Here is a 69600-nt window from a genome sequence, read left to right as displayed (position 1 = left end):
TAGTTCCCTCTCTTGGGGAGACGTGACTCTCCTTGGTTTGGGTATCAAGATTATATTTTTGTCATAGAAAGAATTTGATAAGATTCTATCTTTACCTGTTTTTCAAATAGTTTATTTAGTGTTGGAATTGATTACTTTTTAATCATTTGGAAAAATTTGATTTAGTCCTGGGGTTTTTTCTTAGAGAGATCATTTATAGCTTGTTTCGTTCCTTTTTCTAAGATGGGGTTATTTAAGGGCTCTGTTAAACAGGACTATTTACATTTGTAAAATTCATTTCATTTAGATTTTCATTTTTATTATTGGCATGTAGTTGGGCAACAAAGCTCCTAGTAATTACTTTTATTTTCTCTTCATAGATTGTAAATTCACTGTTTTCATTTTCTGATGTAATAATTTGGTTTTCTTTTGTAAAAATTAAATTAGCCAAGGATTTATCTATTTAATTGTTTTTCTCAAAGCTTATAGTTTTATTTATTAGTTCATTGGGGTTTTGTTCTTTCAATTTCGTTCATCTTTCTATCGATTCAAGATTTTAATTTTGGTGTTTAATTGGGAAGGGATTAATCTGTTGGTTTTCTAAATATTTTAGTAGCATGTCTAATTCTTTAATCTGTTTCTTTCTCTCTTTGATTGATGTAAGCATTTCAAAATATACATTTCCCTCTAAGTCCTGCATTGACTGCATCCCCAAAATTTAGTTATGTCATTGTCACCATGAAATTGTTAACCATCCATTCTTTAGGATCCATTCTGCAAGATCCATTCTTTTTCTCCAACTCCTCTATTTGTGTATCTTTCTGTTTCAAGCATATTTCTTGTAAATAACATATTGTTGGATTCTGGTTTCTAATCCATTCAACTGTATTCTTCCATTTTATGAGTGAGTTCATCCCATTCCCATTCACAGTTGTGTTCATTAAATGTATATTTTTTTCCATGCTATTCTTTTACACTCATCCTTTTGTTTTTTACTCTGTCCCTTCTTCAGTAATCTTTTGTTTCTGACCTTTGCCTCCCTTAATCTATCCCGTCATTCTTCCCTCCCCCTCACCTTTCTCTTAGACGCTTTTCCTCCTACTTCTCCTTGGGTAAAATGAATCTCTCCATCTAATTGTGTGTATATGTGTATTCTTCCCTCTTTCAACCAGTTCAGATGAGAATAAGGTTCGTGTTGCCTGTTCCCCTCTTCTGTCCCTCCCATTGTATAAACTCTTTCTAGTGCACCCCATTTATGAGATAACTTTCTCCATTCTTTCTCTCCTTCCCCACAACCTTCCAGTGCATTTCTCTTCTCCACCCTTCCATTCTTTTGAGATCCTCACAACATAATACAGTCATTCAGGTCGCTATCTATTTAGACTGCTTCTAGGACCCGTGGTGATCATAAAATTCTGAAGTGGTTACATGTATCATCTTGCCACACAAGGGATCTAAACAATTTGCCCTTTTTTAGTGACTTGTGATTTCTCACTCATGTTCACCTTATTATTCTTCTCCTGAGTTCTGTGTTTGAATGTCAAATTTTCTATTCTGTTCTGGTCTTTTCATCAGGAATGCTTGAAAGTTCTCTATTTCAGGAAGGGTCCTTATTCCCCTGTAGGACGATACACAGTTTTGCTGGGTAGTTTAATCTTATTGTGGGCTCTAATCCTAGATCTTTTCCACTCCAGAATATGATATCCCAAGCCCTGTACTCCTTTAATGTGGAAGCTTCTAAATCTCATGTGTCCTGACAGTACTGGATTATTTCTCTCTGGCTATTTGCAGAATTTTCTCCTTGACCTGGCAGTTCTGGATTTAGAACAGTTGCTGGGAGTTTTCATGTAGGGGTTTCTTTCAGGAAATGATTTGTGGTTTCAAGTTCTACTTTGCCCTCTGATTCTAACACATCTGGGCATTTTCCTTTGTTGAGCTCCTTTTTTGTTCCTGGCTTTTGGATAGACAAATGACTCTCCAATTCTCTCTCCTCAATCCATTTCTAGGTCATTGGAGTTTTGTATGAGATCCTATACATTTTCTCTTGAATTGATTTTATTTTTTGTTGTTGTCTCCTAGAGTTATTAGCTTCTATTTGCTCAGTTCTAATTTTTAAGGAATTCAGTATTTTTGTGCCTCTTTTACTAATTATTCATTCTTTTCTCATATCTTTCTTGTACCGCTTTTTAAAAATTTTTCCTCTTCCACTCTTAAAATCACTTTTTGTTCATTTTTATCTCATTCTTTAACTCTTCTAGGAATTCTTGTTCAACTCTTATCCAATCTACCCTTTTTCTTGGAGGATTTGCTTAAAGATATCTTCAAGTCATTGGCTTCTTCTGTCTTTCTGTCTTGAGCCATAGTAGCCCTTTGTGGTCAGGTTCAGTTTTGTTTACTCATTCTTCCAGCCTATTTCTTGACTATGAACTTGATGTTGGCATTGGGCTCAGCTCACCTCTGGGCTTTCTTAGTTCAGTCCGCAAACTTTCAGTGCTTCCATAGTGGTGATATCTGTTCACTGCTATTCTTGTCTGAGTTGTGCAAGTTCCTGACTCAGGTTTAGGTCTTCTGGCTTGGGGGTGCTGGAGTTTCTGTAGAATGTTATTGGACTCAGTCATTGTTAGCACACTTTGAGGTTCTGCAGGTTCAGAGGGACCGAACTTATTGACTCTTCTTGTGTCTGGGTCTCCTACCCGAGGTATCCCACTGCAGGACTAAAAGTGAACATTGAGCCCCCAGCTGTGCTCTGGGGCTCAGGTCCAGAACCTCTTTGCAGAACCCCTTTCTTGATCAGTGCTCAGCTAGGGCCTCGCTCACTCATAACTGCTCCTCTCAGCCCTATGTCTGTAGCCTAGAAGAGCCATTTGGCCCACTTCATGCTCCCAGGATAGCCTGGGATCTGCTCCTGCTCAGGGATTCAGTTCTAGCCCTTTTACCATCCTTGGGCAATGAAATGCTTCCCACTGTCCTGGCTGCCATTATGTTGGGCTCCTGGCCAGCCCCCACCTCAGTGTCCACAGCTCTCTTATTTCTTAAGCTTCCCTGGGCTGGAGAAATGACGCACAGGGATGTTTTCTTGGCTTTCCTCATGAGAATGTGGTCTGGCACATTATCTAGATGGTTAGAGAGGAGGTGGGCTGGGCTCATCAAAAATGCCCACCCTCCCTCTGTTCTCTTGGTTCTGCCCCTGTGCTGTGTGGTTGGTGGGGAGGGGACCTTCTGCATGCTTAGCCTCCTTTGTACCTCTTGGGGAGGTCTCTGACCTGGCTTTTTGCCCTGAGCTCTCTCAGCTTCTTTGCCATTTCGACCCTGGTGACCCTGGCCCTCCCTCATCACTCTCCTGGCTCACTGCCGCAGTGTCCTGAGTGGCCTCCCTGCCTCCAGTCTGTTCTGCACTCTGCTCTCAAAGGAACTTTCCTTAAGAACAGAGCAGACCAAGTGACTTCCCTCCTCAGTCAATGGCAGGGCCTCCCCTTTGCCCCCCAGAGGAAAACAGCCCCACCCTGTCTTTCCAGCCTTAGCCTCATTGGTCTTCTGTACTCCTTTCACACTCGGTGACCCTACCCAAATGGCTGCCCCCATGCTGAGAATTCATTCTGGTGCTCTTTCTTCCAGTCAGCCTGTCAACCCACATGTATTTATTAAGCACTTCCTCAGTGCCGGGTCCCGGCCTAGGGGACACAGGTACACAAAATGAAACCATTCCCATTGATCAGGAACTTCCATTCTCAGGCGGAGACCAACAATGCTTACGTTTTTGTAAATAGCGTAAGTGTGAAATGAAGAAATCTGCCGACAGCAGTTAAACGACCTGGTGGCTTTTAATGTCCTTGTCTCCTCCATTCAAATGGAAGTTCTTCGTACACAAGAAAGGTTTCCTTCTTGGTCCTTGTGTTCTCAGCACTCAGCCCCACCTCGGGCACACAGTGGTGCTTAACAAATGCCCAGTGCTCCTTGTTCCTCCTCCTAAGAGACTTTTCATCTTTGTGTGTTTTCCTCCTTGTTCCCAAGGCTGAACAGCATGTCCTGTCCAAGGTTCATGCCCTAGAAAGGCGGCTGGAAACTCTGGCTTCTGAATACTCTGCACGTTGGCAGAAGGAGGCCATCAGGCTGGAGTTGCTGGAGCTGCAGGGGGCCAGTGGGAATGGAGGTGGAAAAAGCCTGAGCCACGAGGATATTTCAACTCTCCTGGAGGGCCTGATGAGCCAATGGGAACCCACCCTGAAGAAGGACTTCCGTAGGGACACCACTGCCCACATCCAGGTGAGGAGAACGCTCTGCTAAGAAGACCAGGTCGGCAAGCCCAGCTAGTGGAAGGCATAGAGGTCTTGAGGTGAGGCAGCACTCTGGGCTTGGCAGGACCTGCCAAGTTCTCTGGGTCTTGTTGAACGCCTGTCTCCTTTTTTGTGGTCTCCAGGAAGCACTCACCACCCTCAGGGCAGAACATCGGCAAGATTTGGATAATGTTCTAAAGAAGATTTCTCAGGCATCCCAGGTAATCCAGAAGCTCTGACGCTTCTGGAGGCAGAGACACAGGGGATGGAGGGTGGGGGGGGGGGGGCGGGGGAAAGGGTGCGGGGAGTGGGGGAGAGGGGGCAGAGACGTCTTGGGGGAGGTCACTTGTAGCTGGAAATGTTGGTGCTGCTGTCAGTAGACCTAACACTTGCTTACAGGTTTCTGGCCAGATTCCATACTTGTATGGGAGCATATTCGATTGACTCATTGTCCCTGAGAGCTCCTGTCTGAGGACTCTGGATCCCCTTGTCCGAAGGATAAGCAGAGAGCTTACTGATCTAAAGCAACCTAAGCCTCCTCCTGTAGCTCCTTTCTGGAACCCCTTTCCTGTACTGAGCACATCCATGCATGAAGACTAGGGAGGGATAAGATTGTCAATGAGAAGACTGTAACTCAACAGCTGAGTTTGAAACTCTTTTCAGGGACTGAGAAGTGACCTCACCACTCTAGGGAAAGTGGTTCATGCCTAATCTCAGCTGAGTTGGGGTCTCTGTCAGATGCCTCCTCTTGGTGGGATGATAAGAGAGGAGTCCAGTCTTTGAAAGGTCTAGCCCAAACTCAAGGTCAAGATTTCTGGAGCCCAACAGTTTGCAGAGACTCAGATCCTCCTTAGCAGACAGAGGGTCCACCCAGAGGAGACAATGAGTCCCCAGAGTGTGGTTTGGTGTTTTCATCAGTCTCATTGTGCCATCATCTTCCTTACAGGAGCTGGAAAGCTGGGTGCTCCAGCTAAAATCTGAATGGCAGAGGTAAGGCCCCAAACTAACTGGCAAAGAGAAGAGGAGGGAAGGAAGGCTAGAAAACTAGACCAGAGAAAGCACCACTGAGATTCTCTGGGGGGGTGTCAGTAGAGCCAGAATACTTGGGTTAGCATGTCCATAGGATTAATCCCAGCTGGTAAGGACCTCAGAGAGCAGATGAGGGTCCTGAGGCCTGGGAGGGAAATGACTTGCCCAGGGTCACACAGGGAGTAAATGTCAGGGAAGACTTGCACCCAGATCTCTGGTTCTGTTCTTTCCCTTTGATAGTGGTTCTGCTTGACTCTATCCTGTGTCACTAGCCAGTGGCTGCCCTTCCCTTTTCCTTTTGTCACTGTCTAGTTTGGCCCAAGAAGCCCTCCAGGAAAACATATTAAAGGCTATGGGTCCACTGGAGGCCCAGCTGGCTGGCCTGAGACAGGAACTGGCAGCCCTGAGCCAGAGACAGGCTGCAGCGGCAGAGGAAGTAGACCTTTGGCCACAGAAGATGGCAGCCCTGCGCAGTGATGTGAGTCCTCCAGTCCACCACTTAGACCACATGTGCCCCTCTCTCCAAGGTGGGCTGCCTGAGCATCTGCCCAGGGAGACCCAACCCTCTAAGGTGTCCACTGGGGTCCAATGAGATCTTTTTTGGTAGACCTGAAAGCAGTGGGAAAATGCCAGTCACTTGGTTCACAGCCGTCCCTTCCCTGGCACCAGGAAGACATGCATAGGCTCTGAGCTCTCAGAGTCTTTCTAGACACCCCCTCCCCAGGTCCCCTGTCCCGGCCCTCTTTCTTCCTTACCTCTACTGTTTTGTGGATGGTCTCTGGTGGTTTCTAGGTGGAGTCTCAGTTCCCAGCCTGGATCAGTCAGTACCTTCTTCGAGACAAGGGCGCTAAGGCTGGGCTTCTTCAGCTGGAGGAGGTACAGGCCCAACTTCGGGACCTGGAGCACAGAATCCTCACTCAGGTGGCAGAAGGGCAGGTCAAATCTGCCAGTGAAGCTGCTGCCAGCCTGAGGCTGACCCTTCACAAGGAAGGAGTGACTGGGGTCACAGAGGAGGTGAGGCCTGCCCCATTCCCTGTCTGCCTGTCGGAGGTCATGGGTTTGCCCTGAGAGGAGCCTCCAGGGAAGGAAGGGGAAGCCCTGGCAGAGCAGGTAGCACACGTGGCCCTCTGGTGAAAGGGCTGGGCCAGTTCTGCAGGCAGCTAGGCCCATGAGTCCATCCATGCCTGTCTTTTAGGATGTGCACCAGATTGTGAATGAGGCCCTGAAGAGATACAGTGAAGACCGCATTGGGCTAGTGGATTATGCCCTGGAGTCCTCAGGTAGGTAGCCTGTAGAAAGCCAGAGGGCTGGGGACATGATGGTTGCCCATTAAGGGACAGCAGGAATTAAAAACTCATGATGCCCCTTATGGGACGGGGCAGTTGAAGGGCTGCCCTGGCAGTGACCCCTCATCTTCAGGACTACCTCTGTGTCCTGCCAGCCCTCAGCTGCCCCCACCTCACTTCTCTCCCTCTTGTTCTTTCAGGGGCCAGCATCATCAGTAGCCGCTGCTCAGAGACCTATGATACCAAGACGGCCCTTCTCAGTCTGTTTGGCATCCCCTTGTGGTACTATTTCCAGTCCCCAAGAGCCATCCTCCAGGTATGACAGAACAAAGGGCCCCCAGCTTGGCTCTCTGCCATCTCCCACCTTCTGTGGGGGCTGGGCTCTCAAGGTGGGAGGATTACACAATGGAAATCTATTCCATTGGCTGCCCACCTGACTTGTCACCTGACTTGTCTTCTGCCCACAGCCAGATGTTTACCCTGGCAACTGCTGGGCATTCCGGGGCCCCCAGGGCTTTGCTGTGGTTCGATTATCTGCCCGCATCCACCTCACTGCTGTCACCTTGGAGCATGTACCCAAAGCCCTGTCTCCCATCAGCAACATCCCTAGCGCCCCCAAGGATTTTGTCATCTTGGTGAGTATCTGAGCCTTGCAGCTCTCCATTCCCGTATGCCTGACAGCCATTTCTTAACAGCAGCATTGTGAGGTGAGGAATGGAAGGATGTGCCCATTTTACAGCTGGGATATTGAGGCTGGTCTCTGGACTCCACAACCAGCCCTTTCCCTGCTCCCCCTCTTCTTAGAGAGAAGCCAGAAGAGGACAGCTGACAGCAGTCAAGATTTCAATGCTGTCTCAGGGTCCTTTTATACAACTCCTTTATACATGGGTGCCTCCATGGCCAGGTGTCCCATGGGGGAGCTGAGTGGGGATGATGAGCACCATTCCCTACAGTCACCTCCTTAGGGCAGAGTTGGAATGTCCTCATAAGGAGGATGTGGGTGAAAAAAGTGGAGCCAGAGGAGAAGAAACGTGTAGGGGAACAGGATGCTTCAGGACCTAAATCCTGATAGATGAAGAAACTGAGGCACCTACAATTAAATTGTGTGTCCCAAGCCATTCAGCAGCTTAGGGGAAGAGGCAGAGAAGGAGGCCAGGGGCTTGGAGGGAAAAGGATCTGTCTACTGAGTTAGTGAGAGATGCTGGAAGGTGAGGGGACCAAAGAAGGAAACATCATGGTGGCTTTTCCTTTCTCCCCTTTACTCTCCCCAATGTATCCCCCCCTACACCCCCTTCCTCCTCCTCTTCCACCTCCTCCTCCACAACCTCCCCTTCCTTTGCCTCCCTGGATAGATCTGGATTCATGTCCTAACAGCATGACCTTTCCTCTAACCCCCTCCCATCCATCCATCCATCCATCCATCCCTTCCCTTTGCTTTTCCTTCTCTGTAGGGGCTAAATGAAGATTCACAGTCGGAAGGGGTGGCCCTCGGGCACTTTACCTATGATAATGCTGGGGAGTCCATTCAGACCTTCCACTTTCAGGTATGGAGGGCTGGCCCCACAGTGTCCCAGGGAGGCTGGTGCTCTTGAAGGCTAGTTCACCAGCCATGGGGATGCTGTGGCTTTGCTAGGAGCTGCAGTTTGAGCCAGGACCCCATGGTTCTGATAGCAACCTGAGGGATAACATTCAGCCACTGAAGAAGGCCTGGGGGGGACGGGCTCTGGGGTCAGGATGTCCACCAAGGGATCACAAGCCTTCCTGACCCCAGTCTCCTCTTCCCACAGGGCAATGACACAGCCCCATACCAGGTGGTCGAACTTCGGATCTTAAGCAACTGGGGTCACCCTGAGTACACCTGCATTTACCGCTTCCGGGTCCATGGGAAGCCTGCCAATTAGCCTCTCCCCCCCAGGGCCTTTCCTCTCTTTCCCCCTTCAGACCCTCCCCTCCCCCAGCAAGCACTTCATCCCACTTTCTCGCCCTCTCCCACACTTCATCCCTTATGGCCACTGTGGCTTCTGGGAGAGATACAAGGTGGGAGCCTACCACCATGGAGCAGTTTGGCCCCACCCTGCCCTCTCTGATGGAGAGGAGATCACCAGCTCAGCTATTTGTTTCACTCCCCATCCTCTTGAGGGTCAGGTGGCCCAGCTCCCTACCAGGCCCTGCCTGCCCTCAGGAGGTGTATACACAGCTATGTATGATACGTTGAAGGTGTGAGTCAAGACATCATGAGGGCCTTATTATGCTCAGCAGCACTCAGAACCACAGCTTAGGCCACCTTAGCTTACCTTGCCCAAGAGTCTAGGTCAAAGAACTTGGTTTATTGAGGGCATGACAACTTGGGCAGTTCCAAAGGGCAGACTGGTAGACAGTCTGTCTTGGGCATGCCCCAGCAGGTGGCTAAAGCTCCCGTCCATGGTAGCATGCATAGTTCTCTTTACCATGGGGCATGATGGGGGCAGTCTTTGAAATCTGAAGTATCTGGGACTGGCCACAATTCCCTGGTGTTAAGTTTATTGGGATAGAGTTGGGGTTAGTTTTTTGGAGTTAAGGCTGGGATGGGAGGGGAAGGGCAAATTCTTTGGCCCTGCGGGCCCATTGTATTATGTATATAGATAGATATTTATATTTATACATAGATCTCTTTGTTCTTTGTTATCAGACAGAAAAGCTACGGGCTTCATTTCCGGCTTCCTCCCCCTGGGGCCCAGGGTGATATTCACTCCAGCTCCAGCTTGGGGTGGGGGGCAGGCTGTCAGGCACGGATCCTCACAGTGACATTGCCATCCTTCCTGCCTTTTACTGTAGGAGGGAAGGCAGGCCTTCACACCACAGGGCTGGCCACTGGTCCCTGAAGCAAGCAGGGGCACTCACTCATCTGCAGGCTTTGGGGGTCACCAGCAGACAGTGGCAGGCTGACCCTAGCTGGCCCTCAACCCAGTTTGCTCCCTCTGCTTCTGTTCGCTTACCAGGAAGCTGGCGTCTGAGCAGCCCTGCGTAGGAACCTACAGATGGGGTCTTAGTTCTTCCCCATCACAAAGGCTACTGTTTAATTCTTTACTTTGATTTTTTAATCAACAAATTCTAATTTATGCCTATGCAAATATAAATTTTCCCTGGGATCTGTGGCTTCTCCTTGTCCACCTGTTGCTCTTGAGGCCAACTTGGAGTAGTGGGGAAAAGAAGGTGGTATTCTGGTAGAAACTCCCTGGTTAAAGGGCGGCTTCCTTGCTGCTGAGTGAGGCCTGGGAGGGATTGTCCTGGGCATCGAGAGGGAGCTAAGCCCAGGCCTGGGCTGGGAGAAGCAAAGCTGGGTAAGGGAACCAGAGGAGGCTTTCTCATTTCTGCCTGCTCCTTTAAAGCTCACCCAAGGCCTCTCCTGGTCTTAATCCTCCCTCAGTGTGCCCAAATTGATGTTTTATACTTCCTTGTGTGTGTCTGCATATCCATACATAAACACACACCTATCCAGACAGACATTCCTCTGTGTGCCTGCTCCATCTTTCAGGAGCAGGACAGCTTTCTAAGGAAAAGAGCTTTGTGTCTGCCTTGGTCTCCCCCATAGCTAGCACAAGGCCTGCCACCCAGCAGACACTTTATCTGAGCATTGCTATTCACTTCAACTCAGGTGTAAAGAAAGAATATACTCTACAGCCTTCTCAACAAGGGGTCACCAGCATGCCTTTGACAGCTCCAGCAAGGGTTAAACACGTCACAAACTGCCAGCCGTCCTCTTCCACTTTCAGACAGCTCAAGTTGTTGGGAAATTTGTCCTGAAATCAGGCTGAAATCTATCTTTGGGCATCTTCCACCCACTATTCCTCGTTCTTTCATCCTGGGTCAAGCAGAACACGCTAATCCCCCTTCCACATCACTTTTCAAATAGTAGCATTAGAGAGTGGCTACTGCGTGCCAGCCACTGTGCCGAGCACTTTACAAATATCTCCTTTGATCCACACAACAACCCTGTGAGGTAGGCACCATTTCTAGACCCATTTTGCAGATGAGGAAATGTAGGCACAGAGGTGAAATGACTTGTCCAGGGTCACACAGCTGGTAAGTATCTGAGGGAGAATTTGAACTTGGATCTTCCTGCTTCCAGGTGCAGAGTTCCATCTCCTGTGCCACCTGAAGACAGTTCTCATGGTCCTCTGACAGCTTCTCAAGGGCCTTACACCATGTTCTTGGAGCCCTTCATCCTTCTGTTCACCCTTCTCTGAATGCACCTCACCTTGGTCATTTCTTTCCCACACTGTGATGCTCAGGCCTGAACACTGCCCTCTGGCTGTGGTCTCCTCAGGACAGACTTGGGCTGACCTATTACTGACCCCCCTTCCTAGATCGTAGGCCTCTCCATGCCCCTCAGGAAGGCACTGGTCATTCCAACCATCAAGTTTAACTAGTGATTCACACAGACACTGCTATCCCCTAAAATCCCCAAATCCTTTAACAGGAGCCATGGCTGCATCACCCTCCCCCACTCATTGGTTTTTCTTTTCTAATTCTTGTTGAGGACTCTGCTTTTACCTCCACTGGATATTTTCATTTGGATAGAATCCTAAATTTTAGCTAGCTGAAACCTCCTCCATCCTATCAGTCATGTGACATCTCCACCCCTCCCTCCCAGCTCTAGCATTGGCACATTTGGACAAGCACACCTTGTGCTATTTCACTGAAGTCGTTGATAAAAATGCTGAACAAGCACGGAGAAAAGGGGAGATCCCTGGGGCAATCAGGACAATTCCCCTGAGACCTCCCAGGGAGCTGGCATCAGCTCATTAGCCAGCACTCGACAGGTAGGGCAATGTAACCCGTTAACCCTTTCCAAATCCACCTGTCATCTGAGATTCAGACTGTGCTAAAATCTGACTGCACTTTGCAGAATTGCTCTGATCCAAGCAAAGACTAGCAGCTCATCAGACACCATTTTACAAGGGATCTGGGATCTTGGCAGCGTAGGCAGGAAATGCACATTTTTATCCTGTGCAGTTCTGCCCTCCTGTCACGAAAACAAACTGCTTCGTGGACCAAAGGAGAGATAGTGCTCAGAGTCTGAAAAAGTGCTTGTTCAACTGAGGTTGGAAATGGCTTTCTTGATGGAGCAGTTCCCACCTGCTTGATGAACTCATGCACCTTATATAAAGCAGTGAACAGGAAGGGAGAGTTCAGGATTCTCTGTCCAGAGTCACTTGCCCATAATGTCTCATTGAGGCACAAAGCACAAATGGGGCAAGAACATAAAATCAGGGTTACCTAAGGGACATTTAGAATAGGCTGGAGCTCACCTTGAGATGGGAGAGAAGGGAGAGTGAGGTTAATAAACCTTTGCCTCTATGCTTCTAACTTAAGGGGGGAGTGGTGGGGGGGAAGAGTTTAAAAAGGAAAGTAAGTTAATCTGGGTCCTACAATTACCTAAAGGTAACCTGTCCAATCCAGTAGGCAGAGATGCAGAGATTTTACAGAGCTCTAGGGAGCCCAGCCTCTTAACAGGCATGACCTGGATGAAGATCCCGACCAGGAGACTGAGAAAGGGCAGTCAAACATGAAGGAAGAAAAACAGGTGAGGTTGGACTCATGAAAACCTGGAGAGAAAAGAGTGGGAAGGAGAAGAAGACCCTGGATTCAATCCTGGGTCCGTTACTCTTCTCTCTTCATTCTACTTCACTCAGTGATCTCATCAGCTGCCATGGATTGAATCACCCTCTCCATGCTCATGATTTCTCAAATCTACCTATTCTGCCTAAAACCCTTTGCTGACCTCCAGTCTTTCATCTCTCGTTGCTTTGTTGATGCCACAAATTGGATGTCGTGTAGATATTTTCAGCTCAACATGTCCAAAACAGAACTCTTCATCTTCCCCCTATTCTTTCCCCTCCTACCTTCCCTATTACTGTAGAAGGCACCACCATCTTCCAGGCTCCTAACCTTGGCATCATCTTCAAATCCTAACTTCTGTCCAAGGGATTGCCAAAGATTGTCCAATTTACCTCTGCAACATCTCTTGTGGATTTCAGCTTTGTAGCACCTCTCATCAGTTTCACCTCTCCAACATCCCTTGCAGATTTCACCCTTCAACATCTCTCAGATTTCAGCTTTGCAGCATCTCTGATCAGTTTTACCTCTCCAACATCTCTTGTCCATTTCAGCTTTGCAACATTTGTCATCAATTTCACCTCTCCAACATCTCTTGTCCATTTCAGCTTTGCAGCACCTCTCATCAATTTCACCTCTCCAATATCTCTCACAGATTTCATCTTTACAGCATCTCTCATCGGTTTCACCTCTCCAATATGTCATGCAGATTTCACCCTTCAATGTCTCTTGCAGATTTCACCTTGGCACCATCTCTCCTCAGGCTCACCTCTGCAGCATCTTTCAAAAACAGAACTTTCTTCTCTGATGCTGCCCCTACCCTAGTCCAGGCCTCATCTCCTGTGCACTGTTGTTTTCTTATGACTCACCATTTATTTTATTTGTACAAAGTAGTGAAGAATCATACCATGGCTGGGGGAAAATGATGTTTTAGGATTTAAACAAGTTCTTTCATTTTGAAACATCTCTTTTGAACGCTTGGGACTAGCAATTTTAGCTCCAGCATCTTTGGGTTTGGACTCAGCAGGCTTCCCAGCCTTGGAATCACTGGGCTCTGTGTCCTTAGAATCAGACTTGGCTGCCGTGGGATCAGACTTGGTGACCTTGATGGCAGACTTGGTGACCTTAAGGTCAGTGCGCTTTGGAGCCTTAGAGTCAGGCTTCATGATCCTGAAGCCTGGACGTTTGGTGGCAACCCTAGGGCCTGGATGCTTAGTGGCCATCTTGTGGCCAGCATGCTGGGCACTCGCCTCAGGGATCTTAGCCCTAAGAAGTTTGACCTCGAAGGCCTTGGTGGCTTCATGGCTTCTGCTTGGACCTTGGGAATTGTTTGGTTTTTTTGGTTTACATCTTCTTCAGCTCCTTCTTGTGTTTCTTGGCAAAGCATGTGTTTCTCAGAAACTTGGAGTTGACCCATCTCAGAGACATGTATCACCGTGACTTAGGTTTCCTGATGCCATTTCTGTGCCATTTTTGTGATTGGTTGTGGCTGGTATGGTTCTTAGACTTAGCCATCTTTACACAACAACCTTCACTAACAGGCATTCCACCCACTAGAAGAAGTCAAAGCTAGAGACAGGAAAGGTCATGTCTGCACTACTGCAGTATTTCCCGGTGCATGTGCCTCCCTCAAGTCTCTCCCTCCTCCTTCCAGTTGTCAAACTGATTTTCCTGAGGTGCAGGTCTATGCCACTCAACTCCTCAATAAACCTGTGACTCTCTATTGCCTCCAGGATCAAATACAGAATCCTCTCTGAACGAGAGTTCAAAACCCTCCCTAACCTAGCCCTCTCCTGCCTTTCCACTCGTCTCGCACTTCACTCCCCACTTCTTCAATCCAGTGACACTGGCCTCCTGACTCTTCCTTGCACATGACCGTCCATCTTCCATGCTGGGAATGTTGTCCCTCCTTTTCTCTGCTTCCCTAGCTCCCTTCAAGCACCAGTTAAAATCTTACCTTCTACAAGAAGCCTCCCCCAACTCGCCTTCATTCTGTCTTCTGCTGACTTTTTCCTCTTTTTCAGTACATTCTTTGTACTCATTTTTTGCACGTTGTCTCTCTCATCAGATTGTGAGGCCCTTGAGGGCAGGCACCCTGTTTTTGTCTTTCTTTCTATTCCTACCTTTTAACACACCTGGTGCATGATAAGTATTTAATAAATATTTATTGACTGAATGATCCTATTAAAAGCTGCAGAGTGATGGATGGAGGATGAGGACTGAGAGAGGACTGAGAGAGGATCGGACAGTCAAGAAGTCACCAGTTTGGGTGGAATAATGAGGTTGGAGGCCAGACTACAGAGGGTAAAGAGAGTGAAAGAAAGGAAGTGAATGTGCCTCTTGTAGACAATGTACCCAATCAATAAACATTCCTCAATCCAGCAGAGGACATGAGGGACAGAAACATCCAAATGTGGTCAATGGTAACCTCATTTCTTACAGAAACACCAACACATCTGTTGCATTTTTAGTATTTTTGTTGTCTCCTTGGCAGTTTCGTTTTTGATATATACTCTCGGGGTGGTTCAATCTCACACCTAGATTGCTGGAAATTTAGCTTTTCCTTCCACAATTTTTCTCCGTTTTTATAAAGGCAGAGGGGATCTTTCTTCATGATCTTCCATCGCCCTAATTCAGGTTTTGGGAACGAGGTCATGTTCTAAACCTGTGTTGCCCTTGGTTGCCACATTTCTCTATTTGATAATGGGATCAGGTGGTGCTTGGCTAAATATTTTCTAGGATATTTTGACCTCCTCTAGGTGGCAATTGCTTTATGTTGATTCAATTTCTGCCCTTTCCTTCCTCTGTTTCCTACTTTTCACCACTTTTCACTTACTTGAGTGGGTCAAGTTGAAGCTATTTGGATTGCATGCCATCTTATCTTTCTCTCTAATTTGGGGGTTTTGTCCTCTGCTTTAACAAGATGATTTGACTGCAAAGATTATTCAGAAATGATTCCCACATCGATAACCAATCATTTCTTATCCATTAAGATACATTTTAGGCTGAGATTGTTTGGCATTTGACACACCCAGGGATTTCCTACACTCATGTTTTTTGTTTTTGTTTTTTAAATTAATTTATTTATTTAACTTTTAACATTCATTTTCACAAAATTATGGGTTCCAAATTTTCTCCCCATTTCTCCCCTTCCCCCTAAAACGCCAAGCATTCTAATTGCCCCAATCACCAGTCTGCCCTCTCTTCTTGCCCTTCCCTTGTCCCCATCTTCTCTTTTGTCCTGTAGGGCCAGATAACTTTCTATACCCCATTACCTGTATTTCTTATTTCCTAGTAGCAAGAAAAATACTTGACAGTTGTTCCTAAAACTTTGAATTCCAACTTCTCTTCATCCCTCCCTCCCCAACCATTCCCTTTGGGAAGGCAAGCAATTCACTATAGGCCATATCTGTGTAGTTTTGCAAGTGACTTCCATAATAGTCGTGTTGTGTAAGACTAACTATATTTCCCTCCATCCTATCCTGCCCCGCATTGCTTCTATTCTCTCTTTTGATCCTGTCCCTCCCTAAGTGTTGACTTCAAATTGCTCCCTCCTTCCACTGCCCTCCATTCTGTCATCCCTCCCACCCTGCTGATCCCATTCTCCCCCACTTTCCTGTATTGTAGGATAGGTTTTCATACCAAAACGAGTGTGCATTTTATTCCTTCCTTTAGTCGAATGTGATGAGAGTAAGCTTCATGTTTTTCTCTCTCCTCCCCTCTTTTTCCCTCCACTGAAAAGTCTTTTGCTTGCCTCTTTTATGAGAAATAATTTGCCCCATTCCATTTCTCCCTTTCTCCTCCCAATACATTTCTCTCTTGCTGCTTAATTTCATTTCTTTAAGATATGATCTCATCCTATTTAATTCACTCTGTGCTCTGTGTGTGTGTGCGTGTGTGTGTGTATGTGTAACCCTACCAACTACCCAAATACTGAAAAGTTTCAAGAGTTACAAATATTGTCTTTCCATGTAGGAATGTAAACAGTTCAACTTTAGTAAGTCCCTTTGACTTCTCTTTGCTGTTTACCTTTTCATGCTTCTCTTCATTCTTGTGTTTGAAAGTCAGATTTTCTTTTCAGCTCTGGTCTTTTCATCAAGAATGCTTGAAAGTCCTCTATTTTGTTGAAAGACCATTGTTTCCCCTGAAGTATTATACTCAGTTTTGCTGGGTAGGTGATTCTTGGTTTTGGTCCTACTTCCTTTGACTTTGGGAATATCATATTCCACGCCCTTTGATCCCTTAATGTAGAGGCTGCTAGATCTTGTGTTATCCTGATTGTATTGCCACAATATTTGAATTGTTTCTTTCCAGCTGCTTGCAATATTTTCTCCTTGACCTGGGAACTCTGGAATTTGGCCACAATGTTCCTAGGAGTTTCTCTTTTTGGATGTCTTTCAGGTGGTGATGGGTGGATTCTTTCAATATTTATTTTGCCCTCTCATTCGAGAATATCAGGGCAGTTTTCCTTGATAATTTCATGAAAGATGATGTCCAGGCTCTTGTTTTGATCACGGCTTTCAGGTAGTCCCATAATTTTTAAATTGTCTCTCCTGGATCTATTTTCTAGGTCAGTGTTTTTCCAATGAGGTATTTCATGTTATCTTCCATTTGTTCATTCTTTTGGTTTTGTTTTGTGATTTCTTGGTTTCTCATAAAGTCATTAGCCTCCATCTGTTCCATTCTAATTTTGAAAGAACTATTTTCTTCAGTGAGCTTTTGGACATCCTTTTCCATTTGACTGATTCTGCTTTTTCAAGCATTCTTCTCCTCATTGGCTTTTTGAACCTCTTTTGCCAATTGAGTTAGCCTATTTTTAAAGGTGTTATTTTCTTCAGCATCTTTTTGGGTCTCTTTTAGCAAGGTGTTGACCTGCTTTTCCTGTTTTTCTTGCATCTCTCTCATTTCTCTTCCCAGTTTTCCCTCCACCTCTCTAACTTGATTTTCAAAATCCTTTTTGAGCTCTTCCATGGCCTCAGCCCATTGAATATTGATTTTGGATGTTTGGGATACAGAAGCCTTGACTTCTATGTCTTTCCCTGATGGTAAGCCTCGTTCTTCCTCATCTGAAAGGATGGGAAGAGATATCTGTTCACCAAGAAAGTAACCTTCTCTGGTCTTATTTTTTTTCCATTTTTTGAGCATTTTCCCAACCAGTTACTTGACTCTTGGGTCCTTTGTCAAGAGTAGGGTATACTTTGAGAATCTGTGAGATCTCAGTTGCTCCAAGGTGGCACGATCAAGCATGTGCTGCTCTGGACGCAGAAAGGGATTTTTATGTCCAGAATCTTAGCCATTACCTCTCCACAGCCACCTAGCCTCCAGTTCCATCAAGTCAGCACTGGGGGCTGATTTTCAGATAAGCTGTATGGGCAGGTGTAACGGGACGAGTTAGAGCCAACCCCTATCCATTTCAGGACGCCACACTGAGAGCCTGCCTAGATAACCTAGGGGCTTGTCAGTAGGGGTGGAACTAGATGGATTTCAGGAGGAAGGGTCTCGTCTTTGTTTGCAACGTGGCAGTTCTTTGTCCTGGCTCCGGATGTCCAGTGGAGAAGACACCCATATAAGGAAAGGTGATAGGTGATAGGTTCAATGTGAAAGGTGATAGCTGATAGGTTCAACGTAAGGCTTAGGAATGTTTTACATAAAGACTACATATGCATGTGAATGAGATGAAATACACGGAGTCTTCACCACCTTTGTCTCCCGCCCCATTTCATTACTCACGAGATCAAGGCCTCTTGCTGGACAAGAGCCTTGGGTCGCGGTCAGGGGTTCCCGTAAATGGTCTAGGGGACCCCAACAGGCAGGGCCGCCATTCAGTGTGAGACAAAGACCAGCTAGGCCAGGTCCTCCACCCAGGGCTGAGGTAAGACTCAGCTCTTCAGTGCCCCCAGGGGTTTTTACGCTGTATGGGCTGCTGTGCACCCTCTGTGGCTGCTGCCTGCTGCTGGAGCTATAGGAAGGCCCTGCTCCCTTCCTGGCCAACTGAATAAACCACATCACAGATCTTTGGCGCCTGTGGGTTGAGGGATCTGAGAACCTGCTGCTGCAACTGGAGATTCCACAACTGGAAATTCCACTCCTGAGGTGTCCTCCTTCCAGAGTCTCATCGCGTTGCTCCACGCCACATCAGGCGGGCAAGGCCAGGCTGGGCTCCATGCTCCGCGCAGCGTCCAGCTAAAACGATGTTTCTGTGGGCCTTTCAGGTCACCGTCGGCTGAAAATCTCCTCCACTCTGTTGTTCTCCACTTCTGCTGCTCCATGATTTGTTGAGAGTCCCTCTCTACAGGTATTTTGTGGGCTGTGTGGGGAGACCCTACATAAGTGTGTTTTTCTAGTCCCCCATCTTGGCTCCACCACCCCACTCATGTTTTTTCATTTTAACGAAAATCCACCTCTGGTCTCCCTTATTTATGGGAAAAAAAACCCCTTATAATAAATATATACAATTCAAATTCCTGCAATTAAATTTTTTTCAATTCTTCTAACTCTTCCTGAAAGAAGTATTTCTGCTACATAGATGACTGAACTCTTTCCTTTCCTAATCCTAGGTTACACTTTGCAATGTCTTTTTTGCCATTTTCTCTGCCCACCTTTGCACTGAAATCACCAAATATCAAGGTGTATATTGACTTCATCTGGAGAAATCTACCGTTTTTTTTCATAGAATTTCTTGACCTCATCTTTTGCTCTGATGTTGACTCCAAAGCTCCAAGGAGGTTTTGGGAGCTGCTGTATTTGTGTTTGGCTAATGAGATCTGTAAAGTAAGTAGGCTGAATCACCTGAGTCACTTCTTGTTTGTTAGATCCAATGATATCAATCCTTTTCTTGATTTCTCAAAGAGCCTGTGAGCCATCCTTCCATTTCCTGATTTCTGTGGCTTCATTTATAGCAAAAATGTCAATATTGATACACATGCTATCCTCCAATGGAATGCTGAATAGGAATCAATGGAGAAGGATCTCACATTTAAGGAAGTGCAGTTCAACTGAAGTTCAAACTATACCCAAAGGACTATACAACTGTGTTATATGTACCCTTTGACCCAGCAATACCACTACTAGGTCTGTATTCCAAAGAGATCATAAAGAAGGGAAAGGACCCACATGCACAAAAATGTTTATAGCAGCTTTTTGTGAGAGCAAAGTATTGGAAATTGAAGGGATGCTCATCGATTGGGAAATGGCTGAACAAGCTGGGGTGTATGAATGGAGTGGAATACTACTGTGCTATGAGAGTGATGAGTAGGCTGATTTCAGAAAAACCTGGAAAGGCTCACATGAACTCATGCTGAGTGAAGTGAGCAGAACTACGAGAACATTGTACACAGTAACAGCCACTTTGTGTGATAAGTAACTTTGATAGACTTCGTTCTTCTGAGAAGTACAAGGCTCTAAGACAATTCCAAAAGACTCGTTGGAAGAAATGACATCGACCTCCAGACAAAGAACTGTGAAGTCTGACTGCAGATTTAAGAGCACTATTTTTCTCTGTTTTTCTTTCTCGTTTTTCCCTTTTCTTCTGATTCTTCTTTCACAACATGACTAATGTGGAAACGCGCGTAATATGATTGTCCACATATAGCCTATATCAGAGCGTTTTCTGTCTTGGGGAAAGGGAAGGGGAGACGAAAGGAGAAAATGATTCTGGAACTCAAAACCTTATAAAAGTGAATGCTGAAAAGAAGTATTTTTTTAAATAGAAAAGAAAATGAGGTTCAAAGCTGCAATTTCATAGCCACCTTCTGCTTCCTTTTCTGACACTGTCTGTTATCACTGGAGTCCTGCAAGAGGGATGCCCACAAATTTTGTCTTTTTGTTTTAGGAATTGCCATGGCCAAAAGTCACCACCTGGTGGCGAGCCCATAGCTAAGACTGCTCAGGATCCTCATGCTCCTATCTCAGCAGCCTCCTCTTGTCCGATGCCTTCCCTGCCCCAGTTGTCAGGGTTCTCGCCATCCTCATACTGACTCATTCATGTACACGGAACAGAAGAGACGCTCTCTGAGGACAGAGGCCACTTCACTGCTCTTTCTGTATCTCAGTCCCTACAATGTAGCAAGAACTTCTCAGATTATACAGAGCTGAATGGACTTACCACCTCCACACTGATCTGGGGCTTCCATTCCCCATTATCCATTGTGGTGTCCGATCCTTCCTATCCCAGAGATCATTCTCCTCAAAAGAGAAAATAGAAGTAAAGGAGAAGATTGTATCAGCTCATTTATGCCAATCCCTTCCTTGTACTTTCTCTTACCTGCAACATAGCTTGCTTGCAATGCACTCGCACGCACGCACACACACACACACACACACACACAAACACACACACACACGCAGAAATTTACACTTGAATCTAAAATATTGAAGCGAGTTAGACCTAATTATGGGAAATCGAATGATTCCAACCATTCTCAAGTTATTTCCATTTTTTTAAGAGCTGGAGTGGGAGGATAAGAAGGTAGTCTAATCGGCACCCAAATAAAGGATGTTGAGAAATAAAACAGATATTAAGGTACTTGTGGAATTCACACACGAGGTTTACGTGGACCCACTCCCCGCGCGCGCCCCCGCCCCAGCTCGCCACCGCTTTGCCCCCGCGCCCCATTGTCCGCCCGCCCCACGTTCGCCCCGCGTTCCCCCAATGTTCCTCCCGCGTGTCCACGGTAGCGTCCGACGCGGACGCGATCGCGGCTGGCGGGCGGGGGAGGGTCGGAGCCGTTTCTGCAGGTACCTTCTCTGCATGTACCCGGGCTGGTCAGGGCCGGGAGAGGAGGGGGCGGGGGAGGGGCCACGGCTCGGGCACGGTGCCCTCCTCTGTGCCAGGACACGGCCGCCCCCCCAAACCTGGGCACAGAGGCGGCCCCTCCCCTTGTCTGCCCCCCAAACCTGGGCACAGCTCTCCCGCCAGAGTTGCCCCTGGTGCAGCAGCCTCTGGTTCATCCCCTAACCTCTCCCCCAAATCCCCAGCATCCAGGGATGTCGGTAACTGAGTTGGGTCCCTCGGTGCCAGGCCTGCTTGCCCCCTTGCTTCCTCTCCCCACAAACAACCCCAAAATGGAGTTGCCCAGGCCCGGACTCACTTCCCAGTGCCAAGGCCTGGCATGCCTTTCCACCTCCCTCTGGGCCAAAGTTGTGTTGATTTTCCCAGTGAGTGTGTGCATACACGTGTCTGTGTGACTTGTGTGTATTTGGAGAGGGTGGGAGAGCTGGCAACAGTCCCGTGCCCAGACCTGATGCACCCTGTCCCCTGGCCCCAGATGCCCCCCTTGGCTGGCCAGACTGGGACTCATCACCCACTCTTTGCCTGGTCTTGGCCAGGCTCATCCTCCCAGTGCCAGAGGCCAGCTGCCCTCCAGCTTACCCTCTAACGTGGGTCATCCCCAGCCCGGGGATGATCCTCCCAGGATGAAGGCCCTGCTGCCCCTGGCTCACTGGGTGACCCTGCCAGAGCATCATGGCCCCCTTCCTAGTTCCTCCCTGAAGGAAATCCTCTCAGGCCACTGGCCACTTCCCTCCACTTCCCCTGAACTTTGCAGAGCTGAACCAAACTCAGACTCCCGGCACGTGCAAGTGATCCCTTTTCGTTGGGTTAGCAGCTCCTGAAAAGGACTGTGGAGGGTGTTGTGGGTCATCGCTGGGCAGATGAGAGAAGGCCAGGCTGCTCCACGCTGGAGCTATTGAAAAGTGTCAATGTTTGTGGTTGAAACCTTACCAATCCCCCAGGCCCTTTCTGGGCAGCCTGGAAGAGTCTGTCCATCTCTGGCCCTGCAAATTCTGTTCACAGTCTGGGCAGATCCTGTGTGCTCACCAGCCTGAGCCAACAGGAGTCCATCCTTGTGGGTCAGTGACTGCCAGAGCAAGACAGTAGGTGGCCTTCAGATGAAAGTCACTTGGCTGGGGAGGCATGTGAAGGTTCAAGGCAGGGGGATGGTAGCATCTTGGCCTGACAGTCCCCAGGAGACTGTGGGAGACTAGTGAGATTCTGGGTAAAATCAGCTCTCATTTGCACATAACAGGATGGAGTGGGGTGAGTCAGGATAAAGCAGAGGGATGTAGGGGGCAGGTGCCCCAGGTTCTAACACCACCCTGGCCCTGCTGGTGACCATGTGATGGCAGATGAGGCAGTATCTTTCTAAACTGGGCTTTTATCCTCTCACATGAAAACAAAGGACTCTTCTTGATGAGCGCCACCTTATTGGGGGCCAGTACTGTGACTGCCTCTGAAATCTCCAAGGGCCCTTTCAATACTCATATTCTATGGTTGTAGGTCAGCATAGGAAGTAGTAGCAGAGAGAGAGTTCTGCCTTTACTGGGCCTGCAACCATGCCTTGTGCTGTTCAAAACATGGGGGTTTTTTGAGGGGGGGAGGGCAGAGCAGGGATTAGATTATGATGACAGAGGGTAGGGTTGGCTTTTCCCTTTGACTGTAGAATTCAGAATAGTCAAGAGCTTAGATTCTCTGTCTTTATGATACTGGAATGCTGAAGATAAGGCTACCTGGCAGACCGGGGGCTTTCCTTGGCAATTTAGGGGGTGCCCATACAGCCTTTTCAGGCCTCCCCTGGGATGTGGTTAGGTTTGTATCCACAACAGTCTGACTACTAGCTGTACTGCTTTGTTTGAGGCCTCGGGCAAAGACTCCACCCAAGCATGGGGGAGGGAGGGTGAGAGCTGATGCTGATGCCCGAGTGGGTGGGCATTCAAAGACTCCAGTGGGGCAGACTTGATTACCATGTGGGGGTGGAAGCTAGCAAGGGACATCAGGCCAGCTGTCTGCCTTGGCTGCTGCCGATTTCCCTCTTCCTGTCCTTGCCAAGTGGGCACCCCATCTTCAGAGAAGCTCACGGGTCGACCAAATGGGCTTCCTTAGCCAGGGAGACATGTGGTTTCTTGCTTTTTAGGACAAGTCTAGTAGGAACTCTCCCTGCTAGCCAAACCAGGCCTTGTTGTTCTCCCAACTGGCAGAGACATCCATTGGGGTCTCTGTCCCACGACCCAAGCAAGCATCTTGGAAATGAAAGCAGTAACCCCCAGAATACAGCTTCTGGCAAAGGTCACAGGCCCTCCAAAATCAAGGTTGGGTATATTAGAGATGGTTTTATAGCATGGATAGACTAGGAAACCAAGCTGAGATCCCCTACAACCTGGTCTCATCTGTAATCTGAGTTAGGGGTGGTCTAATTCATGTTCATGACATCCATGTCTCCTAAGGCTGGGACAGCCTCCCTTTTGTATCAGCCCTCTGTCACTGAAACTTTGCTTGTGCAATCCTTGACAATTCAGAAATCCCTGAGGAGGCAGTGAGGTTGGAGCTGAGGGAGCTGGGGGACAGGAAGGCCCAGGGCCTGCTTTGGAGGCTCTTCCTCCAAAGAGGTATGGGGACCCCTGGAGAATTTACCACTTGTCTGTTTACTCATTTGTAAAATGAGTTCAATAATCCAGTTGTCCATTGAGGGCTCTTACTAAAGAAACACATGACCTAAGGGGTGGGGTTAGTATCTGATGGTTAGCTTGGACCCCATCCACCCTCCAGAATGATCACAGAACTGGGTGCTGTTGGGGATGAGGGGAAACAAAGACATGGAAGGGAAAGCAGGCCTTTCCCTCAGAGTTAACAACTATGGCGAGAAGGAAATTGTGTGTGTGTGAAGCGACCTGAGAACAATCCCAAGGCAAGTGTCAAAACCCCAGATTCAGTAAAGACACCAAGGGAGACATTCCAAATGGAGGCTGGAGAGAGAGTGGGGGCAGCGCTTCACCAGGGAAGCCACCTGCAAGAAGATGTCACGGCCAGCTCAGGCACAAAGCTGGCAGGCTTGGCCCTGGTGAGCAGCCACCCTCAGCGTCTGGGAGACACTTCAGAAACTCTTTAGGAAAGCGCCTCTCTGTCCCAGTGCAGCCAGCTTTCCTTTTGGAGGAATCCATCCCTCCCCTTCAACGTCTCCCCCATCAGGCTCTTCTCAGGGGGTCCCAGAAAATCACACCTAGTCAGTCAGTAAGCACAGCTTCTCATTACTTTTTGCTTCTTCCAGGAATTTCTAGCACTTCTAGAGTGAGATTTTGATGATGTCTCGACGCAGTCAGCGCCTGAGCCATCGTTACCATGTTGATGATGATGGAGGCAGCAGCAGCAGCAGCAGTGGAGGAAGTTCCCTGGTGGCTGGTCAGCACACTGCCTTCAAGGACAGTCCCTTAAGGTAAGCCACTCCACAGCAGCCCTAGGTCATCTTCCAGATCACAACCACTCAGGGCAGCCAAGGGCCTGGCCAGCTTCCATGTGCACCTTTCTTTCCTGCCCCCATCTTTGGTGGAAACATCACTCTAGTGCTTTCTTTCCCCACAAATGCGAGAATTTCCTGTCCCCAGCACCGTCTCTTCCCCTTCTACCCCAACCTGGGCTGCTGCTGCCTTCACTCTCTGAGAACAGGAACTAGGGAGGGGTGACTTTGAGCATTGAGAGGGCCAGAAACTGAGGCTTAAAGCTGGGCAGGGAACAACCATCATGTGGCCCAGTACCCACGGTTTCTGGGGTGAGCTGCAGGGCCTAGCAAGAGCATAGGAAGCCATGGGGGTGATGGACCTGTGGGGGAGGAGACAGGTTCAGGTGGCTTTAGCTCCTCTTGTACCTCATCATGGTGGTTCCATTTGGAAAGAGGCCCTGCCTGGCCCATGGGAGCTGGGGATTTGTTCCAGTGTTATAAAGGATTCATCTGTTGAAGGAATAAGAACAGAAGAGGGCTTTAGGGATCATTTCTTTTCATCCTAGAAGCTCCTTGAAAGTCTCTTCCTCCTCCAGGCCTTTCTCCCCCTGTTTTTCTCCTGCTTCATCTCCTTCACCCTCTTTCCTTTGCTCCATGCTTGGCGCCCCCCAGGACTCTGAAGAGGAAATCTGGCAGTGTGAAACGCCTCACACCAGCCCCTCACCTGGGCCCTGCTTCCAATCCTCACACTACCTACTACAGTGAATCAGTGGTCAGCGAGTCCTACGTCAGGGGCCCCCGGGTCACCTCGGTGGACAAAAGCTCCATCCTACAAGATCAGCTGGACAGCGATGTCTACTGGAGTGAACGTGGTGAGCTCTGGCCAGAGCTTGACAAACCCGAGGGCTTGGGCTGGGGAGAAGGAAGGAAGCTCCTCCCTGTCTTCTAAAGATTCCTAAGGAGGCTAGTGTCTGTTGGGAGTTACCTTACTCCTCCAGGTTGGCTCATCTCCCTGGATCCTCCCAGGTGGGAGATCCTTCCATTCTCCTGAAGCCCCTCAGTCCCACAGATGGCACTTTTCCAGATCTGGGTGACAATAACCATGCCTCCTAAGGCAGAAGGCCACCTGGTTTTGTGCAGCCAATGAGCTAAAAATCATCTTTACATGTTTCAGTAAAGTTCCATTACACTTAAAAACATAAAAAGTGTTCTTACCTCATACAGAAATAGGAAGGGGGCCAGATTTTGCCCTTGTGCAGAACTCCATTCCTGCCCTAAACCACATGGGGGGGGGGGGCTTATGAGTTCAGACCCCCAAAGGGGTGGGAAGTCTGAATTCTGAAAAGTTCTGCCAGGTGTTCCACCTCTGGCAGCTGCTGTTGCTGGAAGCCTGAAGCTCCCTGCTTATCAGGCACCTCCATGCTCTGTGCAGGTGGGGACTTGGTGAGGAGGAGGAGAGGCCTGGGAGGTGCTGAGAAGAGTAAGATCAATGGACTGAATGAGGGCAAAGTCACCTATGATATCTATGGATCTTCCTCAGGATACTCCTCGGAGGATGACTCTGCAGGTAGGCAGCACTTCCTGCCTACTGGAACTCCATCCCCTGGACGCTGCCCCGTGTACTTTGAAGGGTGCCCCATCCAGGGGGGATGGGGAGAACATAGATTTCAGATAAAAGGAGAGAGAACTCTGCAGTCTGGCTCCAGGTGGGGGTTTGGAGGTTGGGAGGGCCTAAGCCTCAGCATGGTAATGGGGATGCCTGAGGCCCACTTGTGTCTCCTTCTGGGTGGCTCCTCATGTCTTCACTTTCCTGCAGGGCACACACTTATGGACCAGCCTGGCTCAGCATCCTCCTTAAGGAATGCTGCCTCCCAAGTTGGCGCTTTCTTGTGGGTGGCCATCACTTTCCCAGGTGGGTTCTGGGAGTGGGTGGGCACACTGCCCAGGGCAGTCCCTGCTGTGGGCCCATAAGAGCTTCCTCATTCCTACGCTGGGGCACACCAGGCCTGGGTGCTAACCCTAGGACAGTGTGTGGAGACAGGCTTTTATGGCAGGATCCCCAGGCACAGCTAGAGAGCCTTGGGAGATTCAAGGAGCAGCTGCAGAGTGAGCAGGCTGGGAGCAAGCTAACTCTGGGATAGGAGGGCGAAGCCTTTGAACCCCTCTGCTGGGACTTTTACAGGTTGGCTCTTTGGCCTGTTCTACTGGTGGCTGGGCACTACCTGCTACCGCCTGACCACAGCTGCCTCCCTGCTGGACATCTTTCTCTTAACCAGGTCAGTGAGGCTTCCCTGGGCTCTGCCAGAACCAAAGAACCCATGCTTGAAAAAGCTTCACCACGCTTGAGCTCAGTTCAGCTTTTGAGACTTTTGTGCCATGAATCTTATGACAGAAGGTCAGGTCAGGGTCAGGGGTGTGCTGGAATCAGCTGGAACCAGCTTGAACCTGCTCCTGAGTGTCAGCTACCAGTCAGGGCTCCTCTGGGTATCTAGACTGAAGAAGAAGATGGGACAAGTTGTGTGTGCCTTCACCTCCTTCAGAACTGCTTGTTAACCCTTCCCCAGCACATGCCAATCCCCATGAGCACAGGTGCTGCTCTATTCCTGAGTATCTTGGAGGAGCTGTCCCCTCAGTAGTTCCTGCCTCTCATCTCCACTGACTCTGGTGGCTTCACCTTGGCCAGTTGGAAAGTCCTGAGCTCCCAGGGGTTGTAGTCTCTTCCCAGTCCTTCGGGTAGCCAGGCCATCCTTACAGTTTCTCTGTGGGGGGTCATGTCCAGGTTTCCAGGCAGCCTCCAGGGCTGTGTCCAGGAGCCTCTAGAGCAGGGGTAGGGAACCTGCGCTCTCCAGGCCACATGTAGCCTTCTAGGTCCTGGGGTGCAACCTTTGGACTGAGGCCAAGTTTTACAGAACAAATCCTTTTCTTAAGGAGATTTGTTCTTGGAAGTCTAGATTCAGTCAAAGGGCCACCCTTGAGGACCTCAAGTGCCACATGTGATCTCCAGGCTGCAGGTTCCCTATCTAGCTCTGGATTCTTGGGGCCACAGGCTAGGCCCAGGGAGACTAGCCAACCTTGTCAGGGCTTACTCCTTCCAAGTCCCAATTTGACAAGCACTGAAATGATTTAGCCAAAAGAAGCCTGCCCAATTCACTAGCATATAAGCACATTCCTGAGAGCCCTGGGAGGGAGATGCCTTCCACCAGCCCTGTCACCTTTCATAACAACATTCACACATTTGACCAAGGTCAAATTTTCTCCTTCCACTTGACCTCGAGGGCTGTCCATAAAAGCCCAGAGCTCCCCATCGTAGCTGTCCCAGGGTGGGGGCACACCCTTTGTTGGTTTCCTCAGCAGCTCAGGGAGGGTCGCACAGGAATCTGGTGGGGAAGACCAGGCACTAATGTCTCCTCCTTCATCCCCATGAAATCCAGGAGCTTTTCAACTCTGAAGAAGTTGTTTCTGCTTCTCTTGATGCTGTTGCTTCTGGCTTCGCTGGCTTACGGTGAGCCTTGCTGAGTCCCCAGGGCACCCTGCCAGCCCAGACAGACAAGGGCTTGGGGGCAGGGCTGCTGAACGCAAGTCTGGAAGACAGAGCTTTGAAGGGGAGCCTTTAGCCTTTAGGGGAAAAGGGACCCAGGCCTTGTATGGGAAAGTTCTTGTGCCTGAAATGGGATAGACGGCCTGTGTCTCCTCCTCTTGATCCAATCCCACAAGCCTTTCTTGTGCATCTTCTGTATGCAGGCCTCCCAGACTCATGCTGCATGCCTACTATGACAGTGCTGGCTTTACATGGGTGTTTGATCTGCCCCCTCAGTGGTCACTGTCAAGGCACTTGAGGGTGGGGGAACTGGTAGAAGAGCTGAGTCCACAATGAATGGGTTAGCTGGGCAGGACACAGCCAATGCCAGCTCTGGAGGCCTTTGCCCCTTCTCACTGGGGAGAATGGACAGGGTGGTCCTCCCTGGATGGTCCCAAAAGAGCTGTACTCTGTTCAGGAACCATGACATCACTTACCCCCTACTATGAGATGAAGCCCAGCTTGGGAATGGTGACACCACAAGCTGTCAGTTACCAGGACCTCTATTCAGCTGGCATCTCCTGAAAGCACTCTGATCCTCCAGAAGAGACAGGGCTGTATGTGGACCAGGCTTGGGACCAGGAGGCAGGACTTCTCCATGTCCTCTCCCCAGCTGCTTCTTGTCCCTCATTTTTCTCATAATCCAAAAGTGTGTAATGACTCCTGAAAGGATCATGAGAGATGCCTTTCCTGAAGGGTCTTGCCTTCCAGATCATGGGGCCCATAATGCATGCACCTTCCTTGGGCCAGGGTCTGAGCCCATGTGGATGTGACACTGCCAGACACAGTCCAGGTGTAGGTCCTCATCCTGGACATGTTTCCCTTCTGGTGCCTCAGCCTCTGCCTTCATTAGCCTTTCCTCCCATGTGCTAGGTGCTTGGTATTTTTACCCCTATGGACTACAGACATTCCACCCTGCTATGCTGTCCTGGTGGGCAGCAAAGGGCAGCAACAGGAGAGAGGAGGTGTGGGAAGCAGGAGAATCCACCCCATATTTCCAGGTGAGTGCCTGGGTGAGTGCCAGGAACACTTTGTGCAGGACAGGCAGACAGTCTGCTCACAACCAAGTCTGTTCCAATCAACCCCAGAATCACTCAGTCCACTACCATTTCTTAAGTGTGGCCTACTGTGTGTCAGGCACTGTGCTAAGGGATGGGAATTCAAAGAAAGAATTCAAACCCAAACAAACAAGCCCACAGTCCCTGCCCTGAAGGAGTCCCCGAGTCATGAGGAAACAACTAGGTACAATGGAGATCTACCAGGACAGATGGGAGTGAAGCAGTAGAGGGAGTTGGCTATGCTGTTTCTTCTGTGGCAGCCATACAGACTATTACCATACCATCTTTGAAGACAGTTCTGGCCTGGCAGGATCTTCCAGGTGGTGTCCTCTCCTAGCGCTGTCTTTGAAACAGCTCTGCAGCACTATGAGGCATCAGAGGAGGGGGAAGCAGGATTAGCCAGAGGAATCTGCTTTTGTTTCCATTTTGTAATGAACAAAAGTCTGTTTTATTTCCCTTCTCCCTCTCCCACCCATTCAGAAAAATGAAAAGCAAACCACTTGTAACAAATGTGCAGAGTTAAGCAAACCAGTCCCTTTTTGGCCATGTCTAAAAGATCTATGTCTCCTTCTGCCTCCTGAGGCCATCTCTCCGTCAGAAGTTGGGTCATTTTCCAGAAAAGTACTTGGTCACTGCATCGATCAGAGTTCTAAAGTCTTTCAAAGTTGCTTCTTTGTGGTTCTTCTCACTCTGCTCTGCACCAGTTCATACAAAGTCTTCTCAGGTTTCTCTCAATACCACCTATTTCATTGTTTCTTAGAGCACGGTTGTATTCAATCCTTACACCATAATTTATTCAGCTCTTGCCCAGTTCGGGGGCAAGCCAGTAGTTTCCATTTCTTTGTCTTTGCTGTTTGGGTGCCAAGTGTGTGTCATGCAGAAGATAGGTCATTCATCTCAGTGGTGACAGTCTCTTCTTAATGGTCTGTGCTGTGGGGCAAGAGATGAGAATATAAATCCAGGCTATAATGAAGCCTTCATTTAGTAACCTCGATTTATCCATGGATTTCCATCTCCAAACTCATCAATCTTTGCACCAGGGCCACTCACAAGCAGCATTAGGAGACTCTCTCACCTTGGATATGCAGATCCCTGGGGAGCCAGGGTCAGAAAACCTGGGCTCAAGTTTGAGCTTTGCCACTTGCTAGCTTTGGGACCTGGGGCAGTTCAATGCCAACCTCTCAAGACTCAGCCTCCCGCGTTCCCCCGCTGCCTTCAACTGAAATCATAGTTGCCTCCCCCAAAAGGCCTTCCCTAACACCTTGTCACACAGTGAAGTGATTCTGGAGGGGGGGGGGTCTCCAGAAATTGGTAGCAGAGCCCAGACTATCAGAGTTGATCAAGCTGGGAAGACTTGAAGGCTGTGTGCAGATCCTGGTGTCTGCCCACCAGAAGCTTGGCCACCAGGTGATTGGATTTGGGGAGTCATGATGACTTGGGAAGCAGATAAAAAGACCAAACAACCTTTGCCTTCTGCAGCCACCTTCTGTTTGTGGACAGAGGTCAGGGGACCTCAGAGAAGGACAAAGAGTACTTGGTCTCCCTCAGTCCTCACACAGTCCAACCACAGTCTAAGTGGTTGACATTATTCCAGTGTAATCTGAGGGGTGACATGGAGTGGTGGGATAAAGGACATGGCTCTAGAAACAGCAACAGATGAGGTGCTGGATGTCAGATGCACAATGAGGTCCACGATTTTGGACACAGCCAGTGTCAGAATTTGATTTGTCTGACTTCTCATGTCAGCTGCAAGGAGTTTTTTTTTCAGATGTGGGGGGGAAACAATCAGTGGAATGATCACTCACAGGCAGAAGAATTTGGAGGAGGCAAATCAGCCTCAAGGATTAGATTTCATCACATTTTTAAAGGCAACTAAAAAACCCCATAGTTGCTATTCCAAATGAGCATAAGGCAACAGAGGGCAAAGGAAGTCCAGGAGGAAGCTGAGAAGATCATTTTGTCCTTGTGACCCCAACACTCGGCATAGCCTGTTACACTTAGTGGGAGTGTATCAGTGTTTGTTGGCTGTCATTGTACTAAGTCCACAAAACAACGTGCAAGGGAAGAAGACACAACTATTATTTGTCAGTAAGAAAGTCCGCAGGCACAGGATACATGATCAGCACCAAAAGATGTCACAACGAAACCAAAGGACCATCTTCACGGAATGAGAAATGCTGGTTACACGAATCATTTCAGCATCAAGGACCAGATCAGTGACTGGGCCCCACAAAGGTCAAAATCCAGCAAGTTAGAAGAAAGGGGGACAAAAGGGGAAAAAACATACCGTACAGCTCCAACAGCTCCAGTCCTTCCTCTTCAGATGTGTCAACCACTCAGGCACGGCAAAAGGAACACTGACTCATAGCATCGTTTCCTAAGGATGTTTGACTGCTGCCCCAAAACATCACATTCCAGTGAGAAGGCCAGCAATCCTAGAGGCTGCCTCCGTCAGAGACCAGCGGCTCTTGTCAAGCAAAGAAACCAAAGGCAACACTGGATCTGAAAATAGGCCACTGGCGCAAGAGAAGAAGAGGGTGGTGACTAAAGGATACAAACAGTGGACCCGTGAAACGAAAACATCAGGAAGGGCCCTCAGCCTCCCTCTTCAGCTCAGTCCTGAGAGTGGAGGCCCCCAAATTCTTGAGGCAGCTCCTTCCCCTCTCAGTGACTCACCTTGTTAGGAAGCTGTTCCTGCCTCTGAAATGTGCCACAACTTCTACCTTGCCAGGACAAGCAAAGCAACTCTAACCCTGTCCATGTCCACAAAGTCTGAAAACCATTTTCATGTCTCCTCATCGTGTTGTGTGTTTCCAAAAGTTTTCTTGATATCATTGGTTTTTACTTAACCTACCTTTCCCAGTGTGTCTTCTCAGAAAGAGAAGCAGGGAATTTGGAAAAACCCTGGAAAGCTTGTGTGATCTACTAGTGAAAATCATTTTGAATTAGGTACATCTTTACACACACACACACACACACACACACACACACACACACACAAACGCACACATCCCACTGACTTTGAAGACTTGTCTCTAGCTTTTGCTTTCATGTGACCCACCTTGCTCAGTGTATCCTTCCCATTTTGCCCTCCCACAGAGCCAGCCCTTAAGCAAAAGAATAAACCAAAAAGGGGAAGAAAAGTTCAGCAGAACACAGCAGGCGAGCCCAGCATTAGATGCAGGTTCCCTGCCAGTATTTCCCACCCTAGCCAGGACGGGAAGGGAAGAAGATCCTCATGGGTCATCTCTGTTCTTTCCATTTCCATGGTTGTCTGTGGTGCTTGTTTTCTTGTTCTCCTCATTCATTTATTCCACTTTTCCCCAGTTCATGTAAGTCTTCTAATTAAGCAGAGTTGTGGCTTCGTACAGCATAGTCATATTTCCTTGTATCCATAAGCCACTCCTCTGTCAATGAGTTCTTTGCTACCAAAGAACTTTCTTAGTGGTTCAGTTGGTATGGCACTGAATAAGTTAATTTAGGTAGTTTTATCATTTTTATGCTACTGGCTTGACCTACCCACGAGGAGTGAGTACATCTCCAACTGTTGAGATCTCTACGTATGAAGAATGTTTTGTAATTGTGTTCATATAGTTCCTGTGTGTGTCTTGGCAGGCAAACTCTCAGGTTGTATACAGTATACAATTGTATACAGTTATTTTCAATGGAATTTCTCTTTCTATCTCTTCCTGCTGGATTTTCTTGATTAATATATAGAAATGCTGATGGTTTTGATGGGCTTCCAACTTTCTTTAAGTAATTGTTTGAACTGGTTTTGTTTTAAACTGGTTTTTTAGATGACTCTCTAGGGTTCTCTTGGTAAACCATTGTATCATCTACCAAAAGAGATAGTTTTGGTTCCTCATTGCAGTTTTTTCCCTTCAGTTTCTTTTCTGCCTTATTGCTATATCTAGCAGTTGCTGTAACTGGTACAACACTGAATAGCAATGGTTGGCAATGGACTTTCTTCCTTTACCGTGATCTTACTGGGAAGGCTTATCCCCATTACATATCATGCTTGCTCTTGGTTTTAGTTAGATAATACTTATTTTAAAGAAGACTCCATTTATTCCTGTGCTTTCTAGTGTTTTTCAACAGGGATGAGGCATTTTGTCAAAAGCTTTGTCTGCACCTGTTGAAATCATATAAATTTGTTGTTTATGTTATTGATATAATCAGTTACATTTATAGTTTTCCTAATAATTGACCCAGGCCCAACTTCTTGGTATCAATCCAGCTTGGTCACAGTGTCACAATATATCTTTGTGATATATTCCTGTAATCTCCTTTCTTAGCATTTAATATTTTTCATCAATATTCATTAAGGAAATTGATCTATAGTTCCCTTTCTTGGGGAGACGTGACTCTCCTTGGTTTGGGTATCAAGATTATATTTTTGTCATAGAAAGAATTTGATAAGATTCTATCTTTACCTGTTTTTCAAATCGTTTATTTAGTGTTGGAATTGATTACTTTTTAATCATTTGGAAAAATTTGATTTAGTCCTGGGGTTTTTTCTTAGAGAGATCATTTATAGCTTGTTTCGTTCCTTTTTCTAAGATGGGGTTATTTAAGGGCTCTGTTAAACAGGACTATTTATATTTGTAAAATTCATTTCATTTAGATTTTCATTTTTATTATTGGCATGTAGTTGGGCAACAAAGCTCCTAGTAATTACTTTTATTTTCTCTTCATAGATTGTAAATTCACTGTTTTCATTTTCTGATGTAATAATTTGGTTTTCTTTTGTAAAAATTAAATTAGCCAAGGATTTATCTATTTAATTGTTTTTCTCAAAGCTTATAGTTTTATTTATTAGTTCATTGGGGTTTTGTTCTTTCAATTTCGTTCATCTTTCTATCGATTCAAGATTTTAATTTTGGTGTTTAATTGGGAAGGGATTAATCTGTTGGTTTTCTAAATATTTTAGTTGCATGTCTAATTCTTTAATCTGTTTCTTTGTCTCTTTGATTGATGTAAGCATTTGAAAATATACATTTCCCTCTAAGTCCTGCATTGACTGCATCCCCAAAATTTAGTTATGTCATTGTCACCATGAAATTGTTAACCATTTCTATGATTTGTTCTTTGACTCATCCATTCTTTAGGATCCATTCTGTAAGATCCATTCTTTTTCTCCAACTCCTCTATTTGTGTATCTTTCTGTTTCAAGCATATTTCTTGTAAATAACATATTGTTGGATTCTGGTTTCTAATCCATTCAACTGTATTCTTCCATTTTATGAGTGAGTTCATCCCATTCCCATTCACAGTTGTGTTCATTAAATGTATATTTTTTACCATGCTATTCTTTTACACTCATCCTTTTGTTTTTTACTCTGTCCCTTCTTCGGTAGTCTTTTGTTTCTGACCTTTGCCTCCCTTAATCTATCCCGTCATTCTTCCCTCCCCCTCACCTTTCTCTTAGACGCTTTTCCTCCTACTTCTCCTTGGGTAAAATGAATCTCTCCATCTCATTGTGTGTGTATGTGTATTCTTCCCTCTTTCAACCAGTTCAGATGAGAATAAGGTTCGTGTTGCCTGTTCCCCTCTTCTGTCCCTCCCATTGTATAAACTCTTTCTAGTGCACCCCATTTATGAGATAACTTTCCCCATTCTTTCTCTCCTTCCCCACAACCTTCCAGTGCATTTCTCTTCTCCACCCTTCCATTCTTTTGAGATCCTCACAACATAATACAGTCATTCAGGTCGCTATCTATTTAGACTGCTTCTAGGACCCGTGGTGATCATAAAATTCTGAAGTGGTTACATGTATCATCTTGCCACACAAGGGATCTAAACAATTTGCCCTTTTTTAGTGACTTGTGATTTCTCACTCATGTTCACCTTATTATTCTTCTCCTGAGTTCTGTGTTTGAATGTCAAATTTTCTATTCTGTTCTGGTCTTTTCATCAGGAATGCTTGAAAGTTCTCTATTTCAGGAAGGGTCCTTATTCCCCTGTAGGACGATACACAGTTTTGCTGGGTAGTTTAATCTTATTGTGGGCTCTAATCCTAGATCTTTTCCACTCCAGAATATGATATCCCAAGCCCTGTACTCCTTTAATGTGGAAGCTTCTAAATCTCATGTGTCCTGACAGTACTGGATTATTTCTCTCTGGCTATTTGCAGAATTTTCTCCTTGACCTGGCAGTTCTGGATTTAGAACAGTTGCTGGGAGTTTTCATGTAGGGGTTTCTTTCAGGAAATGATTTGTGGTTTCAAGTTCTACTTTGCCCTCTGATTCTAACACATCTGGGCATTTTCCTTTGTAATATCTTAAAATATTATGTTGAGCTCCTTTTTTGTTCCTGGCTTTTGGATAGACAAATGACTCTCCAATTCTCTCTCCTCAATCCATTTCTAGGTCATTGGAGTTTTGTATGAGATCCTATACATTTTCTCTTGAATTGATTTTATTTTTTGTTGTTGTCTCCTAGAGTTATTAGCTTCTATTTGCTCAGTTCTAATTTTTAAGGAATTCAGTATTTTTGTGCCTCTTTTACTAATTATTCATTCTTTTCTCATATCTTTCTTGTACCGCTTTTTAAAAATTTTTCCTCGTCCACTCTTAAAATCACTTTTTGTTCATTTTTATCTCATTCTTTAACTCTTCTAGGAATTCTTGTTCAACTCTTATCCAATCTACCCTTTTTCTTGGAGGATTTGCTTAAAGATATCTTCAAGTCATTGGCTTCTTCTGTCTTTCTGTCTTGAGCCATAGTAGCCCTTTGTGGTCAGGTTCAGTTTTGTTTACTCATTCTTCCAGCCTATTTCTTGACTATGAACTTGATGTTGGCATTGGGCTCAGCTCACCTCTGGGCTTTCTTAGTTCAGTCCGCAAACTTTCAGTGCTTCCATAGTGGTGATATCTGTTCACTGCTATTCTTGTCTGAGTTGTGCAAGTTCCTGACTCAGGTTTAGGTCTTCTGGCTTGCGGGTGCTGGAGTTTCTGTAGAATGTTATTGGACTCAGTCATTGTTAGCACACTTTGAGGTTCTGCAGGTTCAGAGGGACCGAACTTATTGACTCTTCTTGCGTCTGGGTCTCCTACCCGAGGTATCCCACTGCAGGACTAAAAGTGAACATTGAGTCCCCAGCTGTGCTCTGGGGCTCAGGTCCAGAACCTCTTTGCAGAACCCCTTTCTTGATCAGTGCTCAGCTAGGGCCTCGCTCACTCATAACTGCTCCTCTCAGCCCTACGTCTGTAGCCTAGAAGAGTCATTTGGCCCCCTTCATGCTCCCAGGATAGCCTGGGATCTGCTCCTGCTCAGGGATTCAGTTCTAGCCCTTTTACCATCCTTGGGCAATGAAATGCTTCCCACTGTCCTGGCTGCCATTATGTTGGGCTCCTGGCCAGCCCCCACCTCAGTGTCCACAGCTCTCTTATTTCTTAAGCTTCCCTGGGCTGGAGAAATGACGCACAGGGATGTTTTCTTGGCTTTCCTCATGAAAATGTGGTCTGGCACATTATCTAGATGGTTAGAGAGGAGGTGGGCTGGGCTCATCAAAAATGCCCACCCTCCCTCTGTTCTCTTGGTTCTGCCCCTGTGCTGTGTGGTTGGTGGGGAGGGGACCTTCTGCATGCTTAGCCTCCTTTGTACCTCTTGGGGAGGTCTCTGACCTGGCTTTTTGCCCTGAGCTCTCTCAGCTTCTTTGCCATTTCGACCCTGGTGACCCTGGCCCTCCCTCATCACTCTCCTGGCTCACTGCCGCAGTGTCCTGAGTGGCCTCCCTGCCTCCAGTCTGTTCTGCACTCTGCTCTCAAAGGAACTTTCCTTAAGAACAGAGCAGACCAAGTGACTTCCCTCCTCAGTCAATGGCAGGGCCTCCCCTTTGCCCCCCAGAGGAAAACAGCCCCACCCTGTCTTTCCAGCCTTAGCCTCATTGGTCTTCTGTACTCCTTTCACACTCGGTGACCCTACCCAAATGGCTGCCCCCATGCTGAGAATTCATTCTGGTGCTCTTTCTTCCAGTCAGCCTGTCAACCCACATGTATTTATTAAGCACTTCCTCAGTGCCGGGTCCCGGCCTAGGGGACACAGGTACACAAAATGAAACCATTCCCATTGACCAGGAACTTCCATTCTCAGGCGGAGACCAACAATGCTTACGTTTTTGTAAATAGCGTAAGTGTGAAATGAAGAAATCTGCCGACAGCAGTTAAACGACCTGGTGGCTTTTAATGTCCTTGTCTCCTCCATTCAAATGGAAGTTCTTCGTACACAAGAAAGGTTTCCTTCTTGGTCCTTGTGTTCTCAGCACTCAGCCCCACCTCGGGCACACAGTGGTGCTTAACAAATGCCCAGTGCTCCTTGTTCCTCCTCCTAAGAGACTTTTCATCTTTGTGTGTTTTCCTCCTTGTTCCCAAGGCTGAACAGCATGTCCTGTCCAAGGTTCATGCCCTAGAAAGGCGGCTGGAAACTCTGGCTTCTGAATACTCTGCACGTTGGCAGAAGGAGGCCATCAGGCTGGAGTTGCTGGAGCTGCAGGGGGCCAGTGGGAATGGAGGTGGAAAAAGCCTGAGCCACGAGGATATTTCAACTCTCCTGGAGGGCCTGATGAGCCGATGGGAACCCACCCTGAAGGAGGACTTCCGTAGGGACACCACTGCCCACATCCAGGTGAGGAGAACGCTCTGCTAAGAAGACCAGGTCGGCAAGCCCAGCTAGTGGAAGGCATAGAGGTCTTGAGGTGAGGCAGCACTCTGGGCTTGGCAGGACCTGCCAAGTTCTCTGGGTCTTGTTGAACGCCTGTCTCCTTTTTTGTGGTCTCCAGGAAGCACTCACCACCCTCAGGGCAGAACATCGGCAAGATTTGGATAATGTTCTAAAGAAGATTTCTCAGGCATCCCAGGTAATCCAGAAGCTCTGACGCTTCTGGAGGCAGAGACACAGGGGATGGAGGGCGGGGGGGTGGGGCGGGGGAAAGGGTGCGGGGAGTGGGGGAGAGGGGGCAGAGACGTCTTGGGGGAGGTCACTTGTAGCTGGAAATGTTGGTGCTGCTGTCAGTAGACCTAACACTTGCTTACAGGTTTCTGGCCAGATTCCATACTTGTATGGGAGCATATTCGATTGACTCATTGTCCCTGAGAGCTCCTGTCTGAGGACTCTGGATCCCCTTGTCCGAAGGATAAGCAGAGAGCTTACTGATCTAAAGCAACCTAAGCCTCCTCCTGTAGCTCCTTTCTGGAACCCCTTTCCTGTACTGAGCACATCCATGCATGAAGACTAGGGAGGGATAAGATTGTCAATGAGAAGACTGTAACTCAACAGCTGAGTTTGAAACTCTTTTCAGGGACTGAGAAGTGACCTCACCACTCTAGGGAAAGTGGTTCATGCCTAATCTCAGCTGAGTTGGGGTCTCTCTCAGATGCCTCCTCTTGGTGGGATGATAAGAGAGGAGTCCAGTCTTTGAAAGGTCTAGCCCAAACTCAAGGTCAAGATTTCTGGAGCCCAACAGTTTGCAGAGACTCAGATCCTCCTTAGCAGACAGAGGGTCCACCCAGAGGAGACAATGAGTCCCCAGAGTGTGGTTTGGTGTTTTCATCAGTCTCATTGTGCCATCATCTTCCTTACAGGAGCTGGAAAGCTGGGTGCTTCAGCTAAAATCTGAATGGCAGAGGTAAGGCCCCAAACTAACTGGCAAAGAGAAGAGGAGGGAAGGAAGGCTAGAAAACTAGACCAGAGAAAGCACCACTGAGATTCTCTGGGGGGGTGTCAGTAGAGCCAGAATACTTGGGTTAGCATGTCCATAGGATTAATCCCAGCTGGTAAGGACCTCAGAGAGCAGATGAGGGTCCTGAGGCCTGGGAGGGAAATGACTTGCCCAGGGTCACACAGGGAGTAAATGTCAGGGAAGACTTGCACCCAGATCTCTGGTTCTGTTCTTTCCCTTTGATAGTGGTTCTGCTTGACTCTATCCTGTGTCACTAGCCAGTGGCTGCCCTTCCCTTTTCCTTTTGTCACTGTCTAGTTTGGCCCAAGAAGCCTTCCAGGACAACATATTAAAGGCTATGGGTCCACTGGAGGCCCAGCTGGCTGGCCTGAGACAGGAACTGGTAGCCCTGAGCCAGAGACAGGCTGCAGTGGCAGAGGAAGTAGACCTTTGGCCACAGAAGATGGCAGCCCTGCGCAGTGATGTGAGTCCTCCAGTCCACCACTTAGACCACATGTGCCCCTCTCTCCAAGGTGGGCTGCCTGAGCATCTGCCCAGGGAGACCCAACCCTCTAAGGTGTCCACTGGGGTCCAATGAGATCTTTTTTGGTAGACCTGAAAGCAGTGGAAAAATGCCAGTCACTTGGTTCACAACCGTCCCTTCCCTGGCACCAGGAAGACATGCATAGGCTCTGAGCTCTCAGAGTCTTTCTAGACACCCCCTCCCCAGGTCCCCTGTCCCGGCCCTCTTTCTTCCTTACCTCTACTGTTTTGTGGATGGTCTCTGGTGGTTTCTAGGTGGAGTCTCAGTTCCCAGCCTGGATCAGTCAGTACCTTCTTCGAGACAAGGGCGCTAAGGCTGGGCTTCTTCAGCTGGAGGAGGTACAGGCCCAACTTCGGGACCTGGAGCACAGAATCCTCACTCAGGTGGCAGAAGGGCAGGTCAAATCTGCCAGTGAAGCTGCTGCCAGCCTGAGGCTGACCCTTCACAAGGAAGGAGTGACTGGGGTCACAGAGGAGGTGAGGCCTGCCCCATTCCCTGTCTGCCTGTCGGAGGTCATGGGTTTGCCCTGAGAGGAGCCTCCAGGGAAGGAAGGGGAAGCCCTGGCAGAGCAGGTAGCACACGTGGCCCTCTGGTGAAAGGGCTGGGCCAGTTCTGCAGGCAGCTAGGCCCATGAGTCCATCCATGCCTGTCTTTTAGGATGTGCACCAGATTGTGAATGAGGCCCTGAAGAGATACAGTGAAGACCGCATTGGGCTAGTGGATTATGCCCTGGAGTCCTCAGGTAGGTAGCCTGTAGAAAGCCAGAGGGCTGGGGACATGATGGTTGCCCATTAAGGGACAGCAGGAATTAAAAACTCATGATGCCCCTTATGGGACGGGGCAGTTGAAGGGCTGATGCCCTGGCAGTGACCCCTCATCTTCAGGACTACCTCTGTGTCCTGCCAGCCCTCAGCTGCCCCCACCTCACTTCTCTCCCTCTTGTTCTTTCAGGGGCCAGCATCATCAGTAGCCGCTGCTCAGAGACCTATGATACCAAGACGGCCCTTCTCAGTCTGTTTGGCATCCCCTTGTGGTACTATTTCCAGTCCCCAAGAGCCATCCTCCAGGTATGACAGAACAAAGGGCCCCCAGCTTGGCTCTCTGCCATCTCCCACCTTCTGTGGGGGCTGGGCTCTCAAGGTGGGAGGATTACACAATGGAAATCTATTCCATTGGCTGCCCACCTGACTTGTCACCTGACTTGTCTTCTGCCCACAGCCAGATGTTTACCCTGGCAACTGCTGGGCATTCCGGGGCCCCCAGGGCTTTGCTGTGGTTCGATTATCTGCCCGCATCCACCTCACTGCTGTCACCTTGGAGCATGTACCCAAAGCCCTGTCTCCCATCAGCAACATCCCTAGCGCCCCCAAGGATTTTGTCATCTTGGTGAGTATCTGAGCCTTGCAGCTCTCCATTCCAGTATGCCTGACAGCCATTTCTTAACAGCAGCATTGTGAGGTGAGGAATGGAAGGATGTGCCCATTTTACAGCTGGGATATTGAGGCTGGTCTCTGGACTCCACAACCAGCCCTTTCCCTGCTCCCCCTCTTCTTAGAGAGAAGCCAGAAGAGGACAGCTGACAGCAGTCAAGATTTCAATGCTGTCTCAGGGTCCTTTTATACAACTCCTTTATACATGGGTGCCTCCATGGCCAGGTGTCCCATGGGGGAGCTGAGTGGGGATGATGAGCACCATTCCCTACAGTCACCTCCTTAGGGCAGAGTTGGAATGTCCTCATAAGGAGGATGTGGGTGAAAAAAGTGGAGCCAGAGGAGAAGAAGAAACGTGTAGGGGAACAGGATGCTTCAGGACCTAAATCCTGATAGATGAAGAAACTGAGGCACCTACAATTAAATTGTGTGTCCCAAGCCATTCAGCAGCTTAGGGGAAGAGGCAGAGAAGGAGGCCAGGGGCTTGGAGGGAAAAGGATCTGTCTACTGAGTTAGTGAGAGATGCTGGAAGGTGAGGGGACCAAAGAAGGAAACATCATGGTGGCTTTTCCTTTCTCCCCTTTACTCTCCCCAATGTATCCCCCCCTACACCCCCTTCCTCCTCCTCTTCCACCTCCTCCTCCACAACCTCCCCTTCCTTTGCCTCCCTGGATAGATCTGGATTCATGTCCTAACAGCATGACCTTTCCTCTAACCCCCTCCCATCCATCCATCCATCCATCCATCCCTTCCCTTTGCTTTTCCTTCTCTGTAGGGGCTAAATGAAGATTCACAGTCGGAAGGGGTGGCCCTCGGGCACTTTACCTATGATAATGCTGGGGAGTCCATTCAGACCTTCCACTTTCAGGTATGGAGGGCTGGCCCCACAGTGTCCCAGGGAGGCTGGTGCTCTTGAAGGCTAGATCACCAGCCATGGGGATGCTGTGGCTTTGCTAGGAGCTGCAGTTTGAGCCAGGACCCCATGGTTCTGATAGCAACCTGAGGGATAACATTCAGCCACTGAAGAAGGCCTGGGGGGGACGGGCTCTGGGGTCAGGATGTCCACCAAGGGATCACGAGCCTTCCTGACCCCAGTCTCCTCTTCCCACAGGGCAATGACACAGCCCCATACCAGGTGGTCGAACTTCGGATCTTAAGCAACTGGGGTCACCCTGAGTACACCTGCATTTACCGCTTCCGCGTCCATGGGAAGCCTGCCAATTAGCCTCTCCCCCCCAGGGCCTTTCCCCTCTTTCCCCCTTCAGCCCCTCCCCTCCCCCAGCAAGCACTTCATCCCACTTTCTCGCCCTCTCCCACACTTCATCCCTTATGGCCACTGTGGCTTCTGGGAGAGATACAAGGTGGGAGCCTACCACCATGGAGCAGTTTGGCCCCACCCTGCCCTCTCTGATGGAGAGGAGATCACCAGCTCAGCTATTTGTTTCACTCCCCATCCTCTTGAGGGTCAGGTGGCCCAGCTCCCTACCAGGCCCTGCCTGCCCTCAGGAGGTGTATACACAGCTATGTATGATATCTTGAAGGTGTGAGTCAAGACATCATGAGGGCCTTATTATGCTCAGCAGCACTCAGAACCACAGCTTAGGCCACCTTAGCTTACCTTGCCCAAGAGTCTAGGTCAAAGAACTTGGTTTATTGAGGGCATGACAACTTGGGCAGTTCCAAAGGGCAGACTGGTAGACAGTCTGTCTTGGGCATGCCCCAGCAGGTGGCTAAAGCTCCCGTCCATGGTAGCATGCATAGTTCTCTTTACCATGGGGCATGATGGGGGCAGTCTTTGAAATCTGAAGTATCTGGGACTGGCCACAATTCCCTGGTGTTAAGTTTATTGGGATAGAGTTGGGGTTAGTTTTTTGGAGTTAAGGCTGGGATGGGAGGGGAAGGGCAAATTCTTTGGCCCTGCGGGCCCATTGTATTATGTATATAGATAGATATTTATATTTATACATAGATCTCTTTGTTCTTTGTTATCAGACAGAAAAGCTACGGGCTTCATTTCCGGCTTCCTCCCCCTGGGGCCCAGGGTGATATTCACTCCAGCTCCAGCTTGGGGTGGGGGGCAGGCTGTCAGGCACGGATCCTCACAGTGACATTGCCATCCTTCCTGCCTTTTACTGTAGGAGGGAAGGCAGGCCTTCACACCACAGGGCTGGCCACTGGTCCCTGAAGCAAGCAGGGGCACTCACTCATCTGCAGGCTTTGGGGGTCACCAGCAGACAGTGGCAGGCTGACCCTAGCTGGCCCTCAACCCAGTTTGCTCCCTCTGCTTCTGTTCGCTTACCAGGAAGCTGGCGTCTGAGCAGCCCTGCATAGGAACCTACAGATGGGGTCTTAGTTCTTCCCCATCACAAAGGCTACTGTTTAATTCTTTACTTTGATTTTTTAATCAACAAATTCTAATTTATGCCTATGCAAATATAAATTTTCCCTGGGATCTGTGGCTTCTCCTTGTCCACCTGTTGCTCTTGAGGCCAACTTGGAGTAGTGGGGAAAAGAAGGTGGTATTCTGGTAGAAACTCCCTGGTTAAAGGGCGGCTTCCTTGCTGCTGAGTGAGGCCTGGGAGGGATTGTCCTGGGCATCGAGAGGGAGCTAAGCCCAGGCCTGGGCTGGGAGAAGCAAAGCTGGGTAAGGGAACCAGAGGAGGCTTTCTCATTTCTGCCTGCTCCTTTAAAGCTCACCCAAGGCCTCTCCTGGTCTTAATCCTCCCTCAGTGTGCCCAAATTGATGTTTTATACTTCCTTGTGTGTGTCTGCATATCCATACATAAACACACACCTATCCAGACAGACATTCCTCTGTGTGCCTGCTCCATCTTTCAGGAGCAGGACAGCTTTCTAAGGAAAAGAGCTTTGTGTCTGCCTTGGTCTCCCCCATAGCTAGCACAAGGCCTGCCACCCAGCAGACACTTTATCTGAGCATTGCTATTCACTTCAACTCAGGTGTAAAGAAAGAATATACTCTACAGCCTTCTCAACAAGGGGTCACCAGCATGCCTTTGACAGCTCCAGCAAGGGTTAAACACGTCACAAACTGCCAGCCGTCCTCTTCCACTTTCAGACAGCTCAAGTTGTTGGGAAATTTGTCCTGAAATCAGGCTGAAATCTATCTTTGGGCATCTTCCACCCACTATTCCTCGTTCTTTCATCCTGGGTCAAGCAGAACACGCTAATCCCCCTTCCACATCACTTTTCAAATAGTAGCATTAGAGAGTGGCTACTGCGTGCCAGCCACTGTGCCGAGCACTTTACAAATATCTCCTTTGATCCACACAACAACCCTGTGAGGTAGGCACCATTTCTAGACCCATTTTGCAGATGAGGAAATGTAGGCACAGAGGTGAAATGACTTGTCCAGGGTCACACAGCTGGTAAGTATCTGAGGGAGAATTTGAACTTGGATCTTCCTGCTTCCAGGTGCAGAGTTCCATCTCCTGTGCCACCTGAAGACAGTTCTCATGGTCCTCTGACAGCTTCTCAAGGGCCTTACACCATGTTCTTGGAGCCCTTCATCCTTCTGTTCACCCTTCTCTGAATGCACCTCACCTTGGTCATTTCTTTCCCACACTGTGATGCTCAGGCCTGAACACTGCCCTCTGGCTGTGGTCTCCTCAGGACAGACTTGGGCTGACCTATTACTGACCCCCCTTCCTAGATCGTAGGCCTCTCCATGCCCCTCAGGAAGGCACTGGTCATTCCAACCATCAAGTTTAACTAGTGATTCACACAGACACTGCTATCCCCTAAAATCCCCAAATCCTTTAACAGGAGCCATGGCTGCATCACCCTCCCCCACTCATTGGTTTTTCTTTTCTAATTCTTGTTGAGGACTCTGCTTTTACCTCCACTGGATATTTTCATTTGGATAGAATCCTAAATTTTAGCTAGCTGAAACCTCCTCCATCCTATCAGTCATGTGACATCTCCACCCCTCCCTCCCAGCTCTAGCATTGGCACATTTGGACAAGCACACCTTGTGCTATTTCACTGAAGTCGTTGATAAAAATGCTGAACAAGCACGGAGAAAAGGGGAGATCCCTGGGGCAATCAGGACAATTCCCCTGAGACCTCCCAGGGAGCTGGCATCAGCTCATTAGCCAGCACTCGACAGGTAGGGCAATGTAACCCGTTAACCCTTTCCAAATCCACCTGTCATCTGAGATTCAGACTGTGCTAAAATCTGACTGCACTTTGCAGAATTGCTCTGATCCAAGCAAAGACTAGCAGCTCATCAGACACCATTTTACAAGGGATCTGGGATCTTGGCAGCGTAGGCAGGAAATGCACATTTTTATCCTGTGCAGTTCTGCCCTCCTGTCACGAAAACAAACTGCTTCGTGGACCAAAGGAGAGATAGTGCTCAGAGTCTGAAAAAGTTCTTGTTCAACTGAGGTTGGAAATGGCTTTCTTGATGGAGCAGTTCCCACCTGCTTGATGAACTCATGCACCTTATATAAAGCAGTGAACAGGAAGGGAGAGTTCAGGATTCTCTGTCCAGAGTCACTTGCCCATAATGTCTCATTGAGGCACAAAGCACAAATGGGGCAAGAACATAAAATCAGGGTTACCTAAGGGACATTTAGAATAGGCTGGAGCTCACCTTGAGATGGGAGAGAAGGGAGAGTGAGGTTAATAAACCTTTGCCTCTATGCTTCTAACTTAAGGGGGGAGTGGTGGGGGGGAAGAGTTTAAAAAGGAAAGTAAGTTAATCTGGGTCCTACAATTACCTAAAGGTAACCTGTCCAATCCAGTAGGCAGAGATGCAGAGATTTTACAGAGCTCTAGGGAGCCCAGCCTCTTAACAGGCATGACCTGGATGAAGATCCCGACCAGGAGACTGAGAAAGGGCAGTCAAACATGAAGGAAGAAAAACAGGTGAGGTTGGACTCATGAAAACCTGGAGAGAAAAGAGTGGGAAGGAGAAGAAGACCCTGGATTCAATCCTGGGTCCGTTACTCTTCTCTCTTCATTCTACTTCACTCAGTGATCTCATCAGCTGTCATGGATTGAATCACCCTCTCCATGCTCATGATTTCTCAAATCTACCTATTCTGCCTAAAACCCTGTGCTGACCTCCAGTCTTTCATCTCTCGTTGCTTTGTTGATGCCACAAATTGGATGTCGTGTAGACATTTTCAACTCAACATGTCCAAAACAGAACTCTTCATCTTCCCCCTATTCTTTCCCCTCCTACCTTCCCTATTACTGTAGAGGGCACCACCATCTTCCAGGCTCCTAACCTTGGCATCATCTTCAAATCCTAACTTCTGTCCAAGGGATTGCCAAAGATTGTCCAATTTACCTCTGCAACATCTCTTGTGGATTTCAGCTTTGCAGCACCTCTCATCAGTTTCACCTCTCCAACATCCCTTGCAGATTTCACCCTTCAACATCTCTCAGATTTCATCTTTGCAGCATCTCTGATCAGTTTTACCTCTCCAACATCTCTTGTCCATTTCAGCTTTGCAACATTTGTCATCAATTTCACCTCTCCAACATCTCTTGTCCATTTCAGCTTTGCAGCACCTCTCATCAATTTCACCTCTCCAATATCTCTCACAGATTTCATCTTTACAGCATCTCTCATCGGTTTCACCTCTCCAATATGTCATGCAGATTTCACCCTTCAACGTCTCTTGCAGATTTCACCTTGGCACCATCTCTCCTCAGGCTCACCTCTGCAGCATCTTTCAAAAACAGAACTTTCTTCTCTGATGCTGCCCCTACCCTAGTCCAGGCCTCATCTCCTGTGCACTGTTGTTTTCTTATGACTCACCATTTATTTTATTTGTACAAAGTAGTGAAGAATCATACCATGGCTGGGGGAAAATGATGTTTTAGGATTTAAACAAGTTCTTTCATTTTGAAACATCTCTTTTGAAGGCTTGGGACTAGCAATTTTAGCTCCAGCATCTTTGGGTTTGGACTCAGCAGGCTTCCCAGCCTTGGAATCACTGGGCTCTGTGTCCTTAGAATCAGACTTGGCTGCCGTGGGATCAGACTTGGTGACCTTGATGGCAGACTTGGTGACCTTAAGGTCAGTGCGCTTTGGAGCCTTAGAGTCAGGCTTCATGATCCTGAAGCCTGGACGTTTGGTGGCAACCCTAGGGCCTGGATGCTTAGTGGCCATCTTGTGGCCAGCATGCTGGGCACTCGCCTCAGGGATCTTAGCCCTAAGAAGTTTGACCTCGAAGGCCTTGGTGGCTTCATGGCTTCTGCTTGGACCTTGGGAATTGTTTGGTTTTTTTGGTTTACATCTTCTTCAGCTCCTTCTTGTGTTTCTTGGCAAAGCATGTGTTTCTCAGAAACTTGGAGTTGACCCATCTCAGAGACATGTATCACCGTGACTTAGGTTTCCTGATGCCATTTCTGTGCCATTTTTGTGATTGGTTGTGGCTGGTATGGTTCTTAGACTTAGCCATCTTTATACAACAACCTTCACTAACAGGCATTCCACCCACTAGAAGAAGTCAAAGCTAGAGACAGGAAAGGTCATGCCTGCACTACTGCAGTATTTCCTGGTGGATGTGCCTCCCTCAAGTCTCTCCCTCCTCCTTCCAGTTGTCAAACTGATTTTCCTGAGGTGCAGGTCTATGCCACTCAACTCCTCAATAAACCTGTGACTCTCTATTGCCTCCAGGATCAAATACAGAATCCTCTCTGAACGAGAGTTCAAAACCCTCCCTAACCTAGCCCTCTCCTGCCTTTCCACTCGTCTCCCACTTCACTCCCCACTTCTTCAATCCAGTGACACTGGCCTCCTGACTCTTCCTTGCACATGACCGTCCATCTTCCATGCTGGGAATGTTGTCCCTCCTTTTCTCTGCTTCCCTAGCTCCCTTCAAGCACCAGTTAAAATCTTACCTTCTACAAGAAACCTCCCCCAACTCGCCTTCATTCTGTCTTCTGCTGACTTTTTCCTCTTTTTCAGTACATTCTTTGTACTCATTTTTTGCACGTTGTCTCTCTCATCAGATTGTGAGGCCCTTGAGGGCAGGCACCCTGTTTTTGTCTTTCTTTCTATTCCTACCTTTTAACACACCTGGTGCATGATAAGTATTTAATAAATATTTATTGACTGAATGATCCTATTAAAAGCTGCAGAGCGATGGATGGAGGATGAGGACTGAGAGGGGACTGAGAGAGGATCGGACAGTCAAGAAGTCACCAGTTTGGGTGGAATAATGAGGTTGGAGGCCAGACTACAGAGGGTAAAGAGAGTGAAAGAAAGGAAGTGAATGTGCCTCTTGTAGACAATGTACCCAATCAATAAACATTCCTCAATCCAGCAGAGGACATGAGGGACAGAAACATCCAAATGTGGTCAATGGTAACCTCATTTCTTACAGAAACACCAACACATCTGTTGCATTTTTAGTATTTTTGTTGTCTCCTTGGCAGTTTCGTTTTTGATATATACTCTCGGGGTGGTTCAATCTCACACCTAGATTGCTGGAAATTTAGCTTTTCCTTCCACAATTTTTCTCCGTTTTTATAAAGGCAGAGGGGATCTTTCTTCATGATCTTCCATCGCCCTAATTCAGGTTTTGGGAACGAGGTCATGTTCTAAACCTGTGTTGCCCTTGGTTGCCACATTTCTCTATTTGATAATGGGATCAGGTGGTGCTTGGCTAAATATTTTCTAGGATATTTTGACCTCCTCTAGGTGGCAATTGCTTTATGTTGATTCAATTTCTGCCCTTTCCTTCCTCTGTTTCCTACTTTTCACCACTTTTCACTTACTTGAGTGGGTCAAGTTGAAGCTATTTGGATTGCATGCCATCTTATCTTTCTCTCTAATTTGGGGGTTTTGTCCTCTGCTTTAACAAGATGATTTGACTGCAAAGATTATTCAGAAATGATTCCCACATCGATAACCAATCATTTCTTATCCATTAAGATACATTTTAGGCTGAGATTGTTTGGCATTTGCCACATCCAGGGATTTCCTACACTCATGTTTTTTGTTTTTGTGTTTTAAATTAATTTATTTATTTAACTTTTAACATTCATTTTCACAAAATTTTGGGTTCCAAATTTTCTCCCCATTTCTCCCCTTCCCCCTAAAACGCCAAGCATTCTAATTGCCCCAATCACCAGTCTGCCCTCTCTTCTTGCCCTTCCCTTGTCCCCATCTTCTCTTTTGTCCTGTAGTGCCAGATAACTTTCTATACCCCATTACCTGTATTTCTTATTTCCTAGTAGCAAGAAAAATACTTGACAATTGTTCCTAAAACTTTGAATTCCAACTTCTCTTCATCCCTCCCTCCCCAACCATTCCCTTTGGGAAGGCAAGCAATTCACTATAGGCCATATCTGTGTAGTTTTGCAAGTGACTTCCATAATAGTCGTGTTGTGTAAGACTAACTATATTTCCCTCCATCCTATCCTGCTCCGCATTGCTTCTATTCTCTCTTTTGATCCTGTCCCTCCCTAAGTGTTGACTTCAAATTGCTCCCTCCTTCCACTGCCCTCCCTTCTATCATCCCTCCCACCCTGCTGATCCCATTCTCCCCCACTTTCCTGTATTGTAGGATAGGTTTTCATACCAAAACGAGTGTGCATTTTATTCCTTCCTTTAGTCGAATGTGATGAGAGTAAGCTTCATGTTTTTCTCTCTCCTCCCCTCTTTTTCCCTCCACTGAAAAGTCTTTTGCTTGCCTCTTTTATGAGAAATAATTTGCCCCATTCCATTTCTCCCTTTCTCCTCCCAATATATTTCTCTCTTGCTGCTTAATTTCATTTCTTTAAGATATGATCCCATCCTATTTAATTCACTCTGTGCTCTGTGTGTGTGTGCGTGCGTGTGTCTGTGTGTGTGTGTCTGTGTGTGTGTGTGTGTGTGTGTGTGTGTAATCCTACCAACTCCCCAAATACTGAAAAGTTTCAAGAGTTACAAATATTGTCTTTCCATGTAGGAATGTAAACAGTTCAACTTTAGTAAGTCCCTTTGACTTCTCTTTGCTGTTTACCTTTTCATGCTTCTCTTCATTCTTGTGTTTGAAAGTCAGATTTTCTTTTCAGCTCTGGTCTTTTCATCAAGAATGCTTGAAAGTCCTCTATTTTGTTGAAAGACCATTGTTTCCCCTGAAGTATTATACTCAGTTTTGCTGGGTAGGTGATTCTTGGTTTTGGTCCTACTTCCTTTGACTTTGGGAATATCATATTCCACGCCCTTTGATCCCTTAATGTAGAGGCTGCTAGATCTTGTGTTATCCTGATTGTATTGCCACAATATTTGAATTGTTTCTTTCCAGCTGCTTGCAATATTTTCTCCTTGACCTGGGAACTCTGGAATTTGGCCACAATGTTCCTAGGAGTTTCTCTTTTTGGATGTCTTTCAGGTGGTGATGGGTGGATTCTTTCAATATTTATTTTGCCCTCTCATTCGAGAATATCAGGGCAGTTTTCCTTGATAATTTCATGAAAGATGATGTCCAGGCTCTTGTTTTGATCACGGCTTTCAGGTAGTCCCATAATTTTTAAATTGTCTCTCCTGGATCTATTTTCTAGGTCAGTGTTTTTCCAATGAGGTATTTCATGTTATCTTCCATTTGTTCATTCTTTTGGTTTTGTTTTGTGATTTCTTGGTTTCTCATAAAGTCATTAGCCTCCATCTGTTCCATTCTAATTTTGAAAGAACTATTTTCTTCAGTGAGCTTTTGGACATCCTTTTCCATTTGACTGATTCTGCTTTTTCAAGCATTCTTCTCCTCATTGGCTTTTTGAACCTCTTTTGCCAATTGAGTTAGGCTATTTTTAAAGGTGTTATTTTCTTCAGCATCTTTTTGGGTCTCTTTTAGCAAGGTGTTGACCTGCTTTTCCTGTTTTTCTTGCATCTCTCTCATTTCTCTTCCCAGTTTTCCCTCCACCTCTCTAACTTGATTTTCAAAATCCTTTTTGAGCTCTTCCATGGCCTCAGCCCATTGAATGTTGATTTTGGATGTTTGGGATACAGAAGCCTTGACTTCTATGTCTTTCCCTGATGGTAAGCCTCGTTCTTCCTCATCTGAAAGGATGGGAAGAGATATCTGTTCACCAAGAAAGTAACCTTCTCTGGTCTTATTTTTTTTCCATTTTTTGAGCATTTTCCCAACCAGTTACTTGACTCTTGGGTCCTTTGTCAAGAGTAGGGTATACTTTGAGAATCTGTGAGATCTCAGTTGCTCCAAGGTGGCACGATCAAGCATGTGCTGCTCTGGACGCAGAAAGGGATTTTTATGTCCAGAATCTTAGCAATTACCTCTCCACAGCCACCTAGCCTCCAGTTCCATCAAGTCAGCACTGGGGGCTGATTTTCAGATAAGCTGTATGGGCAGGTGTAACGGGACGAGTTAGAGCCAACCCCTATCCATTTCAGGACGCCACACTGAGAGCCTGCCTAGATAACCTAGGGGCTTGTCAGTAGGGGTGGAACTAGATGGATTTCAGGAGGAAGGGTCTCGTCTTTGTTTGCAACGTGGCAGTTCTTTGTCCTGGCTCCGGATGTCCAGTGGAGAAGACACCCATATAAGGAAAGGTGATAGGTGATAGGTTCAATGTGAAAGGTGATAGCTGATAGGTTCAACGTAAGGCTTAGGAATGTTTTACATAAAGACTACATATGCATGTGAATGAGATGAAATAAACGGAGTCTTCACCACCTTTGTCTCCCGCCCCATTTCATTACTCACGAGATCAAGGCCTCTTGCTGGACAAGAGCCTTGGGTCGCGGTCAGGGGTTCCCGTAAATGGTCTAGGGGACCCCAACAGGCAGGGCCGCCATTCAGTGTGAGACAAAGACCAGCTAGGCCAGGTCCTACACCCAGGGCTGAGGTAAGACTCAGCTCTTCAGTGCCCCCAGGGGTTTTTACGCTGTATGGGCTGCTGTGCACCCTCTGTGGCTGCTGCCTGCTGCTGGAGCTATAGGAAGGCCCTGCTCCCTTCCTGGCCAACTGAATAAACCACATCACAGATCTTTGGCGCCTGTGGGTTGAGGGATCTGAGAACCTGCTGCTGCAACTGGAGATTCCACAACTGGAAATTCCACTCCTGAGGTGTCCTCCTTCCAGAGTCTCATCATGTTGCTCCACGCCACATCAGGCGGGCAAGGCCAGGCTGGGCTCCACGCTCCGCTCAGCGTCCAGCTAAAACGATGTTTCTGTGGGCCTTTCAGGTCACCGTCGGCTGAAAATCTCCTCCACTCTGTTGTTCTCCACTTCTGCTGCTCCATGATTTGTTGAGAGTCCCTCTCTACAGGTATTTTGTGGGCTGTGTGGGGAGACCCTACATAAGTGTGTTTTTCTAGTCCCCCATCTTGGCTCCGCCACCCCACTCATGTTTTTTCATTTTAACGAAAATCCACCTCTGGTCTCCCTTATTTATGGGAAAAAAAAACCCTTATAATAAATATATACGATTCAAATTCCTGCAATTAAATTTTTTTCAATTCTTCTAACTCTTCCTGAAAGAAGTATTTCTGCTACATAGATGACTGAACTCTTTCCTTTCCTAATCCTAGGTTACACTTTGCAATGTCTTTTTTGCCATTTTCTCTGCCCACCTTTGCACTGAAATCACCAAATATCAAGGTGTATATTGACTTCATCTGGAGAAATCGACCGTTTATTTTCATAGAATTTCTTGACCTCATCTTTTGCTCTGATGTTGACTACAAAGCTCCAAGGAGGTTTCGGGAGCTGCTGTATTTGTGTTTGGCTAATGAGATCTGTAAAGTAAGTAGGCTGAATCACCTGAGTCACTTCTTGTTTGTTAGATCCAATGATATCAATCCTTTTCTTGATTTCTCAAAGAGCCTGTGAGCCATCCTTCCATTTCCTGATTTCTGTGGCTTCATTTATAGCAAAAATGTCAATATTGATACACATGCTATCCTCCAATGGAATGCTGAATAGGAATCAATGGAGAAGGATCTCACATTTAAGGAAGTGCAGTTCAACTGAAGTTCAAACTATACCCAAAGGACTATACAACTGTGTTATATGTACCCTTTGACCCAGCAATACCACTACTAGGTCTGTATTCCAAAGAGATCATAAAGAAGGGAAAGGACCCACATGCACAAAAATGTTTATAGCAGCTTTTTGTGAGAGCAAAGTATTGGAAATTGAAGGGATGCTCATCGATTGGGAAATGGCTGAACAAGCTGGGGTGTATGAATGGAGTGGAATACTACTGTGCTATGAGAGTGATGAGTAGGCTGATTTCAGAAAAACCTGGAAAGGCTCACATGAACTCATGCTGAGTGAAGTGAGCAGAACTACGAGAACATTGTACACAGTAACAGCCACTTTGTGTGATAAGTAACTTTGATAGACTTCGTTCTTCTGAGAAGTACAAGGCTCTAAGACAATTCCAAAAGACTCGTTGGAAGAAATGACATCGACCTCCAGACAAAGAACTGTGAAGTCTGACTGCAGATTTAAGAGCACTATTTTTCTCTGTTTTTCTTTCTCGTTTTTCCCTTTTCTTCTGATTCTTCTTTCACAACATGACTAATGTGGAAACGCGCGTAATATGATTGTCCACATATAGCCTATATCAGAGCGTTTTCTGTCTTGGGGAAAGGGAAGGGGAGACGAAAGGAGAAAATGATTCTGGAACTCAAAACCTTATAAAAGTGAATGCTGAAAAGAAGTATTTTTTTAAATAGAAAAGAAAATGAGGTTCAAAGCTGCAATTTCATAGCCACCTTCTGCTTCCTTTTCTGACACTGTCTGTTATCACTGGAGTCCTGCAAGAGGGATGCCCACAAATTTTGTCTTTTTGGTTTAGGAATTGCCATGGCCAAAAGTCACCACCTGGTGGCGAGCCCATAGCTAAGACTGCTCAGGATCCTCATGCTCCTATCTCAGCAGCCTCCTCTTGTCCGATGCCTTCCCTGCCCCAGTTGTCAGGGTTCTCGCCATCCTCATACTGACTCATTCATGTACACGGAACAGAAGAGACGCTCTCTGAGGACAGAGGCCACTTCACTGCTCTTTCTGTATCTCAGTCCCTACAATGTAGCAAGAACTTCTCAGATTATACAGAGCTGAATGGACTTACCACCTCCACACTGATCTGGGGCTTCCATTCCCCATTATCCATTGTGGTGTCCGATCCTTCCTATCCCAGAGATCATTCTCCTCAAAAGAGAAAATAGAAGTAAAGGAGAAGATTGTATCAGCTCATTTATGCCAATCCCTTCCTTGTACTTTCTCTTACCTGCAACATAGCTTGCTTGCAATGCACTCGCACGCACGCACACACACACACACACACACACAAACACACACACACACGCAGAAATTTACACTTGAATCTAAAATATTGAAGCGAGTTAGACCTAATTATGGGAAATCGAATGATTCCAACCATTCTCAAGTTATTTCCATTTTTTTAAGAGCTGGAGTGGGAGGATAAGAAGGTAGTCTAATCGGCACCCAAATAAAGGATGTTGAGAAATAAAACAGATATTAAGGTACTTGTGGAATTCACACACGAGGTTTACGTGGACCCACTCCCCGCGCGCGCCCCCGCCCCAGCTCGCCACCGCTTTGCCCCCGCGCCCCATTGTCCGCCCGCCCCACGTTCGCCCCGCGTTCCCCCAATGTTCCTCCCGCGTGTCCACGGTAGCGGCCGACGCGGACGCGATCGCGGCTGGCGGGCGGGGGAGGGTCGGAGCCGTTTCTGCAGGTACCTTCTCTGCATGTACCCGGGCGGGTCAGGGCCGGGAGAGGAGGGGGCGGGGGAGGGGCCACGGCTCGGGCACGGTGCCCTCCTCTGTGCCAGGACACGGCCGCCCCCCCAAACCTGGGCACAGAGGCGGCCCCTCCCCTTGTCTGCCCCCCAAACCTGGGCACAGCTCTCCCGCCAGAGTTGCCCCTGGTGCAGCTGCCTCTGGTTCATCCCCTAACCTCTCCCCCAAATCCCCAGCATCCAGGGATGTCGGTAACTGAGTTGGGTCCCTCGGTGCCAGGCCTGCTTGCCCCCTTGCTTCCTCTCCCCACAAACAACCCCAAAATGGAGTTGCCCAGGCCCGGACTCACTTCCCAGTGCCAAGGCCTAGCATGCCTTTCCACCTCCCTCTGGGCCAAAGTTGTGTTGATTTTCCCAGTGAGTGTGTGCATACACGTGTCTGTGTGACTTGTGTGTATTTGGAGAGGGTGGGAGAGCTGGCAACAGTCCCGTGCCCAGACCTGATGCACCCTGTCCCCTGGCCCCAGATGCCCCCCTTGGCTGGCCAGACTGGGACTCATCACCCACTCTTTGCCTGGTCTTGGCCAGGCTCATCCTCCCAGTGCCAGAGGCCAGCTGCCCTCCAGCTTACCCTCTAACGTGGGGCAACCCCAGCCCGGGGATGATCCTCCCAGGATGAAGGGCCTGCTGCCCCTGGCTCACTGGGTGACCCTGCCGGAGCATCATGGGCTCCTTCCTAGTTCCTCCCTGAAGGAAATCCTCTCAGGCCACTGGCCACTTCCCTCCACTTCCCCTGAACTTTGCAGAGCTGAACCAAACTCAGACTCCCGGCACGTGCAAGTGATCCCTTTTCGTTGGGTTAGCAGATCCTGAAAAGGACTGTGGAGGGTGTTGTGGGTCATCGCTGGGCAGATGAGAGAAGGCCAGGCTGCTCCACGCTGGAGCTATTGAAAAGTGTCAATGTTTGTGGTTGAAACCTTACCAATCCCCCAGGCCCTTTCTGGGCAGCCTGGAAGAGTCTGTCCATCTCTGGCCCTGCAAATTCTGTTCACAGTCTGGGCAGATCCTGTGTGCTCACCAGCCTGAGCCAACAGGAGTCCATCCCTGTGGGTCAGTGACTGCCAGAGCAAGACAGTAGGTGGCCTTCAGATGAAAGTCACTTGGCTGGGGAGGCATGTGAAGGTTCAAGGCAGGGGGATGGTAGCATCTTGGCCTGACAGTCCCCAGGAGACTGTGGGAGACTAGTGAGATTCTGGGTAAAATCAGCTCTCATTTGCACATAACAGGATGGAGTGGGGTGAGTCAGGATAAAGCAGAGGGATGTAGGGGGCAGGTGCCCCAGGTTCTAACACCACCCTGGCCCTGCTGGTGACCATGTGATGGCAGATGAGGCAGTATCTTTCTAAACTGGGCTTTTATCCTCTCACATGAAAACAAAGGACTCTTCTTGATGAGCGCCACCTTATTGGGGGCCAGTACTGTGACTGCCTCTGAAATCTCCAAGGGCCCTTTCAATACTCATATTCTATGGTTGTAGGTCAGCATAGGAAGTAGTAGCAGAGAGAGAGTTCTGCCTTTACTGGGCCTGCAACCATGCCTTGTGCTGTTCAAAACATGGGGGTTTTTTGAGGGGGGGAGGGCAGAGCAGGGATTAGATTATGATGACAGAGGGTAGGGTTGGCTTTTCCCTTTGACTGTAGAATTCAGAATAGTCAAGAGCTTAGATTCTCTGTCTTTATGATACTGGAATGCTGAAGATAAGGCTACCTGGCAGACCGGGGGCTTTCCTTGGCAATTTGGGGGGTGCCCATACAGCCTTTTCAGGCCTCCCCTGGGATGTGGTTAGGTTTGTATCCACAACAGCCTGACTACTAGCTGTACTGCTTTGTTTGAGGCCTCGGGCAAAGACTCCACCCAAGCATGGGGGAGGGAGGGTGAGAGCTGATGCTGATGCCCGAGTGGGTGGGCATTCAAAGACTCCAGTGGGGCAGACTTGATTACCATGTGGGGGTGGAAGCTAGCAAGGGACATCAGGCCAGCTGTCTGCCTTGGCTGCTGCCGATTTCCCTCTTCCTGTCCTTGCCAAGTGGGCACCCTATCTTCAGAGAAGCTCACGGGTCGACCAAATGGGCTTCCTTAGCCAGGGAGACATGTGGTTTCTTGCTTTTTAGGACAAGTCTAGTAGGAACTCTCCCTGCTAGCCAAACCAGGCCTTCTTGTTCTCCCAACTGGCAGAGACATCCACTGGGGTCTCTGTCCCACGACCCAAGCAAGCATCTTGGAAATGAAAGCAGTAACCCCCAGAATACAGCTTCTGGCAAAGGTCACAGGCCCTCCAAAATCAAGGCTGGGTATATTAGAGATGGTTTTATAGCATGGATAGACTAGGAAACCAAGCTGAGATCCCCTACAACCTGGTCTCGTCTGTAATCTGAGTTAGGGGTGGTCTAATTCATGTTCATGACATCCATGTCTCCTAAGGCTGGGACAGCCTCCCTTTTGTGTCAGCCCTCTGTCACTGAAACTTTGCTTGTGCAATCCTTGACAATTCAGAAATCCCTGAGGAGGCAGTGAGGTTGGAGCTGAGGGAGCTGGGGGACAGGAAGGCCCAGGGCCTGCTTTGGAAGCTCTTCCTGGTGGTATGGGGACCCCTGGAGAATTTACCACTTGTCTGTTTACTCATTTGTAAAATGAGTTCAATAATCCAGTTGTCCATTGAGGGCTCTTACTAAAGAAACACATGACCTAAGGGGTGGGGTTAGTATCTGATGGTTAGCTTGGACCCCATCCACCCTCCAGAATGATCACAGAACTGGGTGCTGTTGGGGATGAGGGGAAACAAAGACATGGAAGGGAAAGCAGGCCTTTCCCTCAGAGTTAACAACTATGGCGAGAAGGAAATTGTGTGTGTGCGAAGCGACCTGAGAACAATCCCAAGGCAAGTGTCAAAACCCCAGATTCAGTAAAGACACCAAGGGAGACATTCCAAATGGAGGCTGGAGAGAGAGTGGGGGCAGCGCTTCACCAGGGAAGCCACCTGCAAGAAGATGTCACGGCCAGCTCAGGCACAAAGCTGGCAGGCTTGGCCCTGGTGAGCAGCCACCCTCAGCGTCTGGGAGACACTTCAGAAACTCTTTAGGAAAGCGCCTCTCTGTCCCAGTGCAGCCAGCTTTCCTTTTGGAGGAATCCATCCCTCCCCTTCAACGTCTCCCCCATCAGGCTCTTCTCAGGGGGTCCCAGAAAATCACACCTAGTCAGTCAGTAAGCACAGCTTCTCATTACTTTTTGCTTCTTCCAGGAATTTCTAGCACTTCTAGAGTGAGATTTTGATGATGTCTCGACGCAGTCAGCGCCTGAGCCATCGTTACCATGTTGATGATGATGGAGGCAGCAGCAGCAGCAGCAGTGGAGGAAGTTCCCTGGTGGCTGGTCAGCACACTGCCTTCAAGGACAGTCCCTTAAGGTAAGCCACTCCACAGCGGCCCTAGGTCATCTTCCAGATCACAACCACTCAGGGCAGCCAAGGGCCTGGCCAGCTTCCATGTGCACCTTTCTTTCCTGCCCCCATCTTTGGTGGAAACATCACTCTAGTGCTTTCTTTCCCCACAAATGCGAGAATTTCCTGTCCCCAGCACCGTCTCTTCCCCTTCTACCCCAACCTGGGCTGCTGCTGCCTTCACTCTCTGAGAACAGGAACTAGGGAGGGGTGACTTTGAGCATTGAGAGGGCCAGAAACTGAGGCTTAAAGCTGGGCAGGGAACAACCATCATGTGGCCCAGTACCCACGGTTTCTGGGGTGAGCTGCAGGGCCTAGCAAGAGCATAGGAAGCCATGGGGGTGATGGACCTGTGGGGGAGGAGACAGGTTCAGGTGGCTTTAGCTCCTCTTGTACCTCATCATGGTGGTTCCATTTGGAAAGAGGCCCTGCCTGGCCCATGGGAGCTGGGGATTTGTTCCAATGTTATAAAGGATTCATCTGTTGAAGGAATAAGAACAGAAGAGGGCTTTGGGGATCATTTCTTTTCATCCTAGAAGCTCCTTGAAAGTCTCTTCCTCCTCCAGGCCTTTCTCCCCCTGTTTTTCTCCTGCTTCATCTCCTTCACCCTCTTTCCTTTGCTCTTCATGCTTGGCGCCCCCCAGGACTCTGAAGAGGAAATCTGGCAGTGTGAAACGCCTCTCACCAGCCCCTCACCTGGGCCCTGCTTCCAATCCTCACACTACCTACTACAGTGAATCAGTGGTCAGCGAGTCCTACGTCAGGGGCCCCCGGGTCGCCTCGGTGGACAAAAGCTCCATCCTACAAGATCAGCTGGACAGCGATGTCTACTGGAGTGAACGTGGTGAGCTCTGGCCAGAGCTTGACAAACCCGAGGGCTTGGGCTGGGGAGAAGGAAGGAAGCTCCTCCCTGTCTTCTAAAGATTCCTAAGGAGGCTAGTGTCTGTTGGGAGTTACCTTACTCCTCCAGGTTGGCTCATCTCCCTGGATCCTCCCAGGTGGGAGATCCTTCCATTCTCCTGAAGCCCCTCAGTCCCACAGATGGCACTTTTCCAGATCTGGGTGACAATAACCATGCCTCCTAAGGCAGAAGGCCACCTGGTTTTGTGCAGCCAATGAGCTAAAAATCATCTTTACATGTTTCAGTAAAGTTCCATTACACTTAAAAACATAAAAAGTGTTCTTACCTCATACAGAAATAGGAAGGGGGCCAGATTTTGCCCTTGTGCAGAACTCCATTCCTGCCCTAAACCACATGGGGGGGGCTTCTGGGTTCAGACCCCCAAAGGGGTGGGAAGTCTGAATTCTGAAAAGTTCTGCCAGGTGTTCCACCTCTGGCAGCTGCTGTTGCTGGAAGCCTGAAGCTCCCTGCTTATCAGGCACCTCCATGCTCTGTGCAGGTGGGGACTTGGTGAGGAGGAGGAGAGGCCTGGGAGGTGCTGAGAAGAGTAAGATCAATGGACTGAATGAGGGCAAAGTCACCTATGATATCCATGGATCTTCCTCAGGATACTCCTCGGAGGATGACTCTGCAGGTAGGCAGCACTTCCTGCCTACTGGAACTCCATCCCCTGGACGCTGCCCCGTGTACTTTGAAGGGTGCCCCATCCAGGGGGGATGGGGAGAACATAGATTTCAGATAAAAGGATAGAGAACTCTGCAGTCTGGCTCCAGGTGGGGGTTTGGAGGTTGGGAGGGCCCAAGCCTCAGCATGGTAATGGGGATGCCTGAGGCCCACTTGTGTCTCCTTCTGGGTGGCTCCTCATGTCTTCACTTTCCTGCAGGGCACACACTTATGGACCAGCCTGGCTCAGCATCCTCATTAAGGAATGCTGCCTCCCAAGTTGGCGCTTTCTTGTGGGTGGCCATCACTTTTCCAGGTGGGTTCTGGGAGTGGGTGGGCACACTGCCCAGGGCAGTCCCTGCTGTGGGCCCATAAGAGCTTCCTCATTCCTATGCTGGGGCACACCAGGCCTGGGTGCTAACCCTAGGACAGTGTGTGGAGACAGGCTTTTATGGCAGGATCCCCAGGCACAGCTAGAAAGCCTTGGGAGATTCAAGGAGCAGCTGCAGAGTGGGCAGGCTGGGAGCAAGCTAACTCTGGGATAGGAGGGCGAAGCCTTTGAACCCCTCTGCTGGGACTTTTACAGGTTGGCTCTTTGGCCTGTTCTACTGGTGGCTGGGCACTACCTGCTACCGCCTGACCACAGCTGCCTCCCTGCTGGACGTCTTTGTCTTAACCAGGTCAGTGAGGCCTCCCTGGGCTCTGCCAGAACCAAAGAACCCATGCTTGAAAAAGCTTCACCACCCTTGAGCTCAGTTCAGCTTTTGAGACTTTTGTGCCATGAATCTTATGACAGAAGGTCAGGTCAGGGTCAGGGGTGTGCTGGAATCAGCTGGAACCAGCTTGAACCTGCTCCTGAGTGTCAGCTACCAGTCAGGGCTCCTCTGGGTATCTAGACTGAAGAAGAAGATGGGACAAGTTGTGTGTGCCTTCACCTCCTTCAGAACTGCTTGTTAACCCTTCCCCAGCACATGCCAATCCCCATGAGCACAGGTGCTGCTCTATTCCTGAGTATCTTGGAGGAGCTGTCCCCTCAGTAGTTCCTGCCTCTCATCTCCACTGACTCTGGTGGCTTCACCTTGGCCAGTTGGAAAGTCCTGAGCTCCCAGGGGTTGTAGTCTCTTCCCAGTCCTTCGGGTAGCCAGGCCATCCTTACAGTTTCTCTGTGGGGGGTCATGTCCAGGTTTCCAGGCAGCCTCCAGGGCTGTGTCCAGGAGCCTGTAGAGCAGGGGTAGGGAACCTGCGCTCTCCAGGCCACATGTAGCCTTCTAGGTCCTGGGGTGCAACCTTTGGACTGAGGCCAAGTTTTACAGAACAAATCCTTTTCTTAAGGAGATTTGTTCTTGGAAGTCTAGATTCAGTCAAAGGGCCACCCTTGAGGACCTCAAGTGCCACATGTGATCTCCAGGCTGCAGGTTCCCTCTCTAGCTCTGGATTCTTGGGGCCACAGGCTAGGCCCAGGGAGACTAGCCAACCTTGTCAGGGCTTACTCCTTCCAAGTCCCAATTTGACAAGCACTGAAATGATTTAGCCAAAAGAAGCCTGCCCAATTCACTAGCATATAAGCACATTCCTGAGAGCCCTGGGAGGGAGATGCCTTCCACCAGCCCTGTCACCTTTCATAACAACATTCACACATTTGACCAAGGTCAAATTTTCTCCTTCCACTTGACCTCGAGGGCTGTCCATAAAAGCCCAGAGCTCCCCATCGTAGCTGTCCCAGGGTGGGGGCACACCCTTTGTTGGTTTCCTCAGCAGCTCAGGGAGGGTCGCACAGGAATCTGGTGGGGAAGACCAGGCACTAATGTCTCCTCCTTCATCCCCATGAAATCCAGGAGCTTTTCAACTCTGAAGAAGTTGTTTCTGCTTCTCTTGATGCTGTTGCTTCTGGCTTCGCTGGCTTACGGTGAGCCTTGCTGAGTCCCCAGGGCACCCTGCCAGCCCAGACAGACAAGGGCTTGGGGGCAGGGCTGCTGAACGCAAGTCTGGAAGACAGAGCTTTGAAGGGGAGCCTTTAGCCTTTAGGGGAAAAGGGACCCAGGCCTTGTATGGGAAAGTTCTTGTGCCTGAAATGGGATAGACGGCCTGTGTCTCCTCCTCTTGATCCAATCCCACAAGCCTTTCTTGTGCATCTTCTGTATGCAGGCCTCCCAGACTCATGCTGCATGCCTACTATGACAGTGCTGGCTTTACATGGGTGTTTGATCTGCCCCCTCAGTGGTCACTGTCAAGGCACTTGAGGGTGGGGGAACTGGTAGAAGAGCTGAGTCCACAATGAATGGGTTAGCTGGGCAGGACACAGCCAATGCCAGCTCTGGAGGCCTTTGCCCCTTCTCACTGGGGAGAATGGACAGGGTGGTCCTCCCTGGATGGTCCCAAAAGAGCTGTACTCTGTTCAGGAACCATGACATCACTTACCCCCTACTATGAGATGAAGCCCAGCTTGGGAATGGTGACACCACAAGCTGTCAGTTACCAGGACCTCTATTCAGCTGGCATCTCCTGAAAGCACTCTGATCCTCCAGAAGAGACAGGGCTGTATGTGGACCAGGCTTGGGACCAGGAGGCAGGACTTCTCCATGTCCTCTCCCCAGCTGCTTCTTGTCCCTCATTTTTCTCATAATCCAAAAGTGTGTAATGACTCCTGAAAGGATCATGAGAGATGCCTTTCCTGAAGGGTCTTGCCTTCCAGATCATGGGGCCCATAATGCATGCACCTTCCTTGGGCCAGGGTCTGAGCCCATGTGGATGTGACACTGCCAGACACAGTCCAGGTGTAGGTCCTCATCCTGGACATGTTTCCCTTCTGGTGCCTCAGCCTCTGCCTTCATTAGCCTTTCCTCCCATGTGCTAGGTGCTTGGTATTTTTACCCCTATGGACTACAGACATTCCACCCTGCTATGCTGTCCTGGTGGGCAGCAAAGGGCAGCAACAGGAGAGAGGAGGTGTGGGAAGCAGGAGAATCCACCCCATATTTCCAGGTGAGTGCCTGGGTGAGTGCCAGGAACACTTTGTGCAGGACAGGCAGACAGTCTGCTCACAACCAAGTCTGTTCCAATCAACCCCAGAATCACTCAGTCCACTACCATTTCTTAAGTGTGGCCTACTGTGTGTCAGGCACTGTGCTAAGGGATGGGAATTCAAAGAAAGAATTCAAACCCAAACAAACAAGCCCACAGTCCCTGCCCTGAAGGAGTCCCCGAGTCATGAGGAAACAACTAGGTACAATGGAGATCTACCAGGACAGATGGGAGTGAAGCAGTAGAGGGAGTTGGCTATGCTGTTTCTTCTGTGGCAGCCATACAGACTATTACCATACCATCTTTGAAGACAGTTCTGGCCTGGCAGGATCTTCCAGGTGGTGTCCTCTCCTAGCGCTGTCTTTGAAACAGCTCTGCAGCACTATGAGGCATCAGAGGAGGGGGAAGCAGGATTAGCCAGAGGAATCTGCTTTTGTTTCCATTTTGTAATGAACAAAAGTCTGTTTTATTTCCCTTCTCCCTCTCCCACCCATTCAGAAAAATGAAAAGCAAACCACTTGTAACAAATGTGCAGAGTTAAGCAAACCAGTCCCTTTTTGGCCATGTCTAAAAGATCTATGTCTCCTTCTGCCTCCTGAGGCCATCTCTCCGTCAGAAGTTGGGTCATTTTCCAGAAAAGTACTTGGTCACTGCATCGATCAGAGTTCTAAAGTCTTTCAAAGTTGCTTCTTTGTGGTTCTTCTCACTCTGCTCTGCACCAGTTCATACAAAGTCTTCTCAGGTTTCTCTCAATACCACCTATTTCATTGTTTCTTAGAGCACGGTTGTATTCAATCCTTACACCATAATTTATTCAGCTCTTGCCCAGTTCGGGGGCAAGCCAGTAGTTTCCATTTCTTTGTCTTTGCTGTTTGGGTGCCAAGTGTGTGTCATGCAGAAGATAGGTCATTCATCTCAGTGGTGACAGTCTCTTCTTAATGGTCTGTGCTGTGGGGCAAGAGATGAGAATATAAATCCAGGCTATAATGAAGCCTTCATTTAGTAACCTCGATTTATCCATGGATTTCCATCTCCAAACTCATCAATCTTTGCACCAGGGCCACTCACAAGCAGCATTAGGAGACTCTCTCACCTTGGATATGCAGATCCCTGGGGAGCCAGGGTCAGAAAACCTGGGCTCAAGTTTGAGCTTTGCCACTTGCTAGCTTTGGGACCTGGGGCAGTTCAATGCCAACCTCTCAAGACTCAGCCTCCCGCGTTCCCCCGCTGCCTTCAACTGAAATCATAGTTGCCTCCCCCAAAAGGCCTTCCCTAACACCTTGTCACACAGTGAAGTGATTCTGGAGGGGGGGGGGTCTCCAGAAATTGGTAGCAGAGCCAAGACTATCAGAGTTGATCAAGCTGGGAAGACTTGAAGGCTGTGTGCAGATCCTGGTGTCTGCCCACCAGAAGCTTGGCCACCAGGTGATTGGATTTGGGGAGTCATGATGACTTGGGAAGCAGATAAAAAGACCAAACAACCTTTGCCTTCTGCAGCCACCTTCTGTTTGTGGACAGAGGTCAGGGGACCTCAGAGAAGGACAAAGAGTACTTGGTCTCCCTCAGTCCTCACACAGTCCAACCACAGTCTAAGTGGTTGACATTATTCCAGTGTAATCTGAGGGGTGACATGGAGTGGTGGGATAAAGGACATGGCTCTAGAAACAGCAACAGATGAGGTGCTGGATGTCAGATGCACAATGAGGTCCACGATTTTGGACACAGCCAGTGTCAGAATTTGATTTGTCTGACTTCTCATGTCAGCTGCAAGGAGTTTTTTTTTCAGATGTGGGGGGGAAAACAATCAGTGGAATGATCACTCACAGGCAGAAGAATTTGGAGGAGGCAAATCAGCCTCAAGGATTAGATTTCATCACATTTTTAAAGGCAACTAAAAAACCCCATAGTTGCTATTCCAAATGAGCATAAGGCAACAGAGGGCAAAGGAAGTCCAGGAGGAAGCTGAGAAGATCATTTTGTCCTTGTGACCCCAACACTCGGCATAGCCTGTTACACTTAGTGGGAGTGTATCAGTGTTTGTTGGCTGTCCTTGTACTAAGTCCACAAAACAACGTGCAAGGGAAGAAGACACAACTATTATTTGTCAGTAAGAAAGTCCCCAGGCACAGGATACATGATCAGCACCAAAAGATGTCACAACGAAACCAAAGGACCATCTTCACGGAATGAGAAATGCTGGTTACACGAATCATTTCAGCATCAAGGACCAGATCAGTGACTGGGCCCCACAAAGGTCAAAATCGAGCAAGTTAGAAGAAAGGGGGACAAAAGGGGAAAAAACATACCGTACAGCTCCAACAGCTCCAGTCCTTCCTCTTCAGATGTGTCAACCACTCAGGCACGGCAAAAGGAACACTGACTCATAGCATCGTTTCCTAAGGATGTTTGACTGCTGCCCCAAAACATCACATTCCAGTGAGAAGGCCAGCAATCCTAGAGGCTGCCTCCGTCAGAGACCAGCGGCTCTTGGCAAGCAAAGAAACCAAAGGCAACACTGGATCTGAAAATAGGCCACTGGCGCAAGAGAAGAAGAGGGTGGTGACTAAAGGATACAAACAGTGGCCCCGTGAAACAGCAAACATCAGGAAGGGCCCTCAGCCTCCCTCTTCAGCTCAGTCCTGAGAGTGGAGGCCCCCAAATTCTTGAGTCAGCTCCTTCCCCTCTCAGTGACTCACCTTGTTAGGAAGCTGTTCCTGCCTCTGAAATGTGCCACAACTTCTACCTTGCCAGGACAAGCAAAGCAACTCTAACCCTGTCCATGTCCACAAAGTCTGAAAACCATTTTCACGTCTCCTCATCGTGTTGTGTGTTTCCAAAAGTTTTCTTGATATCATTGGTTTTTACTTAACCTACCTTTCCCAGTGTGTCTTCTCAGAAAGAGAAGCAGGGAATTTGGAAAAACCCTGCAAAGCTTGTGTGATCTACTAGTGAAAATCATTTTGAATTAGGTACATCTTTACACACACACACACACACACACACACACACAAACGCACACATCCCACTGACTTTGAAGACTTGTCTCTAGCTTTTGCTTTCATGTGACCCACCTTGCTCAGTGTATCCTTCCCATTTTGCCCTCCCACAGAGCCAGCCCTTAAGCAAAAGAATAAACCAGAAAGGGGAAGAAAAGTTCAGCAGAACACAGCAGGCGAGCCCAGCATTAGATGCAGGTTCCCTGCCAGTATTTCCCACCCTAGCCAGGACGGGAAGGGAAGAAGATCCTCATGGGTCATGTCTGTTCTTTCCATTTCCATGGTTGTCTGTGGTGCTTGTTTTCTTGTTCTCCTCATTCATTTATTCCACTTTTCCCCAGTTCATGTAAGTCTTCTAATTAAGCAGAGTTGTGGCTTCGTACAGCATAGTCATATTTCCTTGTATCCATAAGCCACTCCTCTGTCAATGAGTTCTTTGCTACCAAAGAACTTTCTTAGTGGTTCAATTGGTATGGCACTGAATAAGTTAATTTAGGTAGTTTTATCATTTTTATGCTACTGGCTTGACCTACCCACGAGGAGTGAGTACATCTCCAACTGTTGAGATCTCTACGTATGAAGAATGTTTTGTAATTGTGTTCATATAGTTCCTGTGTGTGTCTTGGCAGGCAAACTCTCAGGTTGTATACAGTATACAATTGTATACAGTTATTTTCAATGGAATTTCTCTTTCTATCTCTTCCTGCTGGATTTTCTTGATTAATATATAGAAATGCTGATGGTTTTGATGGGCTTCCAACTTTCTTTAAGTAATTGTTTGAACTGGTTTTGTTTTAAACTGGTTTTTTAGATGACTCTCTAGGGTTCTCTTGGTAAACCATTGTATCATCTACCAAAAGAGATAGTTTTGGTTCCTCATTGCAGTTTTTTCCCTTCAGTTTCTTTTCTGCCTTATTGCTATATCTAGCAGTTGCTGTAACTGGTACAACACTGAATAGCAATGGTTGGCAATGGACTTTCTTCCTTTACCGTGATCTTACTGGGAAGGCTTATCCCCATTACATATCATGCTTGCTCTTGGTTTTAGTTAGATAATACTTATTTTAAAGAAGACTCCATTTATTCCTGTGCTTTCTAGTGTTTTTCAACAGGGATGAGGCATTTTGTCAAAAGCTTTGTCTGCACCTGTTGAAATCATATAAATTTGTTGTTTATGTTATTGATATAATCAGTTACATTTATAGTTTTCCTAATAATTGACCCAGGCCCAACTTCTTGGTATCAATCCAGCTTGGTCACAGTGTCACAATATATCTTTGTGATATATTCCTGTAATCTCCTTTCTTAGCATTTAATATTTTTCATCAATATTCATTAAGGAAATTGATCTATAGTTCCCTTTCTTGGGGAGACGTGACTCTCCTTGGTTTGGGTATCAAGATTATATTTTTGTCATAGAAAGAATTTGATAAGATTCTATCTTTACCTGTTTTTCAAATCGTTTATTTAGTGTTGGAATTGATTACTTTTTAATCATTTGGAAAAATTTGATTTAGTCCTGGGGTTTTTTCTTAGAGAGATCATTTATAGCTTGTTTCGTTCCTTTTTCTAAGATGGGGTTATTTAAGGGCTCTGTTAAACAGGACTATTTATATTTGTAAAATTCATTTCATTTAGATTTTCATTTTTATTATTGGCATGTAGTTGGGCAACAAAGCTCCTAGTAATTACTTTTATTTTCTCTTCATAGATTGTAAATTCACTGTTTTCATTTTCTGATGTAATAATTTGGTTTTCTTTTGTAAAAATTAAATTAGCCAAGGATTTATCTATTTAATTGTTTTTCTCAAAGCTTATAGTTTTATTTATTAGTTCATTGGGGTTTTGTTCTTTCAATTTCGTTCATCTTTCTATCGATTCAAGATTTTAATTTTGGTGTTTAATTGGGAAGGGATTAATCTGTTGGTTTTCTAAATATTTTAGTTGCATGTCTAATTCTTTAATCTGTTTCTTTGTCTCTTTGATTGATGTAAGCATTTGAAAATATACATTTCCCTCTAAGTCCTGCATTGACTGCATCCCCAAAATTTAGTTATGTCATTGTCACCATGAAATTGTTAACCATTTCTATGATTTGTTCTTTGACTCATCCATTCTTTAGGATCCATTCTGTAAGATCCATTCTTTTTCTCCAACTCCTCTATTTGTGTATCTTTCTGTTTCAAGCATATTTCTTGTAAATAACATATTGTTGGATTCTGGTTTCTAATCCATTCAACTGTATTCTTCCATTTTATGAGTGAGTTCATCCCATTCCCATTCACAGTTGTGTTCATTAAATGTATATTTTTTTCCATGCTATTCTTTTACACTCATCCTTTTGTTTTTTACTCTGTCCCTTCTTCAGTAGTCTTTTGTTTCTGACCTTTGCCTCCCTTAATCTATCCCGTCATTCTTCCCTCCCCCTCACCTTTCTCTTAGACGCTTTTCCTCCTACTTCTCCTTGCGTAAAATGAATCTCTCCATCTCATTGTGTGTGTATGTGTATTCTTCCCTCTTTCAACCAGTTCAGATGAGAATAAGGTTCGTGTTGCCTGTTCCCCTCTTCTGTCCCTCCCATTGTATAAACTCTTTCTAGTGCACCCCATTTATGAGATAACTTTCCCCATTCTTTCTCTCCTTCCCCACAACCTTCCAGTGCATTTCTCTTCTCCACCCTTCCATTCTTTTGAGATCCTCACAACATAATACAGTCATTCAGGTCGCTATCTATTTAGACTGCTTCTAGGACCCGTGGTGATCATAAAATTCTGAAGTGGTTACATGTATCATCTTGCCACACAAGGGATCTAAACAATTTGCCCTTTTTTAGTGACTTGTGATTTCTCACTCATGTTCACCTTATTATTCTTCTCCTGAGTTCTGTGTTTGAATGTCAAATTTTCTATTCTGTTCTGGTCTTTTCATCAGGAATGCTTGAAAGTTCTCTATTTCAGGAAGGGTCCTTATTCCCCTGTAGGACGATACACAGTTTTGCTGGGTAGTTTAATCTTATTGTGGGCTCTAATCCTAGATCTTTTCCACTCCAGAATATGATATCCCAAGCCCTGTACTCCTTTAATGTGGAAGCTTCTAAATCTCATGTGTCCTGACAGTACTGGATTATTTCTCTCTGGCTATTTGCAGAATTTTCTCCTTGACCTGGCAGTTCTGGATTTAGAACAGTTGCTGGGAGTTTTCATGTAGGGGTTTCTTTCAGGAAATGATTTGTGGTTTCAAGTTCTACTTTGCCCTCTGATTCTAACACATCTGGGCATTTTCCTTTGTAATATCTTAAAATATTATGTTGAGCTCCTTTTTTGTTCCTGGCTTTTGGATAGACAAATGACTCTCCAATTCTCTCTCCTCAATCCATTTCTAGGTCATTGGAGTTTTGTATGAGATCCTATACATTTTCTCTTGAATTGATTTTATTTTTTGTTGTTGTCTCCTAGAGTTATTAGCTTCTATTTGCTCAGTTCTAATTTTTAAGGAATTCAGTATTTTTGTGCCTCTTTTACTAATTATTCATTCTTTTCTCATATCTTTCTTGTACCGCTTTTTAAAAATTTTTCCTCTTCCACTCTTAAAATCACTTTTTGTTCATTTTTATCTCATTCTTTAACTCTTCTAGGAATTCTTGTTCAACTCTTATCCAATCTACCCTTTTTCTTGGAGGATTTGCTTAAAGATATCTTCAAGTCATTGGCTTCTTCTGTCTTTCTGTCTTGAGCCATAGTAGCCCTTTGTGGTCAGGTTCAGTTTTGTTTACTCATTCTTCCAGCCTATTTCTTGACTATGAACTTGATGTTGGCATTGGGCTCAGCTCACCTCTGGGCTTTCTTAGTTCAGTCCACAAACTTTCAGTGCTTCCATAGTGGTGATATCTGTTCACTGCTATTCTTGTCTGAGTTGTGCATGTTCCTGACTCAGGTTTAGGTCTTCTGGCTTGCGGGTGCTGGAGTTTCTGTAGAATGTTATTGGACTCAGTCATTGTTAGCACACTTTGAGGTTCTGCAGGTTCAGAGGGACCGAACTTATTGACTCTTCTTGCGTCTGGGTCTCCTACCCGAGGTATCCCACTGCAGGACTAAAAGTGAACATTGAGCCCCCAGCTGTGCTCTGGGGCTCAGGTCCAGAACCTCTTTGCAGAACCCCTTTCTTGATCAGTGCTCAGCTAGGGCCT

General features: G+C 47.6%; 3 protein-coding genes and 1 pseudogene across 5 annotated transcripts in view; 3 read left to right on the top strand and 1 right to left on the bottom strand.

Moving 5' to 3' along the window:
• Nucleotides 1–8469, top strand: part of LOC140532066 (SUN domain-containing protein 2-like) — a 17561-nt gene extending 9092 nt beyond the window's left edge. Inside the window, exons 8-17 of the mRNA XM_072650614.1 lie at nucleotides 3991–4242; nucleotides 4397–4474; nucleotides 5200–5243; nucleotides 5595–5760; nucleotides 6075–6296; nucleotides 6478–6562; nucleotides 6769–6884; nucleotides 7036–7203; nucleotides 8020–8112; nucleotides 8356–8469. Of these exons, the coding sequence (XP_072506715.1) occupies nucleotides 3991–4242; nucleotides 4397–4474; nucleotides 5200–5243; nucleotides 5595–5760; nucleotides 6075–6296; nucleotides 6478–6562; nucleotides 6769–6884; nucleotides 7036–7203; nucleotides 8020–8112; nucleotides 8356–8469 (1338 nt within the window). The remainder of the gene's footprint in view (nucleotides 1–3990; nucleotides 4243–4396; nucleotides 4475–5199; nucleotides 5244–5594; nucleotides 5761–6074; nucleotides 6297–6477; nucleotides 6563–6768; nucleotides 6885–7035; nucleotides 7204–8019; nucleotides 8113–8355) is intronic.
• Nucleotides 8470–24210: 15741 nt separating this feature from the next.
• On the top strand, nucleotides 24211–43094 carry LOC140534743 (SUN domain-containing protein 2-like). Of its 3 annotated transcripts, XM_072656157.1 has the most exons (17): nucleotides 24211–24372; nucleotides 25048–25238; nucleotides 25808–25942; nucleotides 26192–26287; nucleotides 26558–26651; nucleotides 27807–27877; nucleotides 28826–28953; nucleotides 37384–37635; nucleotides 37790–37867; nucleotides 38592–38635; nucleotides 38987–39152; nucleotides 39467–39688; nucleotides 39870–39954; nucleotides 40164–40279; nucleotides 40431–40598; nucleotides 41418–41510; nucleotides 41754–43094. In XM_072656157.1, exons 1-17 carry the CDS (start codon nucleotides 24239–24241, stop codon nucleotides 41865–41867), a joined length of 2187 nt encoding a protein of 728 aa, XP_072512258.1. In that variant the 5' UTR covers nucleotides 24211–24238; the 3' UTR covers nucleotides 41868–43094. The 3 variants fall into 3 exon arrangements, with proteins under 3 accessions (XP_072512258.1, XP_072512259.1, XP_072512260.1); XM_072656158.1 differs by lacking the exon at nucleotides 25808–25942; XM_072656159.1 differs by lacking the exons at nucleotides 25048–25238; nucleotides 25808–25942; nucleotides 26192–26287; nucleotides 26558–26651.
• Nucleotides 43095–46436: 3342 nt separating this feature from the next.
• On the bottom strand, nucleotides 46437–47079 carry LOC140532065 (large ribosomal subunit protein eL29-like; annotated as a pseudogene).
• Nucleotides 47080–57638: 10559 nt separating this feature from the next.
• LOC140534742 (SUN domain-containing protein 2-like) overlaps nucleotides 57639–69600 on the top strand; it is an 18410-nt gene continuing 6448 nt past the window's right edge. Inside the window, exons 1-7 of the mRNA XM_072656155.1 lie at nucleotides 57639–57800; nucleotides 58478–58677; nucleotides 59234–59368; nucleotides 59618–59713; nucleotides 59984–60077; nucleotides 61233–61303; nucleotides 62252–62379. Coding sequence (XP_072512256.1) covers nucleotides 57667–57800; nucleotides 58478–58677; nucleotides 59234–59368; nucleotides 59618–59713; nucleotides 59984–60077; nucleotides 61233–61303; nucleotides 62252–62379 — 858 coding nt within the window. The 5' untranslated portion in view covers nucleotides 57639–57666. The remainder of the gene's footprint in view (nucleotides 57801–58477; nucleotides 58678–59233; nucleotides 59369–59617; nucleotides 59714–59983; nucleotides 60078–61232; nucleotides 61304–62251; nucleotides 62380–69600) is intronic.

Source organism: Notamacropus eugenii, chromosome 3 (assembly GCF_028372415.1).
Source record: "Notamacropus eugenii isolate mMacEug1 chromosome 3, mMacEug1.pri_v2, whole genome shotgun sequence".
Lineage (NCBI taxonomy): Eukaryota > Metazoa > Chordata > Mammalia > Diprotodontia > Macropodidae > Notamacropus > Notamacropus eugenii.
The sequence above is the reverse complement of the archived record's forward strand: the minus strand, read 5'-3'. Positions and strand labels throughout refer to the sequence as shown.

Bases quoted from the DNA above. Each gene is read 5' to 3' on its own strand.
- LOC140534743 (XM_072656157.1), top strand. From the start codon at position 24,239: ATGATGTCTCGACGCAGTCAGCGCCTGAGCCATCGTTACCATGTTGAT. The intron at 40,599-41,417 runs GTGAGTATCTGA...CCTTCTCTGTAG, and splicing joins CCAAGGATTTTGTCATCTTG to GGGCTAAATGAAGATTCACA. The intron at 41,511-41,753 runs GTATGGAGGGCT...CTCTTCCCACAG, and splicing joins TTCAGACCTTCCACTTTCAG to GGCAATGACACAGCCCCATA.